This window comes from Lissotriton vulgaris, unplaced genomic scaffold (genome assembly GCF_964263255.1).
Source record: "Lissotriton vulgaris unplaced genomic scaffold, aLisVul1.2 SCAFFOLD_327, whole genome shotgun sequence".
Classification (NCBI taxonomy): domain Eukaryota; kingdom Metazoa; phylum Chordata; class Amphibia; order Caudata; family Salamandridae; genus Lissotriton; species Lissotriton vulgaris.
In genome coordinates this window covers 1485900-1557988 of record NW_028254275.1, presented here as the reverse complement: position 1 = coordinate 1557988, position 72089 = coordinate 1485900, and positions in this window count along the sequence as shown.

The following is a 72089-nucleotide window of genomic DNA, read 5'->3' as shown; positions in this document are numbered from 1 at the left end:
CTGTAGTTGCACAGTCTACATGCACCCTCCTCACTTGTCGGAGCCTATCGTTTGAAGGCAGTGGAGCGCAAACCTAAGAGACGCATGAACAATATATTCCTCCGGGCCACTGCGTTCAGACTTTCCAGGAGGTAAGATTGAGGTACCCCAGGGAGGTATGAGTTATTCAAGGGAAGCAGGATAGATGTTGTTTTTAGGACCTGGATGTCCATCTGGTAGGAAAGTTGTCTAACCTGCTTGTTGATAGCCCTTTTCCATACTGTGTGTGGAATAGTGTCTGTGGTTAGTAATAATTCATCGATGTGTAGCGTTCTTTTGGCCTTTACAATTTGACGGTTCCACTGATTCCCAGAGCTGGCAAGAATTTCTTTTAACCAGGCTTTAAGGATGTTGTCTGTGGATTTTAATGTCCTTATAAAATATTTCAAGGTATCAGCCTTACAGAAAATAGATTGTCTTTGATGGCCCAGCCCCAGTCGTAGTCTTGCCCTGTAGATGTAATTCGGTAGATGGAAGAGTGTCTGGAGTCATTGTTTCTCCTGGCAAATGTGGCTGAACCCAATTGTGTCGTAATTGGCTCGTTCGGATTAGCGATTAGCTGAACCTACACGTTGTCCTCCTTAACTTGGCTATGTACGATAAACGCCATTTTGAATGTTGCAGCGGCCATCTTAGACCATGAGCGGCCTCGTGGCCGACGTGCCCTTTAGTCCTTTGTCCGTTCCACTGACCACTCTTGTCTGCCCAGCAACAGGCTATTTTTAGCACTGGTCAAGCCACACATGCGCAGTTCCCACTGACCCGTAAACCTTCAGGAATGTGCTGAAAACTGACCAGTGGGTTTGAAACCCTCCAATGAGCTGGCAGTATTCCAAAACATGACCATATATGTCCCTAAAAATGTGTTCTAACTTGTGCCGCCTATCTTTTATTGCCCCAAACTGTATATAAACGGGGTCACACCGATGTTCGGTGTGATACCTCTTGCATTACCGAAGGGTGCTGTTTGAGTGTACCACCACCCCATGGGGTCTTAATAAACTTGTTCTTTGCCTTTTACAGCTTCCGTGCCAACAGTTCTTGTGTGTAAGTGGGTAATCTCTGGAGCGTGTAGGCCTTGGGAACCCCGAAATACTTCAATTGGCGACTCTGGTGGGACTCATCGGCGACTCGGATGCCCGAAGGAGAGGTCGTGACGAAGGCTTGGAAATCCGCCATGGGCGCGCGCTGCCACGAGTGACCCGAGTCTTGGCTGCCACGGTGTTTTTTCCTTTCCTTCCGATCTGACCTTCCAGGTGGCGCCGGTCTCCGACTGAGTCTTCGAAGTGTCTGCATCGTTGAGAAAGTGCCGTTTGGCTGATTTGGCTTACAAGACCTTGGCAGTTGGAATCTGGACAGTTGGGAATTTGGTAAGATTTGTGTTCGGTAAGGTAGTCTTCGGACGCTTACTGAAGTTCTGCGATTTGTGTTCGGTAAGGTAGTCTTCGGACGCTTACTGAAATTTTGTGATTTGTGATCGGTGAGGTAGTCTTCGGACGCTTGCCGAGTTCTAGGAACTATGATTTGAGTTAGCTAACATTGTGAATTTGTGATCTTTGAACTTATATGTGTAGTGCACTTCACATAGGCAGGCATGTAGAGATGTTTCTCTAACTTTGTTTTTTTCCTTCGAGCGGCACAATCGTGTGGAGAACTGTAAGTGCCATTTTGTCCGGTGTCACGCTTTCGTGATACTTTTTGAACATGCCTGTTTTCAGCACACTCCGAGGAATGTGTTGTTTTGGAGAAGGTACCTCAATTAGGTTAGCGGAATCACAGCCGGCTCCCCCAGAGGGAACACCAAATAGGGACATGTATATAAAATCCGGCCTTCCACCTATTATGTATAGTAAATTATGGCATAAGTACACCAAGGCCGATCCTGAATTACAATGGCCCCTACACGGGTCGTACGATTTGAGTAAAATCCAATTTGTAGAGCAATGTATGTTTCAACGCAGGTCTAGACAAAACATGTTTGATTGCGTGCGAATGTGGGAGAAAGCGGCGCGTGAGCGAATGAAGCGTGAGGTTGCCTTGGCGGACAAAGAGCAGCGCAAGGCTGCTCGGGATAAGGCTTTACAGCTTGAGGAAAAGGAGGCTCAGGAGAAGAAAGAAAGGGAGGAACGGGAACGTAATTTGCAAACGACTGGTCAATTTCCTATTCGCCGACCACTTTATCCTGTCCTTAATAATGAAATTGATGATTTTTCTTTGTTAGATCGGTCACCGCCTCCGTACGTTTCACCGACGGCTCCGGCTGCGGATTCCGGGGATGATGGACAGGATCGGTCGAGCCAGAAAGGGGTATCGGCTCTCAGGTTTACTGCGGAGAGGTCCGCTCATTTACGCAGTTGGGCTCGTAAAGTGAATAAGCATTGTGTTACTCAGGAGCAGTTGTTAACAGAGAAGAAAGGGTGGTCGGATCTTGAATTAATGTATTTTCTGTCCAGCCTGGCGGATGAAGTTGTAACCGCATATCGTGAACTTTCTGATACGTTAGAGCCTAAAGTTTTGTCGGTGTATCGTGAGAATTTAGCTAAAGGTGATTTTGATCTTACAGATGTTGACGACCTGTTCAAGCAATTGATCAAGCTGCGGGATGAGACAACCCAATTGCGACAGGAACGAAAACGGAGGCAAAAGGAGTCCGAGCCGGGAAATAACGGGGAGGCTAAGGAGTGTTCTCTTCGTGGTTCAGATAAGAGTTCTGCGTTGCATGTTATGCCTATGCGTGAAGCTGCGCCTTTGTATGTTCCACCAAAGGGGGAAGGTACGGATGATGATAAGTTGTCGAAGGATGCGAAAGGGTATTTTGTGTATAATTGGGTATATACGCCATGGAATAGAGCAGATGTCATGGCGTTGAAAAATTCTTTACCTGATCTTCGGAAGAATCCGGCGGCATTTTATGAAGGGGTGGAGGGGGCTATATCGTCTTGTGTGATGACTCTTGTAGATATAGATTTGTTTTTTGGGCTAATTTTACCACCCGATATGTGGAGGCAAATTCGTAAAACTAATGATGAAACGATTTTGGGGGGGACATGGAAAGAAATAAATGCTGCAGATTTAGATAGGGAACCAGCATGTAAGCCTTGTCAGCTAATCCTAGATCTCCCGGCAGCTATCTTGCATAAATTAAAAACGCTTGTTCCCTCCAAAAAGATTGATTGGACCATGTTAACGTCGTGCAAACAGAAACCCGATGAAACGGTTTCAGATTTCTTTACGCGCTTCGAGAAGGCTTTTCATGATTACAGTGGTCAATCTTTAACAGACGATACGGGTCGGCATTTGTTTGTAGATAAGTATGTGGCTAATCTCCTACCAGAGATTGCAAAGCGATTGAAGTCGAGTGAAAGTTCCTGGGCCACGGCGACCCCTGCGTCCTTGTTAACTATGGCTCAGTATTATGAGCGGCAGGAAGTGGAGGCTAAAGAAAGTGTAGAGAGAAAGACGAAGGAATTGAAAACGAAGGTGATGTTGGCACAGGTTCGGGGAACACAGGGTAGAGGGAATGATAGAGGTAGACGAGGTGGAGGAAACGCATCGTATGGTCGTACGGACATTGCGGAGGATCAGTGTGCTTATTGTAAGGAGTTTGGGCATTGGGCCGAAGATTGTCCGGTACTTCGTGACCAGCGTAGTCAGCGTGGTCGAGGCAGTGGAAGGTCAAGAGGAGGTTATACTGGAATGAGAGGTGGCGGAAGTGATCGTAGACAGGTTGAGGAGAGGGGCCGTGGCCAGGACGAACGGAATACGTTTGATAGACGGAATCAATATCAGATTTTGGAAGGAGAGAATGTGGAACATCAGGATTATGTGCATGCATAGGATTGCGTAGGATGGGGTAAGGAATCAGTTGAAGTGCCAGTAGATCAGCAAGGTCCATATGTAACAGCGGGTATTTTGGGTTCTACTGATCAATTTCTAGTCGACACAGGAGCTACTCGTAGCGCTCTGTCGAAAAACTTGGTTCCGAGGGCTCCCCTGTCTGGCGAAATGATTACGTGTGTAGGGTTTGATGGCACACCCTCCCCCAGCCCACTGTCCAAGCCCCTTGCACTATGCATTGACAAATACTTTAGTTTTGGGCAATTTTTGTTATCACCCCATACCCCAGACAATATCCTGGGCATTGATTTGCTTAAATATTTCCGAGCGACAATACGCTGCGCTCCAGAGGGAGTACGGGTTATCCTGAACGACAACTACCCTGACCCTGATGATTGCCCTGACCCTGACAGATTTTATGCCATTTTAGACATCCCTGCTTTGGCCTCTCTGCCGCACACGTTGTGGGCGACATCAGATACGGATGTGGGAGAGATGCGCATTCCACCAATACACATTACTGTTAAGGAGGGGGCCCATCTACCACGAGTGCTACAGTATAAGATCTCGAAGGAAGGTGAAATTGCACTGACACATATTGTTCAGGATTTGATTTCTGCAGGGGTAGTGGAGGAGGTCCCTTATAATGTTTGTAACAGCCCTATTCTACCGATTCTTAAGAGAGATTCAGATGGCAAAATCTACCGATTTATTATTGATTTGCGTGAGATAAATAAAATTGTCATTCCCCAATACCCGGTGGTGTCTGATATCACGACTTTGCTCACTTTGGTTCCACCGACGGCCACCACCTTTAGCGTTATTGACTTAAAGAATGCGTTCTTTTCCATCCCTGTGCACCCAGATAGCAGATATCTGTTTGGTTTTACGCTCAATAATAAATCGTATAGATTTTGTCGTGTTCCCCAAGGATATACTGAAAGTCCTAGTATCTACAGCCAGGCTTTGAAACGACAACTAGATTCCTTTAAATTGCAGTCTGGCGTTGCGCTCATCCAGTACGTGGATGACCTTTTGCTTGCCGCCGACTCCTATGCACAATGTGAACAAAGTACACTTGCATTACTTTCCTTTTTGGCACAACACAATCACAAGGTTTCCAAGAAAAAGCTTCAATACTGTAGACCCCAGGTGACCTACCTCGGTCATCTGTTGTCTAAGGAGGGGCGGGCATTAACATCTGATCGAATTCAAGCAATTTTAGATACACCAGTCCCCCGCACGCAGAGAGATGTGCGTGCCTTTATAGGGTTGACATCCTTTTGTAGACAATGGATCATGGGTTTTTCACATATCATAAAACCTTTGCTAGCATTATTGTCCAAAACTACACCGATGCCTCTTGAGTGGACAGACGAATGTCAGAAAGCTTTTGAACAGTTGAGACAGGCCCTTTGTTCCGCACCCGTGTTAGGAACACCAGACTACACGAAACTTTTCACATTATACGTGCACGAGAATGATGGGTGTGCGTTGTCAGTGTTAGTGCAGTTACACGGGGATAAGCAGAGACCATGTGCATACTTCTCTGCCATTTTGGACCCTGTAGCACGAGGGCTGCCTGGGTGTTTTCGAGCAGTAGCGGCAACAGCAGTAGCCATACGACAGAGTGAGGGCATAGTGTTATCACACAAATTGTTGGTGTTAGTTCCTCATGCAGTAGATGCCCTGTTAAACCAAACAAAGACCCAATACCTCACGAGTGCACGACTTACAGGATACGAGCTGACACTCTTAGCGCCACACATAACATTGAAAAGATGCGCTACTTTGAACCCCGCGACTTTATTGCCCTATCCGGCCGAGGAGGGTCAGGAAGAAAAACATCACGACTGTGTTTTCCTGACTGAGGAACAGACAAAGGGTCGTGTTGACTTACAGGATGTGCCACTTCCTGATGTGGATGGGGAACTGTGGGTTGATGGATCGTGTTTAAGGCTGCCAGATGGTACGACTTCCGCAGCATATGCGATCACGACTCTTAAGACGGTGGTCGAAACAGCTAGAATACCACAAAAATCGGCTCAGGCAGCAGAGCTGATAGCTTTAACAAGAGCCTGCGAATTGAGTGCCGGCCTATGTGTGAACATATACACGGACAGCCGGTATGCCTTTGGAGTGGCCCATGACTTCGGGCTTCTCTGGAGAGAACGCGGGTTCCTGACGTCACACGGGGAGCACATTATGCACGGAGAGCTAGTGCGTGATCTCCTGAATGCGTTGCTCAGTCCTAAAAAAGTAGCAATAGTGAAGTGCAGTGCCCATAAGAAGATTACGGATAAAGTGGGTCAAGGAAATGCCTTTGCAGACAGCATAGCAAGGCAGACGGCTATGTCCCGAACTAGCTCCCCTATGTACGTGGTACAATCACAGGCTGAGAGATGGAGTGACGTTAGAGCAGAGATACGGGACATTCAAAAATCAGCTACAGAATCTGAACTTGCGGCTTGGGCAGCAGATGGGGTACTAGATGACGAAGGTTGTTGGAGAAGCAAAGACATGGAGAAGTGGAAATTGCCTGCGGCTTACTTACAGGCGATGGTCCAGATGACTCATGGACTGGCCCATGTCGGAGCTCTTGCAATCACTCGTCTTTTGACACGAGTTTGGGAACATCCCGAGATTGCGAATACTGCAAAGAGAGTAGTGCAGACCTGCCTGGTGTGTTTACAACACAATCCTGGGAAGGGGACCCATACTCCGAAAGGAGGGTTCGTTCCACCTTCTGCACCGTTTGAAGTGCTTCAAATGGATTACATCCAACTCGAGCGCTGCAATAACCTGAAGTACGTCCTAGTGGTGGTGTGTGCTTTTAGCAAATGGGTTGAGGCCTACCCCACGAAAGACAATACGGCTTTGACAACAGCTAAGGTGTTGCTTAAGGAATTCTTTCCTCGCTTTGGAGTTTGCAAGTTTTTGTGGAGCGATAATGGGCCCCATTTTGTTGGAAAGATTGTGGAATATGTACTGAAGGGGTTAGGGATTCAGCAAAAGTTCCACGCTGTATTCCACCCTCAGTCAGCAGGTTTGGTTGAGCGGTACAATGCCACGTTGAAACTTAAGCTGGCCAAAATTGTGGCGTCTACATCGTTGAAGTGGCCAGATGCGTTGCCGCTAGCACTACTATCTCTCAGATCAGTACCCCACTCACGAACCGGCCTTACGCCCTATGAGGTGGTGTTTGGCCGCCCTATGAATATCTGGGGGGTGCCCAAGCCGCGATTAATACATGATGTGCCTTGTGTTATCATGAATGATTATTTGGCGCGATTAACAAATGATTTGCTCTCTATTCATCAACAGGTTCGAGAAGCGCTCCCTGATAACTCCACCGGAGAGGGCCACGATCTTCGCCCTGGGGACCATGTAATGGTCCGTTCGTTTGAAAGAGCAAGCAGTTTGGAGCCCAGGTGGAAGGGCCCCGAGCAGGTCCTCCTGGCGACCCGCACCGCAGTACGAGTGACGAACAGGAAGCGGTGGGTGCATTCGACACATTGTCGCCGTGTCTCTCCGGATCTGGTGACTCCTGCTGTGTTGACTGATTATAAGGAGATCTTGGAGAAAGAAAAGAGCCCAGCTGTGACGTCGGCCGAAGTGGAGGGAGCCTTCCCGGACCAATCTGCTACCGGAAGAGAGCGCTACGATCTGCGTCCACGATAAGAAGATTTTTGTTCCTTTTTATGACTGGTTGGTTACCGCTCCAGGTTTGTGAAACGGAAACCGGGAATTCCAAGGGGGGGGGATCAGTTCTGCCAGAGTAGCGACACCCGTCTTGGCCTGGAGAAGAAAACAACGGCTACCTCGGAGTTCAGCACCGCATTTTTCTTTTTTAGGTATACACGCATGTGTATCTGAGACAATCTGTGAACAATTTGTGCCACTTGAGACTTTGCACAAACTTTCTTGGACTATGGCATCAACGGCATCTCGTGATAAGAAAATATTGGGTGCCTTTTTCTTTGTTCTAACTATTGTGGTGATAGCTGTTATGGCCTAGGTAGTCGAACTTGTGGTGCCTGTACGTGAACATTTGCTGCCGACTACCCCGGCACCGTCTGAACACTTTCATTTTACATTGCCTTTCCATGAAGAGCGCCATCGCCAAACATACTTAAATAACAGCTTCATTCAGATTCTTCACCACACGCATAATATGACCAATACCTCTAACTGCTGGGTGTGTGGAATGTTGCCTGGGCACCAGAAGAGAGGGGGCACCCCACTTATTCCACTCCCGTTTTCGCACAATGGGTCATGCAATGCCTGGTACACCCTCCTCTTTACTCTGAGATGGCCAACAAAAGGGGGGGTGCTTTTCCGTTTGAATAAAGTATGTTACCATGACAAGGATGGGTTTCCCCGGGCTGAGGGCACACGTTTCGAATGGGAAGAATACAGGCCTGATAATGTATCTGCTCCACGTGTATATAGCAATCAGCGAAATGTGAATGTATCTAGTGCTCATGTCATAAATGTCATTGCTACAAAAGCCGATTTATGCATTAGAAACAAGGGCACGATTGCCGTGGGGAAAAGCGAATGTAACATTACTCTCACGTTTGATAGCCCGAATGGCATTTCATTTGTTGCATCTCGAAATACATATTTTATCTGTGGAACGAAGGGGTACCATCAGCTTCCAGTGGGGTGGTTGGGCACGTGCTACGTATCGTTTGTGTTACCCCCTGTATTCATTGCCCCTCCAATGTACCACAATGATTACACCTTGTACCACGATTTCGTTTTGAACAGGGTTAAACGAACTGTTGCCCTAGAGGACATTGATCAAACGGACACTGCATTACAACAGTATGTGGATTTTAATCTGGGACTATTCTCCTTTGTGGGGGCTGCATTGAACAGTCGGAAAATAAGACGGCTGACACGCGTTGTTGAGGCTGTTGCGAATGACACTGCCGTTGCCCTGGGGAATATTACCGAGGAACTACAGATCTCTAGAATTGTTACCCTCCAAAATCGGATGGTTTTGGACGTCGTCTTGGCTGATCGTGGGGGAGCATGTAGAATTATCGGAAGCAGCTGCTGTGTTTATGTCCCGGACAATTCTCCATCTGTGTATGATGCTATTTCCAAGCTGCATAAAATAGCTGCCGAAATACACCCGGACAATGGAACTTGGACACTTTCTGGATGGTTCTGGTCTATGATTGCAACTTGGGGCTGGAAACTGTTGACAATTCTCTGTATACTTGTGGGAGCGATGTTCTTTATATGCCTGTGTATTCAATGTGGCCCTGCTTTATGTTCAATGTGTCTATCAGCTTGCTTACCATCAAGACAAGCTCTTGCCCATGACAAAATAATGCTACACAAAGAGGTGACAGAAATTATGTTAATAGACATCGAGGACGAACATCCAGACTATGTTCATTATGAGGTAGATTCAGCTAAACGCTAAAAGGGTCGTCTGTCGTAATTGGCTCGTTCGGATTAGCGATTAGCTGAACCTACACGTTGTCCTCCTTAACTTGGCTATATACGATAAACGCCATTTTGAATGTTGCAGCGGCCATCTTAGACCATGAGCGGCCTCGTGGCCGACGTGCCCTTTAGTCCTTTGTCCGTTCCACTGACCACTCTTGTCTGCCCAGCAACAGGCTATTTTTAGCACTGGTCAAGCCACACATGCGCAGTTCCCACTGACCCGTAAACCTTCAGGAATGTGCTGAAAACTGACCAGTGGGTTTGAAACCCTCCAATGAGCTGGCAGTATTCCAAAACATGACCATATATGTCCCTAAAAATGTGTTCTAACTTGTGCCGCCTATCTTTTATTGCCCCAAACTGTATATAAACGGGGTCACACCGATGTTCGGTGTGATACCTCTTGCATTACCGAAGGGTGCTGTTTGAGTGTACCACCACCCCATGGGGTCTTAATAAACTTGTTCTTTGCCTTTTACAGCTTCCGTGCCAACAGTTCTTGTGTGTAAGTGGGTAATCTCTGGAGCGTGTAGGCCTTGGGAACCCCGAAATACTTCAATTGCACCTCAAATAGTTGAGTTCCTGAATGACAGTTGGAGTTGGATCCAATCATGGCGTAAATTACTCTGCAACTGTCATGCTCAGACATGGCAGGAAATAGCACCAGAGACAAGGGGGAAATGCTCAAGGGCTACAAGAGTGCCTGGGGTCTTTTTTTTAAAACTTTATTAAGTTAGCACAGTTAGTTAAAACCATTGCAATAAAATGTCATCATAGGGCTGTTACCACGATAAAAGCAAAAACAAAGAAAACCATCAAATTTAAGTTCATCACATGTTACTGACAAGGAAGTCTTGTAGTTACTGTTATAATCACGTGACAGGTTTCCAAAGCCAAGGATAAAATAACTTGGTACAGGGATACTAGGGCAGGAGGCGAAAAAGTCTGTGATAAGTTTTTGGGGGGGAGGAACTGGAAGGGTGGGGGCAGGAGGGGGTAAAAGCAGATTGTCCAAGAGTCTCACATATTTTCCAGACCTTACAAGCACTTGAATCTGTAGGGAAGTAAAGCAGAGGGCTGATGCCTCCCAACATGTACTGATGCCCCATTTTAAATATAAAGGTTTTAAAAGAAGTATTCTGGGAGTGTCAAGGGCAGGACAACAGCACAGAAGATGCAACCATGATTCAGACCTGTAGTTGCACAGTCTACATGCACCCTCCTCACTTGTCGGAGCCTATCATTTGAAGGCAGTGGAGCGCAAACCTAAGAGACGCATGAACAATATATTCCTCCGGGCCACTGCGTTCAGACTTTCCAGGAGGTAAGATTGAGGTACCCCAGGGAGGTATGAGTTATTCAAGGGAAGCATGATAGATGTTGTTTTTAGGACCTGGATGTCCATCTGGTAGGAAAGTTGTCTAACCTGCTTGTTGATAGCCCTTTTCCATACTGTGTATGGAATAGTGTCTGTGGTTAGTAATGATTCATCGATGTGTAGCGTTCTTTTGGCCTTTACAATTTGAAAGTTCCACTGATTCCCAGAGCTGGCAACAGTTTCTTTTAACAGGCTTTAAGGATGTTGTCTGCGGATTTTAATGTCCTTATAAAATATTTTAAGGTATCAGCCTCACAGAAAATAGATTGTCTTTGAAGGCCCAGCTCCAGTCGTAGTCTTGCCCTGTGGATGTAATTCGGTAGATGGAAGAGTGTCTGGAGTCATTGTTTCTCCTGGCAAATGTGGCTGAACCCAATTGCACCTCAAATAGTTGAGTTCCTGAATGACAGTTGGAGTTGGATCCAATCATGGTATAAATTACTCTGCAACTGTCATGCTCAGACAGGAGGCACTGAGGGAAGGTCAAGAGACATGCCATTTACAATGGTAATACTTTATACTGAGAGCATGGAGGCTCTCAGTAAAGGGAAAACTTAACTTTATCCCGCAGCTTCAGCTGTTACAGAGTGACAACATGGGAAGGATTCATGCGTTGAGCATGTAGCTCCTGCTTAAGCTGTCATTCATTATCCGTTGGTGCTGCTGGAGAAAGTAAGAAGCTGCAACATACTCATGTGTTCTTTACATCCAGTAAGGCCCTTACAAGCAGGTTCTAATACCATTAGCTGAGGTAACGTAGCCATTGACTTTTCAATAATTGCCATTCATCCCATTAGGTGCCCTCATCTTTTGCTCAGTTATCCTAACTTGGGCATGCGTAATTATCCCACAACGATGCCACCATTACTAGCCACTAATACTGTAATGAGTGAACAACTGCTTAATAAAAAAATAATTATTTGAGTACACCTGAAATGTGCTTGATACAATGAATGCTGAGCATGTTGAGATTACGGATACAAATTTCTTCTGATCGCTAGAAATAAAATACCACAACTAGCTAACGCTATTAATTTCAATGCAATCCACTCTTGATCTAAAGCTTATTTCCAGGACACTTTTGTTATTTTAAATTTGAAATGTTTATCCAGGAATGCAGTCGGTTTGAGTACAAATTAGATTACAGTGATCATGAATCCTGTAGTCAAAGAGTAAAAAAACATAGTCAAAAGCTCTGATGGTTGGAGTGTCTCACCATATGCTGATGTGTGTGAGTGTATCTCAGCAACTCGATTCAAATTGAAACTGCCCATTACACAGAAGCGGGTATGGTTCCGGGAACAGACGTTAGCCATAGGGGAACTGAGTGCACAACTAGAAATGCTGCATAATTAGTGTTTCTTCACAATTATTTCCTCTCTGCATCTGTTAAAGCAGTTTGCTAGCATGATGTCATGTCACGTGAAAACTGCATAAAAACGAATTGTGGAAAGAGAGTGGATACATTTTAGCTGGAATGTAAGCACCAATCAGAGAGGAAGTCAAGTGCACTACTGTACACTGCCACCTCTGTTACAACAGAACACTACCACCTCAGTTGCAACACCACATTGTCATCACCACTGAAATGAACTCAAAATGACCAGCAAAAATCACCTAGGAGTTTTATTTTGGATTCCCTGACCACCGCTACCTGGTAGTTGAGAAGGGTTGAGCATCTTCTGACCTTTGCATTACCTCCTGTCCCTCCCTCGCCTTCCTTCAGTACAATTCAGGCCCGCCTCCCTCCCGGGCCCACCCCCAGCATAGAAATTCTGCCCGCCCCCACCTCCACCTGTTTTTTTCTGTCTCCCTAGGGAGACTTACCCTTTCAGTTCCTCCCTGTGGCGGTGCCGGGGAGTCTTCGGTGTGGTTCTCTGCTACGGCGGTGCCCTCTGCAGAGTTCTCCTGGCGGTGCCTCCTCTCCTCATCTTCCTCGTGGTATGGGGCGGAGCAGTGGCTCAGGAGTTGGCTGCGGTGTCAGGCGGTTCTCCTGTGGCTGGGGCTGTGTTTCCGGGTCGGGCTGCGAGGCTGCCTCCTCCCGGTGTGCTGTCTTCCTGGAGGCCAGGTAGGACGGGTTTGTGCCCATTTTTTGGTTTGTTTTCCCCTACCTGCTTGGGCAGTTCTCTTGCCCTGTGGTACCGGCCTTGGCGCTTTGCCTCGGCGGATCTTCTGGTGCCTTTGGTGGCACTGTGTTGGCTGGATGGGGTTAGTTTCCGGCCTATCCTCCGTGATTCCTTTGGTGATGGCCTTGGCGCTTGTCTGCCACTGGGTCGCGTGGGGTTGTTGGGGGGCGTGCTGATGTTCTCTTCCTCTGCTGCTGGGTCTCCGGTCCCCCTGGGGCACCCTGGTTCCTGGGCTCCATGGGGTGGGGGTGTTCTGCCTCTCATGTCTGTGGTTGGTGCTAGACTTGGTTGAGCTGCTCTGTCCTGTGCTGGGGTTCTGTTGGTGCCTTTTGCGTCCCCTCCACGTCCGGCAGTTCCTGTGGACGACTGGTTCCCGTCTGGGTCCTTGGATGTCGTGGGTCCTTCTCTGCCTCTGGCGCTGCCTGTGGCTCCAGGGTGGTGGGCGTTCGGGACATGGATCGCTGGACTCCTGTGCTGGTTGGCAGGGTTTTCCTCTTTCCTGCTGGGCAGGGATTGTGGGTTTCTTTCCTTGGTGTTCCCGGCTCTCGCGGTTGGGCTTGGCCTTTGTTCACGGGGTGGAGGTTGGTGCTGTAGGAGTGACGTATGTTGCTCATACTTGTTGTATGTGCATTATGTTTGTGGCTTTGTCCGCTGTGGTACTGCCCGGATGACTGTTGCTTGTCTGTTGCCTATAAGGCCTGCCGTGGCATTCTCTCCTCAGCCCTCCATATTCCTTCTGCGGTGTGTTGGTCCTGGAGGGTTTTCAAGTTTCTCTACACGCTCAGTTTGTGTCTGGGGTTTTCACTTCTGTGCTGCACGTCCCTCTCTACCTCCAGTGGCTTTGCTTCTTGGTTGGGGTCGCCCCTTTCCTCCCGTTGTGATATCGGACTCTGTCCTGGCCACACTGCTTGGTGGGTCTGTTGTTCTGCTTGGCTGCTGCCGTTGCGCTGGCTGGCCTGTTCTCTGCTTCTTCTGTGCCCTCCTTGGTGTGGGGTTTCCTGGAGTTGGCGGCGGCAGTTCGTGGTGGCTGGGTTTTGCCTCCTTGGGCCCTCTGCATGCCTTGCCTTGAGTGGGGTCGTCCTGCCTAGTTTATTAGCAAATATCTTATAGGGTGTATATTTCGTTTGTCAGATGCTCCCCGACGAAGGACAACCGTCCGAAATGCATTAGAGCAATAATGCAAATAAGCAGAGATCACTTTTGTAATGAATATGTGAATTAACATATACCGATTTGAACACCATGGAATAACAAAAACAACTCTTTTCAAGAAGATTTGAATGCCCATGTTTCTTTAAACTTTGAAGGCAAGAAACGCCAGACAGTGTGCCCTAAGGGATGCTATCAGTTTGTTGACGGCACTTCTTAACTTTAATTCTACTCGTCCAAAGGGCAGAGGACGACACCTGGGAGCACCTACCTCAAATACATGAACTTTTGTTTAAAAAAGAATACAACTAGAGCTGTGCACTTGTCTATTAACTCTACAAACTTGTCATCCTGCCTTACTCACGTGCCTTGCACTGGGGCCTCTCCGTCGTCCCCGCTGTGGGTGCCTCCTCCGTCTTTCGGGTGGGCACGGTTTTCACCCTTTTTTCGCCCTGGCGTGCTGCCTCCTTGTCTGAGTGCCTTGCCCTGTTGGGTTCCTGTCTCTGCTGTCTGGTCGGTTCCCTGACTGTGGGTGGTCGTCTTTGGTGTTTCCTCCTCGTTGGCAGTGGAGCATGTCTGTTGGCAGGGTCCTGTGTACGGTGGTTCATGGGTGCTGGGTCGGCTTGGTGTGGATTCCACCGGTTTGGTAGGGGCTTGGCTGCCTCTGGTGCCTGTCTCCGGTTCCTGCTGGGTGGCTCTGCTGGACTGGGAGTCCTGTTTGCTTGCCATGTGTTCCATCTGTTGTGTTCCTGTCGGTGGGGCTCGGGTCTGGGGCCCGCTCCGTTCTGTTGCTGGGGCTGGGGTGTCTGGCGGCTTTGTGCCCATCCTGGTTCTCCTGGGGGTCTACTCCTGGTTTTGACCCATCGCCTTCCATGTGCTGGCCCTTTCGGGCCGCCTTTCCGTGGGCTCTGCCTGGAGGTTTTTGGCGTGCCCTGAGTTTTGGGGTCACTTCTCTCCGCTTCCCAGTCGCTGCTTCTTTTCTGTGTTCCTGCGGTTCTCTGTGGGGTACGCCCGTTTTCTGTGTTGCGTCCTTCCCCTTCAGCCTCGGGCCTTCGCCCTGGGTCTTCCCACATGTCCGGACGCTCTTGTGGCTCTCCTTCGTACGGCGGTTGTTTTCCTTCTTCCTTCTCTGGTCAGCCTCTTGCGGCATGTGGCTGAAGTGTCTTTTTGCTCAATCTGTTCTGGAGGTCCTTGGTGGTTCTTCTGGGGATCGGGCTTTTGGTGACCTGGGGAGTTTCTTCTCTGGTCCCCTCTCGGGGCAAGGTGTTTGTCGGGGCTCGTCTTCGGACTGTGCTCTGCCCCGTTCCCTTGTCCCGCGGGTGCCTGGTCTCTCTTCCTTCGTGGGTTCGGGCCTTGTGGTCCCACTGGGCTCGTTTTCTTTTTCTCTGCCTCTCCATCTGGCTCCTGTTGGGTTGGTCTCCGGAGCCTGTTGTCCCTGCTGCCTTTGTCGGTCCGTCCCCGGGGGGGGGGGCTCTCCTGGTGGCTTGACCGCTGTAGCCTTATGGCTTGGTGTTCGCTGACTCCTCCGGCTCCGCTTGTGGTGGCTTCGGTCTCTGGCCTACTCTGGGCTTGGCTAGGTTCAGTTCGGGTTCCAGTTCTGGTTCCTGCTGCTCTCCCAGGGGTCTTCTTGCTGGCGGCTGTTGTGGCATTTGGGCTTGCCCTGGTGCCCTTTCAGGGCTCTCTGTGGGTCTGGGGGTGTTAGCTTTATCTGTCGTTCCGGTGGAGTGGTCCTCTGCCATGATCTGGGTGGGTCCAGGTTCTGGTCCTTGTTCCTTGGTTGCCTGTGTTCTGTGTCTGTGGACTCTGGTATGGGTGCTCGGGCTGTCGGCTGTCGGCGCTCTGCCTCGGTGGGTGACCTGTGTGCTGGGTATTATGTTATGCTGGGTCCTTCCTTCATCCTGGGTTTTCTCTCTCCTTCCCTATGTCTGGTCTGTTGGTGGGTTGTTGGGGCCTCCCTGTGGTGGCCCTGTTTGCAGCACCAGGATCGGCTAGGGTGGCCTGTTTCTGTTCTCTGGACCAGGGTCCCGGGACTTTCGGGGAGGGTCTGCGACTGGCCCTATCCTAGGCCTCTGGGTCTTCTGTGTGCCTCCCCCTTCCCCTGCCCTGCTTTCCACTGCCGGGCCTTTCTGGTGCGGGCTCTGTGGGTCTGTGCTCGGGGATTGTTGGTTGCTCCCCATTGGCCTTGGGCTCCTTGTTTTCCTCTCCTGTTCGGGCGGTGTTGCGCTCGGTAGAGGTTGCTTATGGTGGCTCCATGCCCTTTGGAGTTTCGTGCTCTTCCCCTGGGTTCTGTGTGGGTTTTTTGCCTGCTGCCTGGTGGTTGTGCGGCTGGACTTGGCTGTGTTTGGGTGTTCCTGACCGGTCGGTGGTGGCTTGCGGGCTTCCCGTCGGTCCTCCTCTTGGCTGTCCTGTGCTTGGTGTTTGCAGGCCTTTTAGGCCTGGTGTTCTGCTCTGGGTGTTGGTCCCTTGGTGCTGGCCTCCTTTTTTGTGTGATGGTTCCCTCCAGCTGGGGCTCTTCTGGGGTTGTCGGTGGCCCCTCTGCGAGTGCTGTGTGTGGCTTTCTGGCTTCTTGGTGCTCCTGGCTTCCTTGCGTGTTGCCTGGGATTTGTTGCCTGGGGTCTTTGCTGCTGGTGTTGGTTGTCCTATCCGGTCCTCCCTTTGGGCCCCTTGGCGGTCTTGGGTTGCAACTCTTGCTTTTTGGGCCTTGTTTTTTAGTTGCCGTTGCCCTGCGGGTCGCTTGGGGCCCTGTCTTGGATGCTTCCCTTCTGACTGGGCTGTTCGCATCTATTGGTTTGGGTCCGGTTCCGTCCTTTGTCCCTCCGGTGGCTCAGCGTTTTGGCTCTGTCAAGGGTTGTTCTGCTTGTATTCTGTCCTGTTCCTTCCTTGGCTGAGGGGTCTCGTTCTGCTTGTGTTCTGTCCTGCTCCTTCCTTGGCTGAGGGGTCTCATTTGGCTGTCCGATGTCTTTTGCTGTGGCGCCTGCTGGTTGTGGAGTCCTTCCCGGTGGTGGTCTCTTTGTTTGTTCGCTTTGGTGCGACTCAGGTATTGTTTGCCTTCCTGGTTGTTGGTTTCGGTCCGCAGTCCTGGTGGCTTTTCCTCTTGTGGGGGGGGTTCCTCCTGTGGGGGTTCGGGCCACGGTGTCATGTCCTCTTTGCGAGGCCTGGGATGTTGATCTGCTGTGTTTGGGGCACTGTTTTGTGTTCTTTGTCACTCAGTTGTCCGTCTCTGTTTTCTTCCTCTTGCTATGTCCTCAATTGTACTGAAGGAAGGAGAGGGAGGGACAGGAGGTGATGCATCCATTTCTAACGATAATGGCATTACTCCTAGTCCTACTCACTCGCCTTCCTTCGAGGACCCTCCCCCCTCCCGGTGCTGTTCAACTGAGTGCTAGCTCTGCTTGTTTATGTACAGGTGGAGGTGGGGGCAGGCAGAGTTTTTATGCTGGGGCTGAGTCTGGGTGGGAGGCGGGCCTCAATTGTACTGAAAGAAGGCAAGGGAATAGGACTAGGAGTAATGCCATTATCGTTAGAAATGGATGCATTTTAACCCCTCTTCCAAACTGCCTTCGCTTTGCTTATGAGCTGAGGGTAGAAACGGAGTTGAGGTAGATTACATTGCGTTTGGTCTCTGCTGGAAACTTTAGTTAATACCCATTCTTGCTTCCCCATTTATAATTTCCTTATTTTCGAGTCACATTGTTTTGATGAATGTACAGGACCGTGAGTTTGAGACACTGGTGCTCAAACAGTAAATGATCCCAGTAAGTGCTCAGCTCCTCCTTGGATTAAATGTTTGTGATGTAAGAAACTGAGGGGGACCCTCTAGGAGTAACCTCTTCTACAGGCCCCACTGGTGGCTAAATATTCTTAGAGAATGTATCTGTGACATTTCCATATATATAATAATAGGAATTCAGCCTTAAGTAATGAGACTCAGGCGACGCAGCTCTTAGGGAATGAGACACGTGTTGGCAGACTCTGTATAACATTATATGACACAAACACAAGATGATCAATCTGTTTGAATGAAAAATATCTAATAAAAACAAGGGGGCTTATTTACAAGCCCCTTGTGCCTCAGGGATGCCACTTGCCCCCATATTAAAAAGTATGCACCTGCGGTCCAAGGGGCTTGTAAATAAGCCCCAAAATTTCAACCCATCAAGAATGGCGCCATTTAGTCATACTAACTATGCATATCTGGCTACCTCAGAGTTCTACAATATTACTACCATTTCTGTTGCCATGTTAGCTACCGCACATCCATACCGCAGCCACTAGACGGGACACCGAGACTGATCCGCGGTAGATCGTTTGATTTCACAGCTCGACTAACCAGCCGGCAGCTGTTTGACACGAGGCAGCCCCACTGCACGGGAAACTACAATTAATAATGATCCAGGATAACTAACGCCTCCCGCCCATTAATCACCAGCCTGTGGGATACACGCCTAGTTTATTTGTACGAAAACGTTTAACGATACACGGTCGCCAGGGCCCGGCGCTCGATGATATCGCTGCCAGCCCTTGATGGTAACTTGGCTTGAGACCCTGAACTCGGGAACCTAATAACAATACCTTGACACCTTGATCTGTTTCGTTGTGAGGAAACCAGCCCAACCTTCCCTTCCTGTCCTGAAGAAGACCCGTATTGTATGGGAAAATACCCTATGTCTATTAGGGTCGAAACGTAGACCACTTACCCCACGCGGAACCATCTTCTACCCCTAGCAAGATTAATATAGCTTTTGGAAGCTTGGTTATATGAATTATTTGACCAATTGTGACATGTTTGTTTGGCTCCTCTGAGAAAGCCATTAGAGTTATGTATTTATGAATAATGCATTTTTTGACTTGCACTAAAGTGAAGAATCTTCTTTTTCATCCTACACAAATCCCCTCACCGCACACCTTCCCCTCCCTTTTTTCCCTTGGGCACAAGTTTAACTGAATATTGATGAAATTTTGTATGCAATTGTAAAACTAATAATAAGGCTGAGTACTTTGTGAATAAATAACACTGTACTCTGGAAATCGTTTCTTGATTTTTCTTACACATTTTTCATTTTGATTTTTCTATCTCTCCCAGTCTGGGACCCCCTTTTTCTACGTAGCACATCCATTCACAGCACTAAAAATCTGCCTCTCACAATTTTATTAAACTCCTTGCGACAAAACCTGCAAAAGACATCCCAAATCATAAGTGTAAGTCTGCGTTGGTACTTTTCAAGTGCACCTCTCCAATGTACAAATACATGAATGTATCTTTTTGTGCTGAAAGTAATTTCCGTGAAAGGTAACTTTTGAAGGACATCGTCTTCCCACATCTTGCTCTGCGCTCGGATGCGATGAGAGATTTCTTTTACACTTTGCCTCCGTCTAATAATAGAAAACAGCCCTAAAAATAACTCGCATGAAAGGCGTTTTTTTCAATCGGGCTGATGGAGGTGAATTGCTTGTATGGTCTGAAGGCAATTGGAAAGACATATGTCTCCTCATGCTCTGCTTAACAAAACCAAAAACACTTCTGCAAGCCATCAACCATTTCCTAATGGGCGCCTTATTTTTCCTATTTCTTCTTCCTTCCCAGAGAGGGTAGCACCCGCTTTCGCCTCGCAGGACGCATCTATCTCTACCAATGCGCTCTGCTAGGAGAGTGCTTCTGTCAGAAACACACTGCTTCTGAAGCGATGGCGGCAAACAGTACAGCAACAAGCATTCACAGGATAGGCATACTGATGAGAACACAGTTACTGCTGAGAAATACATAACCATTTCTGGCACAAGTGTAAACCGATGTGAGTTTTCATCTTTTAGAAGTTTAAAAATGCTGGCCCTCAAACTCCTGCATCAATCAAAAACTAGTCTGCTGCATAATGTTGCTCTGAGGTCTCCTCCCGTTCCATCAAAACTGCATCACACTGGAATGACCGTGGCAGTGGTGTTGTCGGGACTTGGGGGCATATTACCAACAACTAGCGATAATTATCGCTATGTTGGTTTAGCGGCGATATTTTTATCGCCGAGCTGCGGCGATTTTTATCGCTTAGGAACTTTGCTATTATCAAGGTTTATTTCCGAAGCGATAAAAATCGGCCGCAATGCATGAATATCGCTGAAAAGTCAGCGATATTCATGCATTACCGAGCTGATGCTCTTAGCCATGTTATCCACCTACCATTGGATAACATGGCTAAGAACTGCTCAGGGGCAGGTGTAAGCTTTTGGAGATATTCGCGCTTAGCGTGAATATCTGCAAAAGTTTGTAATAGGATATAGCGATGTTAGCGACTGTTTCCAGTCGCTAACATCTTGGCACGCCCACTTTGCATGTCATTAATGATAAATATCACTGACATGCAAAGCGGGGCCCAAGATGGTCGCTATCTCCTACTAGCTGTCGTTAACTGGTGTTAGCGACAGCTAGGTAATAGGGAGATAATTTTATCTCAGCTTTCTTGGCTTTTAAAGCCAAAAAAGCGGAGATAAACCCCCTTGATAATATGCCCCTCGATTACTGTAAGACTGTGTATGCTGAAGCCCCAAAGAAAGAAATTAGTACGCTACAGAGTCTATAAAACCAGGCTGTCGGGCTCTGCCTCAACCAAAACAAGCACAGGCAGTGCCAGTCAGTTTCACTTATGTGTAACAGTAAGGAGTGGTTTGGTAATACAGTTGGGACAGCCAACCTGAAAAGATATAGGTGCCCGAGAGTCCTAAATGAGACAAAACTATTGCTTGGCCACTGGCTTTTAGCACCACTACATTACGGGTTATAATTTGCTAGAAAATAATGATTACTTTAGTCATGCGTCAGTATACAAAGTCCGCACCAGGCTGCATTGACAGTCCTTCATAAAATGCCTGTGCATTTTTTTTTTATGTGTACAATCTTTCCACTTGTATCTGTCTTTCCCTCTTTCAGAAATTCAACAAAAATACAGCATCACTCACGGTCTCTGTATAAAATGTGCCATCTGCTCTGCTGTCCTGTAGGAAGGGGTAAAGATGTCTTACTGTAGCAATGTCAAGGCCCATTAGCCAAGCTCTGCTGATAGTTCAATAAACCATTGTATTGCTGTCTTTCAAAACACATTATTTTATTTCCTTAATGAGTTATTTATAGCTTTAAACAATAAGATGCTTTAGGAAGTAGGTGTTTCTAGGAGTCTTATATCAACGAATACATTTGATTGTCATGAAAAAAAAATCGAATCCAGCTCTCTTACCTAATGTCATGCCATTAAATCTGTGTGCCTTCTCTTCTTGAAACATTATAAAAGACATACTTTTGGGGAACAGCCAACCTTTTGTATATTACGCTTTTAGTTCATTTCGTTTTTAGCTAAAGGAGATCGAGCTATGATTTTTTTGGCTTTTATCTGGAGATAGACCTTATGCCTGGCTGCTTGCAAATTCAATTGATTTTTGACTGACTACTTTTCTTTCTGTGATGATTCATTTTCAACCATAGCAATGCAGTAGTGATTATTAGTTGTTTTTATGTAGCGCCTTCGCTGATTCAATCTGCTATAAACAAGTAGAGCTACAATTACCAAGTTTAGTGATAGTCAGTCTAGTGACCTCAGAATGAGGAGTCAGTCTTTGAGGGATACAAACTCTGTGTAGGGTGCTATTTCAGTAGTGCTAGAAATGACGTATTTTTCTCACATCCCAAGCACGGAAAAACTACTGGGTGTGGCAACATGCACTACCAGCCTGAGAGAGGAAGGGGTGAGAAGCAGGTGCAAGGAGAATAATTTACTATCACCAGGAGGACAGTGAGAGGAGTAGGAAGGACAGACCTGGGAGAAAAAAGAAACACATGCCCCCTAGTGGAGGGCCCAATGATAGAGAAGAACGTTGTTTCTGAGAGCAAGCATTGTAAGGCTACATCAAGCCCATCAAAGGCAAGGGTGAAAGAGCTATGCTGCAGGCTAGGACAAATACAGAATAGAGAGGAAAGCCACAATAAAAATAGAAGGAGATCAAGATTGACAATAAGGACATCAAATTATGACAAAGGGCTCACTCAGTGTAGGGGTTCACTAAGTGGAGTATATCCGTGACAGAGAGCTGGAGCTGTCTAGAGCAAGACCGCAAACATGGACTCACGTCACAGTCGCCCTAAAATACCTCCACTGTCCTGCAATGACTGACAGAAATAAATCAAACGTCTCTAAACTGTCTTCAAAAATTGGGAGGGTTGGAGTCCAAGATATGCAAAGCATTTTGGGTCTGATGTAAGAAGTCCAGGTGGTGTATTTTAAACACTGTTTTGTGCTGCAAGCGCATTATTTTACAATTCAATGGATGTGCTAGATCTGTTAGAGCATTGTTGTTGTCCACTTATTCCCAATTTGTTGTGAAGACACTTTTTCAGTTCAACAGTTCTTTGTTGATAGCGACAACCCCGGGCTTGCAGAATGACTGTCTTATTCAAACCATTCCCTACAACTACCTTAACTACCCTCCATACAACTTTGAACTCACATCATGTTATCATTAACAGGAACACTATCATAGCCACAGTGATAATATTAAAGTGGAACATACTTTAACTTGTCTTCAGCAATTACCTTATAAGAGTTTATAAGATCTCATTCTTTTCAATTGCTACGGGAATTTAGTAAGCAATTAGCACTATTAAAACACTAGACATTAAATAATTGTATAGTTCAAATCGGATGAATAAATGTGAAATACTATTCTGAAAATGCCAGTACCACATCAAAGTTTGCCTGAGGTTGGTACTTTCAAAACTAGTAAAGGATGAGATACCATCCTAAATTTGAAGATGAAGCAAAAGCAAGATTAAGTGTTCTCAAAGAGTTTCAAGAGTGAAAGAAGAAACCAAAATGCCGCCTACCGTAGACCATAAAGCACGGTTCCATCAGGATGCAAGCGAATCATTCTATTTTTCACAGTAACGCCATGAACAAACGACTTTTTGTCATTGAGGAAGTATGTGTCTGGTACCCATAGCTGATCAGCAACCCTGTTGTCCAGCGTGAGGTTCAGCGGAATTCCAGAATAAGAAAGCCTTTTATCCCTCCATGACTGCTGGAAGTACATTGTAAGTGTATAATCCTGAAAGGAAACAGAGACAGATGCACAATATATGATGGGTTAAAACCTGCATGACAGTCACAAATTCACAATTTGTTTTATCTTTTTGAAAGTCAGTTTCAATTTCATGCCCATGGAATATAGCCCTATTTCACCCATTCAATGAAAGGGAGCTGTCTTGTATACCTTGTTCAATTTATCAAGATTAAATGTGGGGATTTGATGAATGAAAACATTGCAGGCGCCAAGTAGGGGGTCATTTTCAGTTGACATAAAAAGAGAACAACGGTTTGGATGAGCTTGGAAATCCATCTTTTAAATCATGTCCTAAGGTCAATATTGTATGGCTTGATGCTCATTCAGCCTTAGTGTTACCTATAAGTAAATTCGCATAGCAGTGCATCTGTAATGTCAACAGGCACGTCTTTGCAGTGCACTGGATGCATCCAGGACAGGGCAAAGAGGCCATTCTCAAGCACTGACAAAATACTGCCTAATTAATATTCATGAGGCGTGAGTCCAGACTGGCCAGGCATTTCCCCAGTGGGCTGTAGCAACTGGAGGCTGGTTTGAAGAGCCCAGGGTCGCGACTGGTACCTGTCACTCTCCCCAAATCGCCCAGATTAATTGCAGCAGGTACAGGAGACTTCAAGCAAGAGGGGAAGAGTGGGAGAGGCGTGGAGAGAGAGCCAGAGAACAGAGAGGAAGAAGAGAGAGCGAAGGGGAGAGAGAACGGATGGATGAAAAGAGTGACAGGGCTGGTGTGAGCATTTAGCAGGGCTGCTTTTGGTCCCCAGTCCAGCCGAGAACCGTTTTGTGAACTGCTTGTTAATGCTGAGGTGGTGGCCTGCAAAAAAGTGCAAACCTCAGTGCTTGCTCTTGCTGTCACAAAGTGCTGGTATTTCTACCGCACTGCCAAAACGTGCCACAGCATGAAGTGCACCTTTGAAAGAGCGTGCAGTGGTCCGTGTGGCTGCTGCGGGCTCCTGCCCACAGCACTGCCCACCGCTGTCACCCGCACAGCGCATGATTGCCTTCTCCGAAAGTTTTCACTTTGCAAACACTAATCAACTGACAAGGGTAGCCCCAACATTTTCAAGGACTATTGATACATTGCCTTTCATATTTAAAAGAAGGGGGAGCGCACATTTACAGCCCCCCTTCTAATTGCTTTTTGCACGGACTCGCCATGTGTGCATGAGGTGTGGTAACAACTCTTGTAAATAGCAATGTAAATAATTTAGTCTGTATTATTTTGATAAGCTCCCGATGCTATATCATCTTTAACAATCCGCGTTCTGTCTCCCGCTCGAACGTGCACATAGACACATACACCAGGACCACCAATATCCTATTTAGGTGATTTTGTTTTTCAAACTGCAAAGCAAATGATAAAAAAAAACTCAAGAGCCGGTGGAACAGCATGGTAACATAATTACAATCAACTCTACTTCATAATTTATGCTCAAATATTCAAAAACCCAATTTTTCTATTCCGCTCAATCATTTCCACGCCATCTGTATGCATAAATTGTGCAGTTTGTCGAGACTATCTGTGACCCATTAACCTTCTTAACAGTGAATAAATAGGATAATGTAATTGCCTGCGATGCTTCAAACATGTTATCATTTTAAAGACTGGCAGCAGTAACACTCTGCACAGGCATGCAGTCGATAACGAATTCTAAATCCTCAGGTAATCTAAAGCCACATTATAAAAGTCTAACTTCTGCTAATAAAGATGCACTAAACAATGTTTCATGAGTGAGCTCAGGGACAAACTTCACAATGTTGAATGATATTCTAAATAGTATCTGTGTTTTGGTAGAGGCCCACATGGAGACACCCCTCCATTTACCAGGTACACTTCCTTCTTGTTATTTTTTAGGATTTTGTAAAAAAAACTACATACAGACGATAACTAAGATTACAATCATTCAGTATTTATAAAAAAGGTAAATATTCTTTATGTGGGAAGGCATCAGTTGTAGGGGAGGACCAAGTGGTAGGAAAGACCGAGTGGGATGAAAAGCAAACAAGATGGTAAAGCATTGAAGGAAAACACAATGTGATTTTAATAGGAAGGCCAACAAGTTGAAAGAATAACATAAAACCCATCTGCAGCAATCTTCAGAGCGCTGGCAGGAAATGAAATTCGACGTCTTTTTCAAAGCAGGAAATGAGTGTTCAATCACTTGGGGTAAAAGTAACCTTGTTGAATATTTTCCAACACCAGCCTTTCCATGTTGATCTTAATTAAAGGCTAGTCAGAAGACTCCCATTTTCATGAGCCTCCTGAACTTTATGTCATTAAGGGGCATATTACCAAGGGCCTTTTTGCCGCTTTAGCGGGACTTTTTCCCGCAAAAGCGTCGAACATTTTATCGCCCAATTACCAAGCTGTCGCTAACACCAGTTAGTGACAGCTTGTAGGCGATAGCGAGCATTTTGGGGCCCGCTTTGCATGCCAGCATTAATTATCGCTAATGACATGCAAAGTGGGCGTGCCAAAATGTTAGCGACTGAAAACAGTTGCTAACATCGCTATCGCCTATTACCTACAAAGGCTAAGCGATGGAAATATTTGCGCTAAGCGCGAATATCTCCAAAAGCTAATTCCTACTAATACCAGTTCTTAGCCATGTTATCCAATGGCAGATGGATAACATGGCTAAGAGCTGTTTCACGCTAATGCGTGAATATCGCTGTATTGTCAGCGATATTCACGCATTTCGCCAGATTTTTATCGCTTTTGAGATAAACTTTGCTAATAGAAAGTTATCTCAGCGATAAAAATTGGTGAAGCGCTGCGATAATAATTTTGCCGCCAACCCTACTTAGCGATAAATATCGCTGTTTGTAGGTAATATGCCCCTGAGTTCGGCTCTTGGTGTTCAAATGTGTATAGTTAGTTATTCCGAGGATTTGCTAAGTATCTTCGGAGGCCAGCAGGTTCTTCTCATAAGTTTAAATCGTGTTAGATGAATTGTTGTAACTGTTAGTTTTGAGTTTCTTGGGTGTGTTTCAATAAATGGCAGCTCCAAGACTATTGTTTCTTGAATTTCTGAAAGCTTAGTTTAGATGAACTTGAATTAGAAGATGACATCCCAAGAATATGACTTGGGTGCAAAGAAGAAGCTGGTGACCATGGTGGCTTTGGCCTTTAGTCAAGTCAAGTCCACAATTTATTGTATGATTAAATAAAATCTTTACACATTTTCCCAAAAATAAAAGTAACTCTTTACAATCACAAATTAAAACCAGACAACATTGATAGGATCCCCTTGGTTGTTTAGCTAAAGTGCAGGCGCTTGACCATCTGAATGCATCGTTTTCATTGCTAGAACCATGATAGTGCTTTAGACCTTACTGTTATGTAGTCACTCACACTCAAGTGAATGGTAATATGAAAAGACATAATTTGGCCTTTAGGTTTATAGCGATGTCAGCTATGAACACATCTCTCTTACATCGCATAATTCTGTTTTCAATCTTTTTCTTGCATCTTTCAAGTTTGATGATAATGGGATAAGGATCAGGTAGTATCTGGGATCTCTTCACTGTATTTAGGGGCCTGTGGTCACTCATTTTTTAATAATCCCTGGTGAGGACATGGTCCAATGTCTTCCTGATTTAGAGTTTGGGCGAGTGCATTGGTGCAAGAATGACTGGTGATTGTTATGAGCTTGTGCCTTCAGTCACAGTAGGAGGGGAATGATAGGAAGAGAGTCTAGTGAGGGGATCATAACTGATTATCTAAAATAAAAGGTGAGCAGTGACCGGTTGTAAGGTTACATTGCTCCCTGCAGGGATTAAAAAGGATACGGCTCCTGTGTGTGGAAGGGTGGGAGAAAATCAGAGTTTTAATGGACAAAGATATATGGTGCAGAGAGGTTAACGGCTAGCGATGTGAGAAGCCCATGCCGGTGAATGTGACTGCCATAATGATGTTCACTGAGACTGACGGCCCAGAGACCAATTTTGTGACAAGATTGCTAGAAGCATGGGGAAAGATCCAATTGAGTATTTGGACACCCTGAAAGAGGAGCTGCTTGTGAGGTGATCCTGATTATATCAGATATAATAGAGTCAGCATGGTCAAATTATTTCTGGGCTGCAAGCCTGTAGATAAGGAAACATCCTCACCTAAGATGGCCACCCTTGCTTTGGTGACATTTGAGGGCAGAGCTCCATGGGTGAGTTTCCTTCCTCCGAAAATGTTGGTTTTTGGGCAAATTTGACAATGGATTTCACCTTGAGAAGTATGGAAAAGATTTAAGGACACTGTGATTGCTGGTGAATCAACTTAGTGCGGATATTTTGGCCCATTTAACTCAACCCTCCATGGCAGAGGTCACCTAACACTGCTGCTTATGTATTGTGCAGCAGAAGGAGAACTTCTCCACCAAATCTTGGGTTGTCTAGTGGGCTTTACAACATGGAGCAGCAGCACCGTAGATGAGAGTGACAGTGGTGAGCCCAAAGCATGCCAACTCAAGCACCAAGCTCGGAATGCCAGCAAGATCTTCAGGGTGTCAGCAAAGCAGTGGAGTTGGGGACACACAGGGAACCTGAAATGTCCCCCAACACACCCAGACAGTTGTATTGTATTCCAGTGATCCAGCACACGCTGAGTAAATACTATGGGAGAGGTAAAATGAATCATGGAATCTGGAAGAAAGTTGGCTAAGCTGTAGTGATGCTATCTAATCTTAGGAAAATCTGAAGAGCTAGGATTCTTGGCAGAACATGAAGTTAGCTTCTTTTATGTGGAAAGGTTGTTCTAGAGGGTCACGTTTTTAGGGATCACCCACTAAATATGTTAGATTTAGCTAGTAGGAGGAACGTTTGTTTAGGGAAGCTGTTTCAAGTTTCCAGTAAATTGCATATTTATTTATGTACGGGGAAGGATATCACGTGAACTTGTAAGAGATGTTCATATGAGAGCCCACGGGAGCCGCCACCAGCATCGCTAGCACAGCATTCTACTATCTTCAGACAATCATCTTTGTCTTCTAGAAGTATTGCTGCGCCGTTTGAACATCTCTTACAAGTTCACGTGACATCCTTTACCACTGGCAGCTCTACAAATATTACATTGAAGATCATCATCTTCTATATCCTGGCTATTCATTTACCTATATAAATCCATCAAGTGCTGCTCCCAAATTGAAGCCCTTTCATCCACACTGGCCTAGCAGCACATTAACCCATTCAGACTTTGACTACTATGATCGAACTCTTCAGCATTTCATGCCTTGCTGATTAAGCACATAGATCCTTGCAGACCCAGGAATATTGTGGCATACATAAAAACCTCCTGACAAAGGCGTCCTCATACGCCGAAACGCACGTCGATGAATGAGACACTAGCTCAGCCACAACTTTTTTATTGAATTGATTGTATCTACATGTTTTTTAACTTCGAATTATTTTTATTGTATGATTTGCACAATACTGTGATCAATAATCTGTTTTTATATGTACTTTTTTATAAAGTATCTACCTTAATAACTATAATAAAAATATTTTTTATACATGTTTTTGTTAACTTTACATGTTTTATTGTCCACGCATTCTTTTATTGTTTATCGCATTTCAAACTGTCTAGAAAGATACCCACATATTGTATTTCCTTGTCCTAGAAGATTCCTATTGTCAGGGCGTCCTTGTTTTCACATAGACATGTCCAACAGTATACATAAGACTCAGTGATTGTATGAGTGACTGTATGAATAACTTTATACTTGTAATAGTGTTTCTATAACACACTAAGTATGAGTTACTATCTATATGAATAGATAAAGTGGTGTTTATATAAGTGTGTAGCTAAGTAAATGTAAGTTTGATCCATTGTTTGCATAAGTGAATAGGATGACTTCATAAGAGAATAGGATGTGTGCTGGTGTGTAATGTCGATATAGGTGTATAAGTATATTTGATACTGTTCTATTGATCATTGACTGCATGTATGAGTAAATCTAAAGGTAAGTGATTAGATGTGTATATAGATCTAGGAATCACTGAGTGAGTTTTTAGAAACTTGTATTGGTGTGTCAATGGATTCAAATATGGTACTCTGTATTTTACAGTGAGTGATGAAAGGTTATACTAGTGTATGATGAGGTGTATTTGATTGCCATGTGGATGATGTCATCAGTGATGTCATTTGAGATGTCATCAGTGATGTCACTGACAATGTCATGAATGGATTCCTATTAAAGGAAATACACGTTACTAGTAAGTATGGTTAGGATTACTTTTCAGGGTCAGTGCTGGGGTAAAATATGAAGCACTGGGTTCTCTCCTGATAACAGGTGAGTTAATCGGAATTCTTTGTTCAGATGATTTTAGGTGAATATTTTAAAGTTCCAAAACTCCACACTTAGAAGAATTTCCAAGTGAAACCAGTCAATGTTAGCCTATGGAAGGAAATTCAAGTTACTGGTAAGTATGGTTAGAATTACTTTTCATGATTAGTACTGGGCTCAAAGATGCATCACTGAGGTCTCTCCTGATAACATGTGAGTAAATCGGAATTCGTAGTTTGGCTGATTTTAGGTGAATATTTTGAAGTTCCAAAACTCCACACTTAGAATAATTTCCAAGTGAAACCACTCAATGTTACCCTATGGAAGGAAATTCACTTAGCCGGTAAGTAGTGTTATCGTTACTTTTTCTTACTCAGTGGTGTATCCTGGATCCAGCACTGGTGCATCTCCTGTAAACAGTTGAAAGAATGTGCTTAAGTCATACAGGCAATTTTTTAGGAATATTTGTAGTTAGTGAAAATAGACAAACTTTTCTGGTGAAAACCAGACAATGGATTCCTATGGAAGGAAATACAAGTTACTGGTAAGTATGGTTAGAATTACTTTACAGGGTTAGTGCTGGGCTAAAAGAAGCAGCACTGAGGTCACTTTGAAAACAGGTGAGTAAATCGGAATTCGTAGTTTGGCTGATTTTAGAGGAATATTTGTACGTTTCAAAAATCAACACTTAGAAACTTTTCTGCTGAAAACCACACAATCGATTCCTATGGAAGGAAATACAAGTTACTGTAAGTACGCTTAGAATTACTTTTCAGGATCAGTGCTGAATAAAAGATGCCGCACTGCGTTCTCTCCTGAACAGGTAAGTAAATCAGAATTCGTAGTTCAGCTGATTTTAGAGGAATATTTTTACAATGGTGAAGGAAGGGGGCGGGGCCTGAGGTCACATGTGTTCAAACACGCCCTGTGGCGCGTTTTAAGTTGCATGATCAAGTGCCCTTGAATCCTGAGGTCCCATGGGGGCCAACTAGCCCACTATGTACCTCCAGTATGCGATAGGAGGCTGCGTTGCAGAGAGGTGTTTAGAGGCCACGTCCCTTTTGACAACACTCTGCAACGCAGTTCCGTGGCGCTTACTGGAGGTTGCTGGTGGGCTAGTTGGCCCCCAGGGACCCTCAGTATTGACAAGGAATGAACTCCCCAACTTAAACCACGCCACAGGGCGTGCTGCACACATGTGAACTCAGGCCCTGCCCCCTCCCTTCATTACTGTGTAAACGCGCCCCGTGGTGCGTTTTAAGTTGGAGGATTAACTCCCCTTGAATACTGAGGGTCCCTGGGGTGCAACTAGCCCACCAGCTACCTGAACGAAGCGCCACAGAGCTGCGTTGCATATAGGTGTAAAAAGGGGCATGGCCTCAGAACACCTCTCTGCAGCGCAGCTCCCTGGCGCATACTGGAGGTACCTGGTGGGCTAGTTGGCCCCTAGGGCCCCCCAGTATTCAAGGGGAATTTGTTCCCCCTCTGCAAACACGCGAGGGGGCGCGTTTGCAGAGTGGTGCAATAAGGGAGCGTGGCCTCCAGCCTAATCATGTTTAAAAAAAATATATATATTTTTTGAAGGGGGGCAGTTCCCAGGGCCTGTACAAGGCTCCAGGAGGCGGCCGCGTGCCCCCCCCCACATTTTTTTTAAGCCCCGGGGGTGGTGGTTACCGGGGCTGGGGGGGGCCTCAGAGTCCCCCAAACCAAATTTTTTGTAGCCCTAGGGGATGGCGGTCCCCTGAGCTGGGGGGACCTGAGAGCCCCCCACCCAAATTGAATAAGCCTCAGGGGTGGCGGTCCCCGGGGCTGGGGGGGCCTGAGAGCCCACCCATCCACATTGAATAAGCCCCAGGTGGTGGCGGTCCCTGGGGGAGCCTGAGAGCCCCCCCACCCAAATTGAATATGCCTCGGGGGTGGCGGTCCCCGGGGCTGGGGGGCCTGAGAGCCCCCACACCCACATTGAATAAGCCCCAGGTCGTGACCGTCCCCGGGTGGGGGGGCCTGAAACCCCCCACCCAAATTCAATAAGCCCCAGGACGGTACTCATACATAAAAGTATTATTCCCAGTATCCCTCTTGTAGCACTTCTGGACCTGTGAAGAATCAGAAGAAGGATGGTACTGCTGTCTGGAGATCCTGTAAGAAGACTGGAACTGCTTTTACGAATCCAGGACTCCAGCAGTGACTCCAAGGGGCAGTTGGCAGACCTCCTGTTGAGGTAAAGGGACACAGCAAACTTCCAGAGGCATTTTCCTGTAACTGACCAGATGACTGGTTCCAACATGACCTGCACTGGACCCTGCTTTTGACCTCTGCTGGGATAGGTATTGACCCTAAAGTGCTGTCCCTAAGGGACTGGACTTGTGGATGGTGTCAAAGTATCCTTCTAAGGTTTCATAAAACCTTGAGCTTAGAAACCTTTTGCTCTGAGAACCGATGGGGGACCGGGACAGACCTGTCAAGCCTATCCAATGAAGATGCATCACTACTGGATCACAGATTCAGGTTGCTCTTGCTTCGTTCTTCACATCAGCAAATCCAGGAATTTGCAGAGAAGCTGCCCAGCCTTGAGGAACCATCTTGGGCTAGAGCCCGCAACCTTGTTCCGCTGAAATAATCTGAGCACCATTAAAGTGACTAAATCCAAAGATAAAAATCTTCACTGGGTGAAGGGACCAATGAGGGACCTTCTCTGGGCACAAATTTCAAATTTCTCCCACTCTGAACTTTCTAGCCAAAGGTCAATGGCTTCACCTAGACGTTGGCCAGTGACTATCCAATGACGTGGAACCCTCTTCAGCACAACCTGCTACCTTGCCCGGCTGAGGATTTTTGACTTCCATTCCAGAGACTGGTCCGTGTATGTGAACCATGCTCCACTGTGGTCATCCTTATCCTTTGACTTTGTCCCAAAAGTTGGTCCTCAACACTTTTGGCACCATTTTGAACCATAACGTTTTTTAAATTAGCAACTGGATGTTTGCCATTTTGGTGTAGTTTTATTTATTTAAATGCATTCAGTGTTTCTAAATGTGTTTGGGATTTTGCTTGTGTTGTGATTTTACTTTATTGCTGTTTGAGTACTGCATAAATCTACTACTTTACACACTGCCTCCAAGTTAAGCCTAACTGGCTTTGTGCAAAGCTAACGGAAGGTTGAGCACAGGTTTATTTAGTGAATTTTATTAATTCATCCTGATGAGGATTGTGATTATTATTTCAGGTGAGTTCTTTTCCCCTTAACAGACACTCCCAATTTCTTACAATTCTACTGTGTTAATAGACAGCCTTTTCATAGTGTCCTTTTTGTGCTGTAAAAAACATGACATTTGCTTGGTTGTACACAAGTATCTGAGGTGGTCTCCAAAGTTCACCACACTATTTTATTTGTGAATCTAACTTTCAACAATTTGCTCTAACTTGAGAATTGGATACCATTTTGAGCACTTTACAATTTGGTTGTATTTTTCATCTTTCATTTCATCTAATCTAAGTAGGCAGAATGGCATTTATGTATTATATTTGAAAAAATCAGGTTGCAAAGTTAGATTGTTGTTACAATTGTTTTATTTTAAATAAATAAAGAATTACAAGAGTATTTTTGCATTTCCTGGAATTGCTTTTACAACATTTTTCGGGCTGGGGTGATTTAGTGATGATAATTTGTACCCATGTTGTTGGAAAATGGCCCTCTGATGGGTCATCTCAAACTTTATCGTTCCTCCTCCTATTTTTCTGACCTTGTTTTTGTTGGCCTTAGGGATCTGGGTCCTTTACCACGGCTTACCACTGTTGACCAGTCATAAAGTGCAAGTCTCTCTCCTTTCAACATTATGACATTGGTGAATACCTGATTGGCATATTTGCTATATTGGTAATCCGTTGTAAAGTGGTATAGCATATACACAGGACCTGTACTTTAAATGCTACTAGTGGGCTGCAACAGTGATTGTGCCTTCCACAGAGGTAGCCTTTCAAACCTGTCACAGGCCTCCCACTGTAGTGCCTGTGTGTACAGTTTACTGCCACTTTTACTTGGCATTTAAAACTACTTGCCAATATTTAAACTCCCCTTTTATTACATAAAACTCACCTCTAAGATAGGCCCTAAGTAATCCGAAGGGCAGGGTGCCATGTAAGTAAAAGACAGGACATGTACCTGTATGTTTTGCATGTCCTAGTAGTGACAGCCTATTTTGTTTTTCAGTACTGTTAGGCCTACCCTTCTGATAGGCCAGCATTTGGGAATTCCTTAATACACCTTTAAGCTGTAATTCCTGATCAGAGACAAGTAGCTTTTTCATGTTTGATATGTTTGGAATGGTAATGATAAATCTTCCTTACTGGTGAAGATGGATTTAACATTACTGCTTTAGAAATGGCACTTTTTGAAAGTGGACATTTCTCTGTACTTACTGCTCTTTGTGCCTGAAAACCTGTCTCCAATACACATCTGCATTGGGGGGCAGTTACACTTTGTGCATTCCCTCTAAACAGCCACAAACACAGAAAAATTAGGCTCATCTGTATCCTAAGCACCTATCTGCACCCTGATGGGTATTCCTGGGCATGGAAGGAATGAGAGGGGCTGATACTTACACACAAAGCACTGATATACCTCCTCAGAGCTAGCCTGGCAGACAGAACCGAGATGTAAGCGATCCTTGTGCACTTCAGAGAGTTCTTTTGAAGGTACTCCCTACATCTAAGGCACTTTTCATTATAAGTACTGGGACACTGATCCCCTAAAATCAGACATTTATGTATCTTAAACTGAACCTCTATAAGAACAACTGCTGTGCTGCTTAAAGGACTCAGCTGGACTGCCTTTCTGGAAGGACTGCTTTTCTGCTCGTTGCCTTGCTGCCTGCTACTCTCTGACTCTGCTGGAAGGAGAGAAGTGCCTTGCCTTCCCTCCATGTGATCTCCTAGAGCTTGATGGCTTGCCTCCTGCTCTTCTGACATCTCTGGGACACAAAAGACTTCCAACTCATCATCTACAGCTCCTGAGCTAGTCTTCACCTCGCTTCTCACCCCTAAGAGATGCCTATGTAGTTGTGGATACTTGGAAGTGGGGTTTGGGCCCCTGAAATCAAGCATTTGTGCTCTTCATGACCGTGAATGGGGCGTTCACTCTGGGACTTCACCACTTGCTCGAAGGAGCCGCACGTGCAGCCACAGCATCGTCCCCTTACACAGCAAGCATTGCAGATCAGAACCGTGAAGCCCCGTCTGCCACCCATGATGGTCGGGTGACTCCTCGCGAACAGAGGATCATTGCTAGAGAGGCTCTACTTGCTCCCAGTGACCGTCTCTCCCTTGTACAGAAGAAGATAAAACTTCAGCAAGACCTGTTTGGCACTGTATCTGACCCGCATGCCATTGCAGTCAACGTGAACTTTGGATTTTCCCTGGTATACAGTGACCTAGTGAACTTTTAGCACTATTGACTTCTAAGCACTGTTTTTAGTTTAGTCTTTAAAAACTCTGATCTACATATTGGATTTTGATGTTGTGGCCTTGTTTTTCTCATAAAAATATTATCCCAATCAATCAATTAGGGATTTTTAAAGCACACTACTCACCTGCGAGGGTCTTAAGGCACTGGAGGGAGCTAGGTGCAGTCCGGGGTTACCCAAAAAGCCGGGTCTTTAGGCCCTTACTGAAGGTGTGCAGGGTGGGTGAGAGTCTACTGTTGACCGGGATTTCATTCCAGACCTCGGCAGTGAAGGAAGAGAAGGGTCTTCCACCTGCTCTGGCTCTGCGGATGCACAGGGTTTCTGCCAGGGCGAGGTTAGCTGAGCTGAGGCTTCTTTTGGGAATGTGGAAAATGGACTCTGTCATTGAGGTATTTGGGTCCGATGTGGTGGAGTGATTTGTAGGCATGGGTGAGTAGCTTGAAGGTTACTTCCCGACGGAGAGGCAGTGGAGGTCTTCCGGGTGTTGGGTCATGTGCTGCTGTTGGGGGGTCCAGAGGATGAGTCTGGCCGCGCTGTTCTGAATGGCCTGGAGTCTGTGTAGCAGGGATTTGTTGATTTCAGCATAGATTGCATTCCCATTGTTTCTGGCTTCGGGGGGATCAATCAATCATAGCATTTGTAAAGCGCACTACTCACCCGTGAGGGTCTCAAGGCGCTGGGGTGGCAAATGCTGCTACTGCTCGAAAAGCCAGTTCTTGAGGAGTTTTTTGAAGGTCAGCAGGTCTTGGGTCTGCCGTAGGTGGATAGGGAGGGTATTACAGGTCTTTGTGGCGAGGTGGGAGAACGATCTGCCGCCTGAGGTCGCTCTTCGGAAGCGGGGGACTGCAGCGAGGGCGAGGTCGGCGGAGCGGAGCTGGCAGGTGGGGGTGTAGAAGCTGAGTCGTCTGTTGAGGTACGTTGGTACGGTGTTGTGGAGTGCCTTGTGTGCGTGGGTGAGGAGCTTGAAGGTTATCCTTTTGTTGACCAGGAGCCAGTGCAGGTCTCTCAGGTGGGGTGTGATGTGGCTGCGGCAAGGGATGTCGAGGATCAGGCATGCAGAGGCGTTCTGGATGCGTTGGAGCCGTCTCATGAGTTTGGCCGAGGCTCCTGCGTAGAGGGTGTTTCCATAGTCCAACCTACTGCTGACAAGGGCCTAAGGGACTGTTCTTCTCATTTCAGTGGGAATCCACTTGTAGATCCTACGGAGCATGCAGAGGGTGTTGAAGCAGGAAGAGGAGACGGCGTTGACCTGTTTAGTCATGGAGAGGGTGGAGTCGAGGATGACCCCTAGGTTGCGTGCGTGGTCGGTGGGTGTTGGAGCTGTTCCCAATGCGGTCGGCCACCAGGAGTCATTCCAGGCTGAAGGGTTGGATCCAAGGATGAGGACTTCCGTCTTGTCCGAGTTCAGCTTCAGTCGGCTGTTCCTCATCCATTCAGCAATGGCCTTCAATCCTTCGTGAAGGTTGGTTTTGGCGGTGTGGGGGTCCTTGGTGAGGGAGAGTATCAGCTGGGTGTCATCGGCGTATGAGAGGATGTTGAGGTCATGCCGATGGGCGACGTGGGCAAGCGGTGCCATGTAGATGTTAAACAGAGTTGGGCTGAGGGATGAGCCCTGGGGTATGCCGCAGATGATCTCGGTGGCTTTGGAGTGAAAGGGGGAAAGGCGGACGCTCTGTGTTCTGCCGGAGAGGAAGGAGGTGGTCCAGTCCAGGGCCTTCTCTTGGATCCCAGCGTTGTGGAGGCGTGTTCGTAGTGTGTGGTGACAGACCGTGTCGAAGGCGGCTGACAGGTCCAGGAGGATGAGGGCCGCCGTTTCTCCGTTGTCCAGCAGGGACTTGATGTCATCGGTGGCGGCGATGTGGGCAGTCTCGGTGCTGTGATTGCTGCGGAACCCAGACTGGGAAGGGTCCAGGATGTTGTTTTCCTCGAGGTAGCGGGTCAGTTGTTCGTTTACGGTCTCCTCGATGACCTTTGCCGGGAAGGGGAGCAGGGAGATGGGCCGGAAGTTCTTGAGGTCCTTGGGGTCCGCCTTGGGTTTCTTGAGTAAGCCGTTGATCTCGGCGTGCTTCCAGCTCTCCGGGAAGGTTGCTGTCTCGAAGGAGGTGTTGATGACTTTACGGGGTGCGATGGATGTGCTGGCTTTGTTGAAGATGTGGTGTGGGCATGGATCTGACAGAGATCCGGAGTGGATGGTGTTCATGATTTTGATGGTGTCATCGTCGTTGATGTTGGTCCAGCAGAGCAGGCGGTTGGTGCAGAGGGTGGTCTTGTGGGCGGAGGACTCAGTGGTTGTCGGGGCGGTTGTGGCGTTGAAACTGTCGTGGATGTCTGTGATCTTGAGGTGGAAGAAGGTGGCCAGAGAGTCGCACAGGTCTTGTGAGGGTGGGACGTCGTTGGTGTTGGAGCTGGGGTTGGAGAGTTCCTTCACGATGTTGAAGAGCTCTTTGCTGTTGTGCGCATTGTTGTCTAGGCGGTCTTTGAAGGAGGCCCTTTTGGCAGATCTGATGAGGTGATGGTATCTGCGGGTTGCATTCTTGTGGGCGGCGTGGCTGTCCGGTGTTTGTTCACGGAGCCAGATCTTCTCCAGCTTTCGGCAGGTTTGCTGGAGGCCCGGAGGTCTTCAATGAACCAGCTGGCTTTCTTGTTGGTATGATTGTTGGAGGGTTTCTTGATCGGGGCGAGGGTGTTGGCGCAGTCGTTGATCCACTGTTTGAGGTTGCGGGCGATATGGTCGGCAGGTGGGCTCTGGGAAAAGCTGGTGGTTAGCTGGTCTTCGGTGACTTTGCTCCAGCAGCGGTGAGGCATCTGTTGGGTGCGGTGGTGCGTGGTGGGTTTCTTGAAGGTGAAGTGGATGCAGCGGTGGTCGGTTCAGTGGAGTTCGGTGGTATGGTTGAAGGAGACGTGGGGGTTTGCGGAGAAGATGGGGTCAAGCGTGTGACCGGCGGAGTGGGTGAGTGTTTTGACGAGTTGACTGAGTCCGAGGTTGGCTAGGTTGTGGATCAGGGTGGTGGAGTTGGTGTCGTCATTGTTCTCGAGGTGGAAGTTCAGGTCCCCGAGGAGGATGTAGTCCATGGAGGCGAGGGCGTATGTGCTGACGAAGCCGGCGATGGAGTCGCTGAACTGTGGTCGGGGTCCGGGCGGTCTGTAGATGAGGGTTACTCTGAGGGTGGTGTTGGGATCGGTGTGGATCTAGAAGTGCAGGTGTTCGGCGGTGCTGAGGGTGTCGTCGGTGTTGGTCGAGACTCTGAGAATGTTCCTGTGGACAATGGCAATTCCTCCTCCCGCTCTGTTGGTGCGGTCCTTGCGGGTGATCTTGCACCCTTCTGGGATGGCTATGGCTATGTCGGGTGCCGAGGCGGGGTTCAGCCAGGTCTCCATCAGGAAGGCGACATCTGGGGAGCTTGAGTCGAGTAGGTCCCAGAGTTCAATTGCATGTTTTCGGGCGGAGCGGGTGTTAAGAAGGATGCATCCGAGGTGGTTGGGTTCTTTCCTGGTCGGCAGCGTGGTGGGGCGGATGCTTGTGAAGCTGCAGTTCCGGCAGGTGAAATCTCCGAGGGTGCGCTTCGGGGTGGGCAGGAAGCAGGTGTGTGATCGTCCGGTGTTGAGTGCTTAGAGGGTTCTGGCATTGTAGCGATGTCGGGCATCGTGGCGTTCGTGGTGTCCATGGGTCCTGGCGCTGGGCGCGTTCCAGGCACGGACGGGCAGAGACATGCTTGCCTTACGCACTGGATGTAACTTAGGTGCGCTAGCGGCAGGAAAAATGGGCGGGGGCCGCAGGAGAACTGGGCACAGGAAGGAAAAACAAGTTTAGGCAAGAAAACAAGTACAGACACAGAGGAATAAAAACAAGTCTGGGCAAGAAAGCAAGTTAGGCACAGGGGAATAAAAACAAGTCTGGGCAAGAAAGCAAGTACAGGCACAGGGGAATAAAAATAAGTCTGGGCAAGAAAGCAAGTTCAGGCACAGGAGAATAAAAACAAGTCTGGGCAAGAAAGAAAGTTAGGCACAGGGGAAAAATACAAGATTAGGCAAAAACAATACAGGCAGAGCCATGCAGCAGCGTGGGGAGCGACCTGCCTGCGAGCAGGGTCATGGGTCGCTCCTTTCACCGCTGTGCGGCTTCCATATGAGGGGATGTGGGAGGAGGAGGAGCAGCTAGGAGGTGGGAGCAGGGCAGCGAATGGGATTGCAGGTGGGCGGGCCACAGAGACGCAGCTGCGGGAAAAATTGGCGGGGGCCGCGGGAGAACTGGACACAGGAAGGAAAAACAAGTTTAGGCAAGAAAGCAAGTACATAAAAACAAGTGTGGGCAAGAAAGCAAGTACAGGCACAGGGGAATAAAAACAAGTCTGGGCAAGAAAGAAAGTTAGGCACAGGGGAAAAATACAAGATTAGGCAAAAACAATGCAGGCAGAGCCGTGCAGCAGCGTGGGGAGCGACCTGCCTGCGAGCAGGGTCATAGGTCTCTCCACTGAAATGTCTTGTGGAGGGAGTTGAAACAGGTGGAGGCGACGGCGTTGATCTTCTGTGATTATGGGCGTGGTCCGTAGGTGTGGGTGGATTTCCGAGGGCAGATGGCCACAAGGAGTTGTTCCAAGCAGTGGGGGATGGTCCTCTGTCTTCTCCGAGTTGAGCTTTAGGCAGCTGTTGCTCATCCAGGCAGCAATGTCTTTCATTCCTTCCAGGAACTGGAGTCTCCAGTCTTTGCGGTTCTTCATGAGGGAAAGAATGAGCTGCGTGTCGTCTGCGTAGGAGACTATGCTGAGTCTGTGCTGTCTGATGATGGCAGTGAGGGGGGCCATATAGATATTGAAGAGCATGGGGCTGAGCGATGACCCCTGGGGTACTCCGCAGTTGATCTCTGTGGGCTCAAAGATCAAGGAAGGGAGTCTGATCCTTTGGGTTCTACCAGCGCGAAAGAAGCAGATCCAGTCGAGGGTGGTTCCTCTAACGCCGGTGTCGTGGAGTCTGGCTGCGAGGGTGCGGTGGGAGACAGTGTTGAACACTGCGGAGAGGTCAAACAGGATGAGTGCTGCGGTGGGCCCTGGTCGAGGAGCGCATGGATGTTGTCTGTGGCGGTCTCAGTGCTGTGGTTTCTTCAGAATCCCCACTGGGAGGAGTCCAGGATGTTGTTCTCTTCGATGAAGGTGGTAAGCTGGGTGTTGACGATTTTCTCAGTGACCCTGGCTGTGAAGGGGAGGAGTGAGAGGGGGCCGTAGATCTCATCTAGTTGGCAGAGGGTTTATTGAGGAGGGGTTTGACCTCGGCCTGCTTCCAGTCATCTGGAAAGATGCTGGATTCGAGGGAGTCGTTGATGGTGTGGCGTAGACGGGTGCAGCTCTGTGGAATATGAGTGGTGGGCAGGGCTCTGCATTGGCCCCCAAGTGGGTGCTCCTGATGGTCGTGGTGGTCTCTTCGGTGGTGGCTGGGGTCCAGGTGGTGATGGTGGGCTGGCCGTCCTTGCTGGAGGGGAGGGAGCTTTCTGAAGTTTGCTCGCCGAAGTTATCATAGAGGGTCTTGATCTTTGTGTGGAAGTTGGTGCTGAGCTTGTCGCAGAGGTCTTGGGAGGGTCTGACGTCCATGGCTTTGCTGGGTGGTTTGGTGAATTGCTGGATGATATTAAAGAGTTCCTTCGGGTTGCTGGAGTTAGTGAGGATTTTGTCCCCGATGAAGGTCCACTTAGTGGCTCTTATGCATTGGTGGTATTCTGTCATGGCATTCTTGTAGGTGGTCTGGTCTTCTGTTGCTTTGCTGTTTATTGTTTTTTGAGGCTTCTTGGAGGTCTGTGGTATACTAGGGGGACTTCATGGGGCGCTGTCTGTCGGGTTTTCAGAAGGGTGCAAGCTTGTCTGCGCAGCTAAAGATCCAGCAGTGAAACTCCTTGGCAGCGGAGTTGGTGTTGGTCATGGCGGAGCGGGGGATGTGAGTGAGGGTGGCATGGAGGTGTTCTTCTGTGACTTTGCTCCAGTTCCGTCATGGTGGGCACTGCGTGGGCAGGTGCGCCATGGTGATAATGAAGGTGAAGTGTACACACTGGTGGTCTGTCCAGAGGGCGTGCGAGGTGTGGCTGAAGCGGACTTTGTTCCCTCCTGAGAAAATGGGTCGAGGGTGTGTCCTGCCTTGTGGGTAGGGGTGGTGACAAGCTAGTTTAGTCTGGCTAAGTTGTCTAGGAGGGCGGTGGAGTCGGGGTAACAGTGGCTATCGAGGTGGACGTTCAGGTCTCCGAGGAGAGTGTACTCCATGGAGGCAATGGCATCGGGTGTGATGAGGTTGACAATGGAGATGGTGGAAGAGGCATGAGGCCCGGGGGTCGGTAGGTGAGTGTGCCTCAGAGCGTGGTTCTGGGGCTGGCCTGAATCTGGAAATGAAAGCGTTCGGTGTTGGAGAGGGAGTTGCGCTTGTTGGAGTTGGAGTGTGAGAGGGAGCTCTTGTGTGCGAGTCCTCCACCTGGTCGGTGTGGACGATCTTTCATCTGCATTTTGAATCCTTTGGGGATGACGGTGGCGATGTCCGGTGCAGAGGCATTGGTCCAGGTTTCTGTGAAGAAGGTGACATCTGGTGAGAGGGTGTTGAGGAGGTCCCAGATCTCTATGGCATATCTGTGCAGGGAGAGCACATTGAGGAGGATGCTGTTTAGGGCTCTGAAGGTGTTGGCATTTGTCTTGGAGGTGGCGTCCGTGGGGGTAAGGTCGCAGGCGAAGGTCTGGTGGCATTGGCGGCAGGAGAACTGGCTGTGGGTGGTGTTCGGAGTGGTCAGCTGGCAGTTCTTGTCCCTTCCTGGGTTGAGTGCATGGAGGGCCGCAGAGTCATGCAGGTGTGTGGTCGGAGATGCAGGGGTTCTGGTGCTAGTCATGGTCGGGACGCGGACGGGTGCAGATGGGCTTGCCTATGGCATGCTTGCAGCTCGGCTGCTGCGCGCGGCCGCTGCGCGACCGTGCAGCAGCTGCCATTAAATAAAGAAGGGGGAGGGACATGCAGCTGGGAGGTGGGAGCGTGAACTGGCAGAGGAGAGGGGCCGCAGGGGCAGCAGCAGCAGGAAGCAGACAGGCATGGGAGAGAAACTAGCTAAGAGGACTGAACAGGGCACAATAGAAGCTGGAAGTACTTTTGTAGTGTATTCATTATCTTACTGTGTGTGTTGCACAAATACTTTACACATTGCATCTTTACATAGGCCTGACTGCTCTGTGCCAAGCTACCAGAGGGTGAGCACAGGTTATCTTTTAGTGTGTACTCAGTTTACCCTGAGTAGAGTTGTGGTGCGTACCTCAGTCAACCAGGAATCCCATTTCTTACACATGGTTTCTCTTTAAATTGCGGCATTGTATACTCCATTAAATTTACATTTAGGAACCTGTCTTCAGCAGCCTCAGTTGCACATCTGTCTTCGAAAGACTCAAAAAAGTTGTCCAACATGCCTCAATAATTCACTATATAAGGATTTACCTTATTTAGGCTAAGGTTTAGCATTCACTTGGGTTTTGAAGCAAATGGGAGTTGTGAAGGGAAATATTGAACAGTAAATCGATGATACAGTGCAATAATTTCAAACATTTCATGGAAGGAGCCATCTGAGATTTTCTTAGCGCCTTTCCACTCTCACTGCGTCTCATAGGATTATTTTCTTCCTTCGAGAATTAGGAACTTGCTTGCCCAGAACTAGGGCAGCCTAGTTTGAAGGCAAAATGTTTCTTTCATATGAAAGTTCGCTGTCAGTCCACTAAATTACTTTTTATCAAAATGTCTGTATTAAATAATGTTGGCTCCAATTACAGGTGCTATCATTTTTAGAAAGCACTTAGAGAATTGAAAAACAGATCTAAGGAGTTAAGAGAGGAGGCTGTTCAACTATAAAGTGAAAGCCTCTGTAGAGTTTCCAGTAATGCATTTAATGTAGTAGTCATTTAATAGATGGCAGAGGGACATTAATCTTGGTTGATTACACATAGTTTCATTTTTAACTAGGCTAGTATGTCTGGGTCTGCAATTAGGATGTATTTGAGTAGCAATGTGCATGAAACAAAATCAACAACATGATGGCAAACTTAGTAGATTTGCTGTGATGCATTTCCCTGAGATAGAGAGAATTTTTGGGTTGTTTGGCATATCATTACATATGGAAGCTTGTTCTGATTTGGATCATTTAATCTATTGGTGTTATGAATCTTACAAACCTTTCAGAGAACTATGTCATTGAAGTTATGAAATGTAGTTGCCAGACAACTCCTTGTTTCAATCAAAAAAGTTTATCTGATCAGATCACCTTCAAGAAGTGGTTCTCTGCTCTCAATGCAGTAGTCAACACTCAATTAATCAAACAAAGACATGGAATGGTTGCCTCTTTTCTTAAACCTGTAGACAAACCAGATGGAATTTCAAAGAACTGTTGAGTTACCACATCTTACAACATGTCATTCCTGTGTGAAGCTGTCTTCACTTTATTCAATCTCCGTTCAGTTCAGGGGTGTAAAGCAGCATTATATTTAAGAAGAGGTTTACAATATCCCTAATAACATTATGCAGTAAAGCACTACTCAAAACAACCATATGGAACTCTATAATGCAGAAACCTATTTAATAAATTAATCAAACCCTCTTCCAGTGTTCTGGAGCCCCATAAATCTTCCTCTATTGATTATTGAGATATATAATTTGTTCTTCTTGATCCACTTTAATTTAGCTTAACATGAATCTAATCACCTCACCAATGTTATTTATTTTGAGTTTCATTAGCCAATTGAATTAAAGGAACCTATTAAAACAGCTAAACTGTAAGCATTTGTCCACACCAAAGTGGAATGTTATGTTATGTTATGTTATGTTATGTTATGTTATGTTATAATGGCTTTTGTAGAGCGCACGGCTACTCAAAAAGAGTGTCCCGGCGCTTTTTAAAAAGGAGGGCTGCGGTCTACTAACATAACATATTAAAAGAAAAAATATCACTGAAAGAAAAAGAACAGAGCAAGCAAAAAGGCCTACTGGGTGAACAGCCAGGTTTTGAGGCCTTTTCTAAAAGCTAGTAAGCTGGTAGCTCCCCGAAGTATAAGAGGCAGAGAATTCCAAAGCTGTGGCGCCAGTAATCCAAAGGAGCGACCTCCCCGGCGCGCTTTCTTCACTCGTGGGACAGTCGCTAAAAACAGGGATTCTGACCTCAGAGAACGAGCCGGCCGGTAGAAGGCAAGTCTCTTTTGGAGGTACTTAGCTCCCGTCGCATGAAGGGCCTTATATGTCAAGGTCAAAGCCTTAAAGGCAATCCGCTTGCGGATTGGGAGCCAATGCAGGGTCTGCAGTAAGCCCGCTGCACTAGCACGTCTATTCAGGCCAAAAATCGCTCTCGCCGCCGCATTCTGCACAACTTGGAGCCGCTGTAGCAGGTACTCTGGCAGACCCAGGTACAGAACGTTTGAATAATCTAACCTAGAGCCTATCAGGGCCTGCACAGTCAGCTTCCTGTGCTCCTCCGACAAGAGGGGAAGAAACCTCCGCAGCATCCTCAGGAGGCCGAAGCAGATGCCCGACAACCCCAGGATCTGGGACTTCATAGTCAACCCCTTGTCCATCTTGACCCCCAAGTTCTTAGCCACTTGAGATGAACAAGTGGGGGGGAACATACCAGTAGGCCACCATGCCTGCCAGTCTGGCTCCGTGTCACACCCAAAGAAGAGTACCTCGGACTTATCGGAATTGCACTTGAGGCTGTTCAGTTGGAACCATTGGAACACAGCCCCAAGGCAATCCCGGATACTCTCCCCAACAAAGTCTCCTCCTCTCTTGCACGAGAAGAGGAGCTGGGTGTCGTCTGCATAGGATACGATCCGGGCCCCAAACGACTCCGCCAACGCCGCCAAAGGGGTCATGAAGATATTAAAGAGGGTCGGGCTCAAAATAGAGCCCTGAGGGACCCCCACTCCCAGAGGCGGCATCACGGCGGAATCTGGCGAGGCCCAGACCGTTTGCCGGCGGCCGGCTAGAAAGGACGAAAACCAGCTGAGCACCGTCCCCCGTAGTCCAATCTCACTGAGTCTTGTGAGCAGGCCATCATGGGGGACGGTGTCGAAGGCCGCCGACAAATCCAGCATCACCAGCATGGCTTTACCCCCAGTGCCCAGAACCCCTTTGATGGTTTCTGAGACCTCGAGGAGCGCAGTCTCCGTGCTGAGATTTGGGCGAAAGCCTGACTGGGTGGCATGCAGAATCTCATTCGTCTCTAGAAAATTGGACAGCACCGTCACAGAATGTAGGTGAGCAACAAAGAAATCTGCAAATGTAAATGCCAAGATCCTGAGTCACAGGATCAGGATTAGCTGAGATTTACACACAAAAATGAACTTACTATTACAAACAATTCACTGCTATAGTAGACTGGCCAGGCTAAGGGGAACATATTTTTACAGATCTACCAAATTCCTGGCAAAAAACCCTACTCTGCTCAATGACCTGTTCTGCTCCCCTGCCTGCCGTGCTGTACTCCCGGTCTCCTGCAACTGTGAGATGCTGAGACAGCACATGCCAATTGCACCCATGACAGTAATATTTATATCATAGTTTTATATAATCTAACTCTGAATAGTTGAATTATCTTCTGCATTTTTTTTTTAACTATAGGGACTCTACTCTTGTCTGTGTCATTTGATATGTCTGACAGACACTGATGTCTATTACCACACATGCAACAGGTTGAGGTTCTTAGGCAAGATCCTTTAGGATTCAAGACCTCAGGGAATGCCCGTAGCCTATGTACTAGAGGACATACCTGGGTAGGAGGACTGCATACTGCAATTACAAACTTTGAACCTCAGACTTTTGGAAATGCCCATAGAGGTACAGAATTTAGGGTCAGAGCTTGCAGGTCTGGCCTATGGATGTAAAACCTTTGTTACAGGCCTTTGAGAACTAACTTTAAAGACCTAATGATATTGGGCATTGGTGCTCTGCCTTGGAGGACATTCAAAGCCTTGATGTAGTGTGTATAAGTAAATATCTTGGAGACTGGCTCAGGGAGAACTGGATTATGATCACCAGACCAGGAAGATAATCTATCTTGGAATAAACTGCAGGACTGTTAACATAGGTCCAATCTTCCAGTCCTTTGAGATGTTCCTTAAGGGACTCTTTACTGGCAACTGGGCCAAAAGGGCCTGCATTGGGTAAACCGAATTGGAAAAATACTTTGGGAATTGTCTTGTCTGATTACATTTTGAGGTAAGATGTCTTACAAGACCTTAGGTCACCAGCCCTTAGCATTGCTCAAAAGAAAGAGGTCATAAGATAGAGGGTTTCTAATAGTCTTTGGGTACAGCTCTTAGAGGCCACGCCTTTAGGCATTGCCTTGTAAACCTGCCTCATATCTACTGCCTTGAAGAACAGGCTATTCAGTAAGAGAATTTTGGGGAAAAACATTAAATCATTGCACTGGAGGGGATGCCTGCACTCCCCAAATAAATGGCTAAAAAAGCAAGAGAATCACACACTTTCCATGTTATACTACTATTTATTGCAAAATAATATTGTGCGAAGTTCCTAATTGACCCCTTTTGGCTGAACCCTAAGAGGGGGATTTACTACATTGAACACCCTACCCATTAGGCCCAGGGGAGTAGTTGCTTTTGACCCTCTATTATTAGATCCAGTAGACACTGATTAGCATTGGATATTGTCCGAAATTGGGTTATTAGTTGAGAGCTTGGAAGCTCCACTCAAATAACAAACACAGTTCTTGTCAGGGTAAACCACAAAAGTCCCTAAATTAACCTATGCTTAACAGTCTGGTAGCTTGGCACAAAGCAGTCAGACTTAACTTGGAAACAATATTTAAAGTGTGAATGCAGCACACAAACAGTAACAAGGTGAAAACATCACACATAAAAAATACCAAATCAATTTGGAAACATACAGTGGAATCTAATAACTATAATGACACCAAAATTAAAGAATTCCACTCAGTCGAACTGGAGATATACATTTTTTACTTTATAGGTGAAAATAGCGTCAAGAATCACTAAACGCCGCTCATGGATATCTGGTTGCCCTAGAGCAGAAAAAATGTCCAATGTTAAGGCTGACCGTGATGGAATGCGAGTCGAGAAGAGGGACCAGGTTAGCCTCACTGAGGAGTTACATTCTCAAGGTCTGTGTGAAAGGTGCCATTCGCTGTACCGTAGGCCGCAAGGAAGAGGCAGCTGGAGGGAAGAGGAGATCCAGTCTAATTGATGGGTGAAGTGCTTGGCAATAGTTTCTCATTGCAGACCTTAAGCATGATGTGCAAGTCTTGCATTGCCTGTCATTGCGGACGACATTGTCTGCGCGAAGAGCAGGCCCCACTGGAACTTCGTGTTGGTGGTTGGTTCATGGCACAAAGAAGTCACTTCACGGTCTCAAGGACCCCAAAACTTCTGTAACTTTACCTTTATTTCAGAAGTAGTTCTCAATTATGGCAGTCTATGGTCTAGGACCTGGGAGGTACCTCTTTGGGATCAGGACCCCTGCAGAGGCCAGCAGCAGGGTTCCAGCATGTCCAGGCAGGCCCAATTGGTGCCATTCAGCTGGGCAGTTTTAGGAGGCCTTTAGAAGCTTGTTGTGTCCCTGAAACTCAAACAGAAGGACAGTCAACTAACCCTTGTAGTCACTCTTGGCAGCCTACATTCAAGTCAAGCAGGCCCAGACCTTTGTCAGTCAGCAGGACAGCCCCCGCTTCATCAGAATGTAGTGCAGTCCCTTTCCTAATCTTCCACAGGTCCAGTGTTCTGATGAGATAATCTGGTGGTCCCATTTTCGTACCTGATGTCAACCTTTGCCCGTGGGAATTCCCTGACCAACCCCCAAAACCTGTTCTGGGTCTGTTCTACCCCTTCCCCTGGTCCGGGCTCAAAGTTTCTAGGGAGACAAAGGCGAGAGCAGGACTGGTGTCAGGTACCTCTGTGTGTACTGCTAGCAGGCCCCTTAATAATTAGGGCAGGGGATTGATCCTCCCCAGCCATCCTATCAGGAAGACCCTCTGGCCTAAGCTTCCTTTGTCTCACTGTCAGGATGTAATACACAAAACATCACAGGAGAGCTAATAACAGTCATGCGACTCTGCACAAGGGCAGAAAGGCACAGTTGGACTGGTCAAAAAAGGTCCAACTTTCTAAAAGTGCCAATTTTAAATAGCAAATTCTGACTTTACCATTAAAAAGGATTATAAATTACAACTCATTTGAGTGTAAACATAATTTCTCTAGCTGTTCCCAATCTGAAGTCATTACTTATTAAATGTAATAAGGCAACCCAGTGTATATTGAAGCGGCAGCCTTACAACAATGAAAAACAACTTCAGGAGTTTCCCACTGCTAGGATGTGTAAAACATAACTACACATGTCCTAACTTGAAACACCATGCATCCTGCCCTATAAGACTCTAGAGCATAACTCAGTGGTGAGTTATACGTATTCAAATAGAAGACTTAGGCCTGTCAGAAGGTTTCTTTTAACAGGTCGAAATGGCAGTTTAAAACTGCACTGCAGACTGAGACGACAGGCCTGAGACATGTTTTAAAAGACTACTTTAGTGGGTGGCACAATGATTGCTGCAACACACTATTCACATTTAATTTACATGTAGAACCATATACTAGGGACTTAAAGTAAATTAAATGTACCAATCAGGTGTAGGCCAACAATTAGGCATGACTTTGCAGAAAGGGTCAGGTCGAACAGATATCATCACAACTGTCTTGCTTTCCTGAAATAATCTAGAGCTGCCATGTAGCCCAGTGAGCATCTTTTTAGACTTGGAGCTGTGTGCACCCTGTTGCAGTGTTGTATATCCAGTGTAAAGCTGGCATCTCACCCACTTTCTTATTGCTTGGGTAAGCCAGAAGATTCTGTTCACGTGTTCTGTTGCTGCTGTTAACCTTGACTGTGTGGACACCACAACAATTCCAAATAAACTTGACATGTTAAAGAGGGGCTATAGCTAACTCTACCCCTTAACCAGACACTACAGACAGATTGCTAAAGAAATCACTGCACTGACAACTAATGTTTGCAAATATTCACAAGCTCCTCTACACCCTCAACAGAGACAGAGGTGGGCTGCTGTCAAGACTAACTACAGGTGAGAGAATAGTGACACTGCCCGGTGAGCATACCCCTCAGTGAACTTACTTTTAATAATTTAACCTAGTTGACTAGTAAGCTAGCTGGATCCAAATGCCATCATGGTCTATTGCTAATCCCCTTTGTGGTTGTGGGCTTACACTGTTCATTGTGGGGTATGTTGGGCCTTTTATTTTGTTCAGAAATGTACAAATGCGACCACACTGTCCCATTCATTTTTAGGGAAATAAAAGTGGCACACCGCAAACCTGGGTGGATTGGGGACGGTGTTAATCTCAAAGTCTATGAGGTAGTGAATCCCTGTAGGCAAGAATGAAAACAGCATTTCAAAATACAACTAATAAGAAATAATTTACTAAAAAGAGATTTCAAGATTAGAAATTAGAAAAACATGAACGTTGATTTCAGAATTTAAAAGTACAATACAAAAATATTAAAATGTAGATGCAGCAGTAAACTCACTGAATCAAAACCTCAGTAACCATGAAAGCTATCAAATACAGACTCATAATAATGGTCAAAAATCTGAGAAGTTTCAAGTGTGCAGTGAAATAAGTAAGAACGCATTGAACATTTTAACACATCAAAATGATTTTGTTTCAATTGCAATAGCTCCATGTCAGCGTATATGCATGAATTAAGGTGCAGATATTAAACCAGTTGTTAGTTGTAGAATTGCATGATCTCTTCCTTTCTCAAATTTAAATTAGGTTGGTGGGCAGATCCAAAGAGGCCTAAGCTACAGATCATGTAGTCGAGAATTGATGCTTTCAGGCCGCCTTTTCTTGTATAGGAAGCCGGGATATCTCCTTCAACATTACCATTTAATATGACTCCGTTCAAGTTTGCAAGTATTGATAGAATGATTTTCCCTCTCTTATTTGATTTACTTCCTGAGGGAAATTGTAGAATAGGTATTGACAATGCTTGTTCCTTTTCTCCCGATTCCCGTTTTTCTAAAAGATCGTTAGAGATTTGCCCATTTAAATCACCTGTTAGGAATATTAGCGGGTAATCATGTTCTTCGACCACCTTTTCTATGGCCTCTAGAATATTTAACCCTAGTGCGTCCATTTTTGCTCCCGGGGGTATATAGACATTAAAAATGAGCATTTTGTCTGTGCTTTTGGTCTTTTCTGCCCCAATTCTGATTTTTAAACATTGGAAGTTCTTAGAATATGTGGGTATGATTTCCTGGGCCCAATAGTATTCTTCGGATAGAAGAATTGCTATTCCTCCTTTTGCATGCCCATGGGTAACTGGCTCAGCTGGAATATCATAAACAAAGTAATCAGGATGATCGAAATTTATAGTAGCCCATATTTCTTGTAGTGCCACTATCCCTGGACGTTCTTGCATGATTGTTGCTAATTTCTCATGGGTTTTCCCTGCGATATTCCAGGAGTAGATGGATAGGCCTTTGTTAAAAGGGGCGCTTAAATACATGACCTTGGGGCATATTACCAACAACTAGCGATAATTATCCCTATGTCGGCTTAGCGGCAATATTTTTACCGCTGAGCTGCGGCTATTTTTATCGCAGATAAACCTTGGTATTACCAAGGTTTATCGCAAATGCGATAAAAATCGGCCGCAATGCATGAATATCGCTGAAAAGTCAGCGATATTCATGCATTACCGAGCTAATGCTCTTAGCCATGTTATCCACCTCCCATTGGATAACATGGCTAAGAACTGCTTAGGGCAGGTGCTAGCTTTTGGAGATATTCGCGCTTAGCGCGAATATCTCCAAAAGTTGGTAATAGGAGATAGCGATGTTAGCGGCTGTTTGCAGTCGCTAACATCTTGGCATGCCCACTTTGCATGTCATTAGTGATAAATATCACTGACATGCAAAGCGGGGCCCAAGAGGGTCGCTATCTCCTACTAGCTGTCGCTAACTGGTGTTAGCGACAGCTAGGTAATAGGGAGATCATTTTATCTCCGCTTTCTTGGCTTTTAAAGCCAAAAAAGCGGAGATAAACCCCCTTGATAATATGCCCCCCTGTTTTTTGCAGTTGGGATTCTCTGCAATCCATGCCCATGTGTTATGGTTAGGTAGTTTATCCTGTTTGTGATCTCCATGTGAAGCAATATGTTCGGTTTTAAATAATTTTCAAACTATGTGTAACCAAAATACCAGCTCAATTCTGAATTTGGTTGGTTTTGTGTTTCTCCTGTATATGTTTTTTCTGAGCCTACTGAGTATTAGATCATTGAAATGATTAGATCTTCATAATCAATATATAAGGTGTTTAGCAAGCAGGCCTGGATTATTTACTGTACAGAATTACAACCATCTGCTTCACTCAATTTCTTCATGAGGTTACTGTTCTCATTGAGAACTACTGGTTCCATTCTCTAATGAACATGTTACGTCTGTTTGTTATGTTTTATGTATGATATATTTTTAGGTTACTATGTATACTCTCGCTATATTTAATATATGCGGTATCATTAAAATGTTATAACTATGTTGTACTGTACACAGTTTCGAAAAACACACTTCCACAATTGAGGTAGACCTTGACTGCTTGTCCATATCTAATCAGGGGGTTAAAAAGGATTGCTTACATCTACCTTTCTCTGTGTTTGGAGCTCTGCTTGCTTGAGACCCATTATTAGCTTACTTTTTAGAGTGATTAATGGCAACTGAATCCAAAAAGCTCTACAAAATTTAAAAAAACGGAGTCCTGATAAATGCTTCTGTACACTCTGGCACTCTACACTAGCAAGACAAATGACTTGGACCTTTCACCTCTGTCCCAGAGCGTGAAAAAGGAGTTGAACACCAAACATTGGGAAGCTTCTTTTGAGTGTATCATGTCCAGTGACCATTTTCTCTTCTTTTCTTCATGACTTTCAATCAACTACTACCTACTCTCCCCAAATCTACATGCAAGAATTGAGAACCATTTTTTATGATTTGGTCGGCCTGCACCAACCATATAACTGCAGTGCTGAGCTGTTGACATCACTGCTAGACTGGGTAAGGTCTTGCATGTTATGTGTAAATATGCAATTTGAAGAAGGGGGTCTTAAATCTTCCATAACGAAAAGCTGTTCAAACAATAACACATGCTAAATCAATAACACCTGCTAACATGTAAATGACTTTCTTAACTTTTCTGCCTCCCAAAAAATGTGTCTGGGTAAAATCCATCTGCATAATCTCTTGTTAAAAATTAACAGATGGACTTCACCCTCTTTAGAATCAAATAGTCAATGTTAGTCCGTTGCCCGTAATTGTTGACTTTTGATTTCAGCAATCATTAAGTTACTGTGACTTGTTATTTTTAATAAGTCAAGATGATGGTTCTTAGCAGTAATCTCCATGGTATGTTCAGAAGGTGAGCTCGTTTTTGAAGAAGTGAATTTTATTTTAAGTTTGTAAAACAATTATGATTAATAGAGGGTTCAAAAAAGAAATGGAAGCCACTAGTCTAATGTAAATTTACCTAAGAATCTTAAAATTCTGCTAAGTTAAAGGCATCTAGGGGCAGATGTATCAACGGGATTTTTATTCGCCAATGTTGCGATTTGCAAAAAAGCAGCGTTTGCGACTAAAAATCAGGAAAACGGGATGTATGAAGGAAATGGCAACGTAAAATTAAGGAATTGCAAAATTTGTGATTCCTCAACTTTGATCAAGAATTTAAGGAATCGCTAAAAGTGATTTCTTAAATGCTATGTAAGAAACACTTACGGTTAGCGAATTCACCTTAAGAAATCGCAAATTACCACCAACTTCGAGTTGGTGTTAATTTGCGATTTCTGTCACAAATGCACTTTTTGGCATTTGTGAAGGGGCCATGTGGTGCCGTGCGCCATATGCGCACACATGTAAAACTCAGGGGTCCAGCAGGGTGTCCTCAAGACACCCTTGAAATTATTCTCAATTTGCGATTCTCAAATTACGAATCGCAAATTGAGAATAACTTCCCAATCATTCCTATGGGCCTCCCAGCCCATAGAAATGAATGGGAAATTATTCCTTAATTGCGATTTCGCAATTTGCGAATCGCATTTTAGGAATATTAAGAAATCGCTAAAAAAATTTGATTTTCTACATACATCCCAAATTGCAATTCTTAAATAACGATTTCTAAAAAATCGCTATTTGAGAATCGCAAATGATGGTGAGGATACATCTGCCCCCTAGTCAGGTAGTTTATAAGGTTTGCCGACAACTTTGAAAGTGCACAGAATAAGGATGTGAAGTTGCTGTCCAGAGAAGAAGAGACCAGTTGCTTGCTCAAAAGTGTGATAATCTGGCAGTTCATTTGATGTCAACATGCCTGACAGGATGGCACACTTTATAATAAACTTTAGAAATCTGGGGACATATGTACAAATATCTGATTGCAAAATAATGGTCGCAAACTGCAGCCAATATTTTTTGCTAACAATAAATATTTTTAAGAACCAATTTATATACTTCTAGGTCCGGTCTTAAAAATATGAATCGTGGTGAGTCGGAATCCGACTTGCCTCATGAGTATTCATGAAGTAAATCGCAAATTTCGACTCGCTATGGCTGGATGCCATCACAGGGATAGTGGTCTGCTGAACATATCTGTGACTGAATTTCATTATAGTAAACTATTTTTTTTATTCCAGTCCATATTTTCTAAAGGACACCGGGCTGCATTTCAAAACAAAAAAAATACTTTCTTTTGTTTGATTAAGAGTTAGCAGTGGTTCCGTGGACAACTGCCAATCCCAAACTTTTTTAACATTCACACGGGGGAGGGGTCAGCAAGGGGCCCCTTCCCATTTGCAAATGGGTAACCCTCGCAAATTAGCGGCCGGTAACTTGTGAATGATTTAGATTACATTTTATTGGCCAAAAACCATTGATACGTACGGATAGGAAGCGCTATTAGCAAGGGTCAATCCAAACACACCCTTTCCAAATAATTATTTCTTATCAATTTCTAATTCTATTTTTTAGAGTTGGTAAAAAGTTACTATCTTCTAAAAAGGGTTTAGTACATTGCTTAAAGCCATTTTTCGGTGGTAAACTATGAAACAGAGCAATTGAGATTGAGAAACTGCTTTGTGTACATCTGGCTCGTGGTCAATCTTTTTTTTGTGAGGCCTAAAATATTGTGTATCATGCAACTTGAGAGAAAGGTAACAGCTTTGACAGAGGTCAGCATGAAAGCTAGTTTTATAGCTTCAACACATTTTCCGTCAAACTGTTAGAGTTTGAGGGGTAATAACACACCAGATGAAAAAGGCTGAAAGCACAAATGGTCCCAATGTCATTCAATGCTCCAAAACATGTTGTGACACATTTACAGAAGACGATTCTTCTGACTAAAATGGAAGTTTCAGAGAAGGAAACAGCTTTAGTTTTTAAGGGTGCCAGTAAACGTTTGTTAATTATACAACGGCAATAGGTGAGACTACCAATTTTCTAATTTAAACGTTATTGTGCGTTTCGTTCCTTTGTTCTATGTATCTCAATTGGAAGTGTAGTAGCATTCATGATTCATATAATTCCCATTTCAGAAGTATAGAGACAAAATAAAACAAAACAAATACACAATATTTACTGAGGATTACAACCAGTAGGACTTCAATATAAGTATTGCAAATATGGTGCAATCAGACATCAATTGATTAAACAATGTGTACTACTACTGAATATGATATTTAGATGGGTATCATGTGTCTTAGCGTTAAGAGTCTTCGTTATTTGAGAGCATATCATTATCAACATTTATGTAAATACAGGGGCATATTTACAAGCAAGTGGCTTATATATATAAACGCAGGGTTGCGCCGAATTTACAATAATAAGGTTCACCCCTGCTTTTCTCCCTTGCACTGGTGCTAAAATAAGCTGCCTAGCGCCAGGCACCCTTGCAGCACAGTGCAAGGGTGCCTGTGTTGAGGGAATGAGTGTTTCTGCGCAGGAAGGTGTCCATTGAGGCACATAAACAATCCAGAATGGCGATTTACAACTCCTATGTGTGCTGCATTTTTCAGCACACATAGAAGTTGCATTTCTCCTTGTTTTGTCATGTTACGACCAGGGTTTCCCTGGTCTAAATTTTGACGCTGCTTCCTATATACACCACCCTTGTAAATAGGGGCAGTGTCAGAATCAATGGGTGTTGCAGCGGAATGCCCACACAACACCCATTGCCCGCCCTTTTCACGCTGCAGAGTGAAAGGGGCCTTATTTACGAGATGGCGTTAAGCCACGTTAATTGGCCTAACACCACCTTGTAAACAAGGCGAAGCCCCTATCGCCACAGGAACATTGTTAAAAGTGATGTTCCTGTGGTGATAGGGGATTGTAAATATGCCCTGTAGTGTCTCAGGTTTGGGTGTGCCTAAACTCTCCTTACAGTCAAAAAGCTGGAGGGGTTTGGCAAACAAAATCAGCAATGCACAACCATGAAGCTCAGTTTGTGTCAAAAATGGCTTTCACATTTTAATGCATCATAACATTCTCACACTTGTTTTTGACGGGTCTCCAATGGGCGCACCTCCCGTCATCTCTCACCACCAGTATCTGGCAGGTTACATAGTGTACCTCGCTACAGGCCTCATTACACAGTAAAAAGCAGGGAATACAAATGGAAGTGTGAAAGGACCGTCCCAGAGAATAAATCAAGTCACCAATCTGCCCCTCGCCCCCTGCGTCTAGGATTGAGCTCATCAGGCTAGCTATTTATCCAACAGGGACCAGGCCTGTTCTGCATCCCAAAATATATATTTCTTATGTACAATGATCATTTTTAGTTTTGTGGAAAACATAAGCAATGCTTTGGCTCCAAAATGTAAGAACGTCTTACTCACAAGCTTAGTTCTATTCATCTTTCATTTCAACCCTGCTCATGATTTGGCCTCCAAGCACTTCATCCATAGGGTCAATGATACTCGTGGGTCCTACAAATTCTCCCTGAGGCCTCACATCCTAAAATCCAATGTGGTGGCCTCTGAGCATTCCCAACTGGAAACCCTTCTTCATCATGGCATATTGTGGCTCCCATCAGCTCTGCAGAAAATATTAGACTTGTGGCCCTTCTCCTCTAGCAAACCTGATGATCTGAAGGTAGAGTGCTTTCATGCAGTTTTAGCCTTTCAATTATACACTTCTTGTTTAAAAGTATGACCCAATTATCTAATTTCGTGCTATCAGGAAGCACCTTACAGCTTATAAACCAGTGAGTCCAATTTCAATAGTGCTTCAGTTAAGTAGGGTAAGTGTTTTTTTTAAAGTTATGACGCTTTTTGTGGTACTTTAGTGACATTTGAAGTATTTCCTGGAAGAACCACAGTATATAGGGATGAGAAAGCATTATGTGATTAGCTAATGACTGCAATTACAAAGGTTAAAGGCAGACATGTTGTTTATAGGCACAGTTTGGCTGTGTTCTGCTTCACCCTTAGATATATGAAAGTATTAAGTTTGATATTTTTCCGCTACCTATTACCACTTTACTAAAGTGGTAATAGGTAGCGAAACATATTGGTATGTTTCTGTATATTTAAAACAAAATTACAGAGTACCACAGTACTGCCTCAGGAAATTAAAAAAAATATATAGATATTATACAATTGAAAATCCACTGCACATTTGCATTTTCAAGTTTTTAACATATTTAAATCTTCACAAAAAAAAGTCATCAGAGTGCAACACTAATACCTAACAATTACTGCTCTGCTTAAAAAAAAAATTCAAAATGCATGGTTCGCCGTAAACTGCACCCAAAATATATAGAAAACTCTAAATACATTTCTCTAAAAAGTATTGTATAAAGTGGTAATAGGTAGGCAACACCTATCAAACGTAATACGCACCTAAATAATGAGGCCTTAACACAGAGCGCAGCAAAGGTGTGCTGAAAACACATCTAGCTTTTATGTTTTGTACAGAAAGCCATTAGCCAATCAGATGCTGCCTTCTTATCGGACTGTGCAGCGGTATACCATGACATTACTGTGGTATACCATGGCCCAAATTATTACTAAGTATTTAAACACTTATAACATTAACACTACTTACACTATTTACACCTAAATCCCAAAATTAGCATTAACACCTGATTATCTATATTCCTGGAACATTACATCTACATCATGTTCACCACTTCCATGTTACATCAGTTTCAAGTACCAAACTCAACTCTATGCCACTCCATTCTAATTCACTTGACTCTACACCCCTTCATTTTATGAAATTACACTCTATGCCCCTTCACTGTACATCACTACACTATACTCCACTTCAATGTAGACTAATCCACTGTGTGCCACTCCACTCTACACCACTCCACTCTAAACCACTATACTCTATTACACTCTACACCACCCCATTCTATAACACTGCAGTGTACACCACTGCTGTGGCTATTCCACACTATGACACTCCACTCTATGCCACACCATTGTACTAACTCCAATTTACACCACTTCAGTGTTTGAACCTCCACTGTACGCTACTCCAATCTACACTATTCCACTGTATGCAACTCCAATCTACTACACTATACTCTATGCTTTTCCACTCTATGACACTCCATTCTATGACAATCTACTCTCCACTGTATTCAGTTCCACTCTACAACACTAGACTGTAGGTCACTCCACTCCACTGTATGTTATTTGATTTTAACCTACTCCACTGTATGCTATTAATCATTATGCAACTCCACCCTACATTACTTTACTCTACTCTACTATACGCTATTCCACTCTATGTCAGTACACTCTACCACACTTCACTCTACGCGATTCCACTCTACACCACTCCACTGTATGCTATTCCACTCGACACCACTCCATTATACCATACTCCAGTCTACGCCATTCCGCTACACGCCATTCGACTGTCCACTATTCCATCTTATACAACTATACTCTATGCCACTCCACTATACACCACTTCAGTCTATGCCACTCCACTGATCTCCACTCCACTTCACTCTATGCCAATCCACTATAGGCACTTTCATTGTACATAAATACAATCTATGCCAATACACTTTACAGTATTCCACTCTACCACACTCCACAGTACGTTACAGCACTGTACACCACTACACTGTATGCTATTCTAGTCTACTGCACTCTAGTCTACACAAGTCCACTCTATGCTATTCTACTCTATGCCAATCCTCTCTACACCAATACAATGTAAGCCAATCCACAGTGCACTGCAACACTCTATGCCACTCCACTCTACATCAGTCCACTCTACACTATTTTACTGTATGGTATTCCGCTGTACACTATTAAACTGTACACCACTCAAGTTTACGGCATTCCACTCCATGCTATTCCACCCTTCTACACTAAAATGTATGCCACTCCACTCTACGCTATTATACTGTATGCCACTTCACTTTATGCCACTCCACTCTACGCTATTCCAGTTTTTGCCTCTCCACTCTATGCCAGTCCACTATACACTATTTTACCATATGACACTCCACTGTACGCAACTACACTGTATGACACTTCAACTTCCAACACTTCACTTTAACTCATTCCAGTCTATGCTTTTGTATTGAATGCCACTCCACTCCATGCCACTAGTCTTTGCACCATTCTATTGCATACCACTACACTATACACTATTCCAGTGTGCCCCACTACACCCTCTGGCACTTCACTCAATGCCACTCTGCTATATGCTATTCTACTGTTTGTTACTGCACTCTACATCACTAAACTCTATGCTATTCCACTCTACAGCACTTCATTGTACACCACTCTACACTATTACATTTTACGCTATTCCACTCTACCCCTCTACAGTGTACCTCACTGCAGTTCTGTGCTATTCCAGTCTATGCTACTGAACTCTACACCACTCCTATCTACACCACTCCGGGATTTATATAAATCCTGGAGATATCCTCCAGAACTGCAGGAGTGGGATCTCATTCTCAAGCCCACGTAGCAGGGACTCAGGTCAACGCTCATGCTGAGTTAGAGATTTCCAATGGACTGCAGTCCTAATGGAAGCCAACCAACCTTTTTTGTACAGACTGTGTTTTCAGTTTACCTATCAATAGTCCTGTTAAAAAAGTTCAGAGACACAGACTATTTGTTCATTGTTCATCTTGCAGAAGACACACTCAGACATTGCATTAAGAAATCGCGGTTTGTTGTTTTAAAAGTTCATTTTAGAAATGTCTTGATCTTGTGCAAATGAAATGAGCGGTAATGACACAGAATATGAATCAGATTGCAGTTAAAATGGTTACTATTAATGAGAGCAATAGTAACATTTCAAGCTAACATCTTGCTAACATCGCTGCGCCAGCGCTTGGCAGTGAATAAGGACTGCTGCAAGCGTTTTTATTGTTCTATCACTTATTTTAAAAATTGTGTTTAAATACCTGTATTTTGCTCGCCCACTCCCCGGTCCACCGCAGCAACCAGTGCTGTTTGTTGTGGAGGGAGGTAAAGCGGTACCACTTCCTGGTTGCTCCACATTGGGCGGCCATCTTTGGAGGGTGACGCGCTAGTCTCCCTCTTCTCCCTCACTACTTAAGGGCTTGAGCCACTCGCGCTCGATAGTTGACTTGCTAACATCGCTGCGCCAGCGCTTGGCATTGAATAAGGACTGCTGCAAGCATTTTTATTGTTCTATCACTTATTTTAAAATTTTTGTTTAAATACCTGTATTTTGCTCGCCCACTCCCCGGTCCACCGCAGCAACCAGTGCTGTTTGTTGTGGAGGGAGGTAAAGCGGTACCACTTCCTGGTTGCTCCACATTGGGCGGCCATTTTTGGAGGGTGACGCGCTAGTCTCCACCTTTGCCTAATCTACATATTCCCTTATCTCCCCGCGCAGCGGTGACGCGCAGCGGTAGCGCCCTAGAAGCGCCGAAGAGGCGCCAAAGAGAAGCCAGTCTGCACCAGTTCGCGTCCAGACGCTTCCTGCCTGACTCTGGACAAGACTGTTATTATGGTAGGGGATCTATTCTCTTATGACTCCTCCACGCTTCGTGCTCTACGACCCCTTACCAACTCATCCTGTCGTCACTCGATTCTCCCTACCAACACAGAGTATCACTGTACACACTGTGACTGGAGCCCTCTTTCCTCACACAGCTGCTATTTGCCCCCTGTACAGAAATGGAGAATGTTTCTCCTTAACTGCCGGTCTTTACTGAAACATCATACAGAGCTGCACATGTTGATCGAGGAGCTCAATCCTGATGCTCTTTTTTTAACAGAAACTTGGCTCCAGATAGACAATGATACGACTATAGTGTGGGTCACCCCTCAAGGATATACTCTCAAACGACTTGATCGTCAGACCGGGAGAGGTGGCGGATTGCCCATCATACACAGAGATAGCCACAGGTGTCGTGCCACTCCAACTACCTCACCAGCCTGTGAGAGCCTTCACTTTTCGTTAGAACTTTCTCCCACGACCACCTTCTCTGGTATCCTAGCCTACCGTCCACCCGGTGCCCTTAACAACTTCATCACCAAGATAACAGACCTTGCTGCAAGTGTTGTATTGACCTCGCCTAATCTCACTTTGCTCGGGGACTTCAACCTGCATCTTGATGACCCCCATGACACGTCAGCCAATAACCTCCGCTCCAACTTGCAAGCCATCGACCTTTGCCAAAAGGGCTACCATGCAACTCATAATAGGGGACATCTTCTTGACCACATTTACAGCAATATAGATAATCTCATTGTGGAGTCGCCTATCCCACTACCCTGGACCGACCACTTTTTAATACCTTTCATCTGGCACACTAAACCCTCCTCTTCCTCTCAAAACTTTGCCAAGCACCTGGGAAGGAAATGGCGCTCACTTCCCCTCCCTGACTGGGCAATCGCTCTTGCCAGAGACCCACCTAGGAAGGCAACCAATCCCTCTACGGCCACTAATAATTTTGACAATTGGATCTCCAGTACTCTTGACCAGGTTCTTCCAAAACACTCCCGTAAATCTATAAGAAGACCTAAAGTTGCCCCTTGGTATACACCAGCCCTTGGATCTATGAAACTAGAGTGTCGTAAACTTGAGATAGCCTGGAGGCAGGACCACTCCCAGCTCAGAAAGGCTGAGTACAGGGCTGCCATAAAGCTTTATAAAATGGAGATCAAGGCGGCACAAGTTCTTTTTTATGAAGGGAAAATTAACGCAGCTGCTAATGCTCCGAAGGAAATTTTCAAAATAGCAAAGTCCCTTATCTCACCTCTTGCTGAGCGTCCCTCTGCTGAAGGCGCCCAAAACCGCTGCAATGATTTGGCCGTTTTCTTCTCCCAAAAAATTCAGATCATATACTCCTCATTCAGCAACACTAAGGATGATATGGTACCCACCTCGCCCACAACCCCTGATTCCCTGGGTCCTTGTAGGCTTGACAAAATTCCACTTCTTGACGCCCTTGGACTAGACAGGCTAATCCCTAAGATCACCTCTGGTTCTCCCAACGACCCAGCACCCCCTCAGACCCTCATCAAGGTCCTGGACGTTATTCGTCCGGTCATCTTAGACGTTCTTAATACTTCCATCACCTCTAAATCTGTCCCACCTTCATGGAAATGTGCGATGGTGAAGGCCTTGTTAAAAAAGCCCACCCTGGACCAGAGTAACTTGGCCAACTACCGTCCCATTTCTTTACTTCCGTGGCTGAGTAAACTGCTTGAGAGGCACGTTAACAACACCCCCACGGACTATTTGGAATCCAATAGTCTGCTGCGTGCCTCTCAGACAGGTTTTCGTCCCCAGCACGGAACCGAAACCGCCCTTTTGGCGGTGACGGAAGAAGCAAGAGCCGTACTGGACCGGGGAGGAAAAGTCGCCATCATCTTATTGGACCTCAGCGCCGCGTTCGACACAGTTAACCATGCCACGTTATTACAATGATTGGCGTGCATGGGCGTGTCGGGCGCGGCCCTGGAATGGCTGACATCCTTCCTAGATGAACGATTCTTTCAGGTCTTTGAGGGCGAGGTGGCCTCTCCCAAATACCCACTTAGGTGCGGGGGCCACTCATTGAATTGCTTACCGGCGCTGAACTTTGCTGACCGGCGCTGAACTTTGCTGCTGCTACTGTGGAGGATTTAGAGCTCTACAGGCTGTGCTGACGTTGGGGCTGAAGAGGGACGATAGTAGCACTGCACTCGCTTATCCAGAGTGCTACTGCCTGCTACTTTACCGCTGCGGGACTGCGAGGCTTTGAATCAGCTGCTGCCTCTTCCCGCAGCGGCCCCGCCCCCCTACTCACGGAGCAGATAACTTTTCGCGGGTGCCACTCATTGAATTGCTTACCGGCGCTGAACTTTGCTGACCGGCGCTGAACTTTGCTGCTGCTACTGTGGAGGATTTAGAGCTCTACAGGCTGTGCTGACGTTGGGGCTGAAGAGGGACGATAGTAGCACTGCACTCGCTTATCCAGAGTGCTACTGCCTGCTACTTTACCGCTGCGGGACTGCGAGGCTTTGAATCAGCTGTTGCCTCTTCCCGCAGCGGCCCCGCCCCCCTACTCACGGAGCAGATAACTTTTCGCGGCACCCGCTGCGCGGGTGCCACTCATTGAATTGCTTACCGGCGCTGAACTTTGCTGACCGGCGAGAACTTTGCTGCTGCTACTGTGGAGGATTTAGAGCTCTACAGGCTGTGCTGACGTTGGGGCTGAAGAGGGACGATAGTAGCACTGCACTCGCTTATCCAGAGTGCTACTGCCTGCTACTTTACCGCTGCGGGACTGCGAGGCTTTGAATCAGCTGTTGCCTCTTCCCGCAGCGGCCCCGCCCCCCTACTCACGGAGCAGATAACTTTTCGCCGCACCCGTGCCACTCATTGAATTGCTTACCGCCGCTGAACTTTGCTGACCGGCGCTGAACTTTGCTGCTGCTACTGTGGAGGATTTAGAGCTCTACAGGCTGTGCTGACGATGGGGCTGAAGAGGGACGATAGTAGCACTGCACTCGCTTATCCAGAGTGCTACTGCCTGCTACTTTACCGCTGCGGGACTGCGAGGCTCTGAATCAGCTGTTGCCTTTTCCCGCAGCGGCCCCGCCCCCCTACTCACGGAGCAGATAACTTTTCGCGGCACCCGCTCTGCGGGTGCCACTCATTGAATTGCTTACCGGCGCTGAACTTTGCTGACCGGCGCTGAACTTTGCTGCTGCTACTGTGGAGGATTTAGAGCTCTACAGGCTGTGCTGACGTTGGGGCTGAAGAGGGACGATAGTAGCACTGCACTCGCTTATCCAGAGTGCTACTGCCTGCTACTTTACCGCTGCGGGACTGCGAGGCTTTGAATCAGCTGTTGCCTCTTCCCGCAGCGGCCCCGCCCCCCTACTCACGGAGCAGATAACTTTTCGCGGCACCCGCTTCACGGGTGCCACTCATTGTTAGAGCTCTACAGGCTGTGCTGACGTTGGGGCTGAAGAGGGACGATAGTAGCACTGCACTCGCTTATCCAGAGTGCTACTGCCTGCTACTTTACCGCTGCGGGACTGCGAGGCATTGAATCAGCTGTTGCCTCTTCCTGCAGCGGCCCCGCCCCCCTACTCACGGAGCAGATAACTTTTTGCGGCACCCGCTTCGCGGGTGCCACTCATTGAATTGCTTACCGGCGCTGAACTTTGCTGACCGGCACTGAACTTTGCTGCTGCTACTGTGGAGGATTTAGAGCTCTACAGGCTGTGCTGACGTTGGGGCTGAAGAGGGACGATAGTAGCACTGCACTCGCTTATCCAGAGTGCTACTGCCTGCTACTTTACCGCTGGGGGACTGCGAGGCTTTAAATCAGCTGTTGCCTCTTCCCGCAGAAGCCCCGCCCTCTCAATTGTTGGAAGCCCCATAAGTAGTTAGAGCACTACGCGGAGCGTAACGCGAGCGGGACGAGACCCGGACGAAGACCAGACAAAGAGCGGGCCCTCTGTGGCCCTCAGTGGCTAAAGTAGGCTGGGCTGGGCCCTCTTATTAATTTCTGTTTACACAGAGATATTCTTCTTTTACAATCCATTGACTGTATGTAGACGTTGGTGATTGCTGCTTATTCAGTAACTTTATATATGCCTCCGATTGATTGACACTGTGATTGGAGAGTATTTGTTTTACATATCTTAACTTGTTTACTGGTATTATATATTTCTCTACTCCACATATTTTGATATTAGTTGCAATATGACTGCTAAAAAGCTAAGATCTGGAAGACTATTGGGGGGAAGATCAACAGCTAAGACCAGATCTAACCCACTCCGAAATAAGAATGCTTCAACGATTCAGTTGAAAGGCCAAAACCAGATTTTCCAGCTCTGGGAGAAAGCGGTAGATAGGGTACCCCAGGAAAATACTACTTCTAATAAGAGCGTCTCCTTGATTTCATCACCTAACCCATCGTTTAACCATCATCCGAAGGAGGTAGAACCGGGAACTCTTGGTTTAAATTCATGTACTATTGTGGGTATTCCATCTACTACTGCTTTACCTTTGGAGAATGATAAATGTTTAATTTCCAGTTCAGATAATCCCAAAAATATCAAGACTCCATTAACATCTGCAAATGTCTTGCAAAATGGGATACTTTCCCTCTCTAAGTTGAGGGAGGATATAAACGAAGACCCACAGCCTCTGGATATTGACCCAGTGTTATGCGAACGTTATTTGGGTGATGTACCTAGGGCATTACTAGAAGCTGTAAAGACCCCAATGGGTGCTACACCTTCTGGTCTTCATCTCTTTAGCAGTACCCCCTCTTTCAATTCACAAGATCTTTCCCTTCAGTCAAATATGTCTAAAACTCCAATGCTCAATATAACAGGGATTGAGCCTATTAATGATCCTAGCCTGAAACTATCTGAGAAACCCATATCTGAATTTTTACTCTCCTTGGAATATTTGCTATCTTCAATTCTGACGCTACTGAATAAATTTGTGGGTAGCTCTGATTGTGTATTGGATTCCGTTACCCAAATTTTAAAGGCATTATTATCAAAAACCTGTGAAAGGAGCTGTGGCCCGGATTCTCCTATTACTATACCTCCCAATAATCTTCTGGCTAATACACCTTGTCTGCTAACTGAGAACATACTGGTTGCACCCGTAGTGAAGGACTTGTGTCCTATTTTGAAAACATCTGCTTATAATTGTATAAGTGATTCCATTCCAGATATTGTTTCTGAGGAAAATAATATTGTACTGCCAAATGCTAATGCCGAAAAGGCATTATATCCTATTTTTGATCTAGACTTTAAGGGGCCGGAATTGGAGGAAAAAGTGGAAAAACATGGAAAGCATAAGGGGAAAAAAAAGAGGAAGTCTCTCCGTAGATTTAAAAAGAGGAGGCAGAGACACATTCTTTTTGAGAATCCCCAAGTTTCCTTTAAATCCTCCTTTGCTGAGGTTCAGAATGACAATGATAATGGTTCTCTGAGGCATGACTAAATTAGGTCATCTTCTGAATTTTTGGGGCCTCCCGTTAATTCTGATGAAATTATTATGAATTGTTCTAAATTAAATTCAATAGAACAAGGTGTAGAAAAAGAAAAATGTATGACCCACCACTTAGCGGTAGAAGAAAGAAGCTCTGTCCCCGTGGTTTCCACTTCTTTAAATCCTTCTGCCCCATTCTTTCCATACACGGGCAGAGGGGGCAGCCTTAGGTCAAAACTCTGTTTATAAATCTATGGAAACCCGTACTGACTCTCTGCTTTTGGACTTCATCCCACTATTTGATATTGATTTAAGCCTGAATAGATCTTTTTTTGCTGAAAAGCTGTAAAGACATCGAGGGATTAAAATTAATTAAATCAAGCGACATTGACCTAGTAACAATATTGGGATCAGGGTCTACGTCATTTACTAGGGTAAGGTTCTATTCAAACCTGATAGTGAATCTTATATTACATAAAGCAGAAATTTTCCAGAGTCAGGGGATTGACGTGGTGCCGTTTAACGCCACATGTGTTGATAATCATATTGTGACTGGCCATCATAGGGGATTGGGTCAGGTTGGTCTCTCTCAACCTTTTGATGATTTAAAAATTTGTGTCTCAAAAACAAAAAGGATAGTAACACATGTTATTCCTCCCCCAATAACAATAAATAGGGGTATAACTGAAAATGAACAGCAATGGAATTGGTTACCTGGTTCCCTGGCGACTAAGGTGACGGACAATCCTAGACTGTTCTCTCACCTTTAGCAGTATCTTTTCTGTTATCTCCTGGAATGCTGCTGGCATCAATAACAATCCTGAAAAATTGTCATATCTTTTTTCTTTGAATGCCGATATAATCTGCATCCAGGAAACCTGGTGTATTGACAAATTGAACATAGCGAAGGACTACTATGTATTGGAGGTGGCGGCAACCCCCTCTAGTAGAGGTCATGCAAAAGGGGGAATTGCTTGCCTATTATCCAATACAATAAAGTGGAGTTTCTCTCACCATATAGATCCCAGTAACCTTTTTCAGGCAGTGACTCTCTCCAACTTAGATAAAACTGGGGAGAGACACCCCTTGTTATAATAAATGCCTATATTCCGCCAGGTGATCCCTTTAATATTTTGATGAAGAAAATTTTTATTTTTATTAGACAAATTAAAAAAATAGCTCCTCTCTCTAATTTTGTGTTAGTTGGTGACTTAAATTGTAAAGTCTCCAATCACAGTTTGGAGCTATTCAGGAATAAAGAAAAAGAGGAGGTTTTATTGATACCCCAAGCCCTCTTTCCAGATAACATAAAAACAAACAAACGGGGTAAATGGCTGCTGGAAGAACTATATAGCACGGAGGGACTTATAGTTAATGGTAGGCTCCCATCCGATGTTCCTGCAAACTATACTCATAGCTCTTTCAATAGCAAATCAATTTTAGACTATATAATTGTTGACTACCCTATTTTCTCTCTCTTAAGGGATTTGGTTGTTATGGACACTACCCTTAGTGACCATAATGTTATTATACTAACGCTTTTTCTAGAGCCCCCCAATTCTGACACCTGGGCGTTTGATAGGGATGTGGTCACCTTCCAAAAAACAGGAAGATGTTTTTGGGATTATAAAGCTATGAAGGGTTTGGAACCTCTTCTTGAAAAAACACTATCCAATTTAAGCAATTGGCAGTGGGAGGAACAGTCCTCTTTTGATGCTTTCATAAAGGAGATCATTTCTGCCGTTAAAAAATCGAATTTAATTAGGAAAAAAACACCCTCCCTAAAGCAGTTGTTTCCCTTAATAAGGAAATAAATAAATTGGTGAGGGAACAATATATATGTGGTGCAATAGAAAGATCTCAGAAAATATCTCTTCTTAAAAGGAGGAGAAGCAGGATAAAGAAAAAAATGAAAAGAGAAAAAGAGGACCTGTTATGGATTGGATTGCGGGAAGCCGCTGTTCATGGGAACTCTAGACAATTCTGGACCCTCATTGGGCAGGGATATGGTTCTAGAGTGCGCTCACTTCCAATCCCTATCTCTGAACAAACCTGGGTCAATTACATCTTAAGTCTGTATGCTAAGAATGATCTGCATGTGAAACTTAGGGGAATTGAGGAAGATACTACTTCTATAACTGAATACCCCTCAGAACTATCTATAGAATTGGCTATAAGGGACAGGTGTCTTGAAACAAAATCCAGTATCCTGGAGTAAAATCCTATTTCCCCTTTTTAGGATTTGCTACATCAAAAAATGTATTCCAGCATCCTGGAAGGGGAGTATTTTGGTTCCTATGTTCAAAAAGGGCGATAGAAACCTACCCATTAACTATCGCCAAATAGGTCTCCTAGACGCTATTGGGAAAGTGTTTTGTAAATGTTTATTATCCCTAATTAATGATTGGGTGGCGCAAAAACAAATCTTACCCTTAGAACAAGTAGGCTTTCGTAAGGGTCACGGAACGCTGGATAACCTTTCCGCTCTTCAGACAATTATAGATAAATATATAGGGGTACGTGGCGGAAGAGTTTATGCGGCCTTTATAGACTTCTCCACAGCATTTGACAAGGTTGACCGTCCATTGCTGTGGAGAAAGCTCTCTGCTATGGGAATGCCGCCTTATCTTCTAGATATGATCCAGTTGCTACATACAGACACCTGGTGTCAGGTCCTGCAAGGAGGAGATAGGGGGCTATTCAAGATTATCCCCTCATGTAATGGCCTTAAGCAAGGCTGTCTTCTTGCCCCGTTACTTTTTTCGTTATATATTGCTGATTTACCTGCTTCTCTCTCCTCCTGCGATGGTATAGCTCCAATCTTGGGCGGAAAACACATTTCATGTATGTTATATGCGGATGACATCATAATAATGGATCTTATGCCCAAAGGTCTCGCCAAACGCCTCCTTGCTCTACATCAGTATGCTGTTGCTCATTTTTTAAAAATTAATGCATCCAAGAGCAAAATTATGTGCATCACAGGCCGGAAAAAACATAAATTCAGGAACTTTACCTGGTCTGTGGGAGATGACAAACTGGAGGTAGTAAAGAGTTATGTTTTCCTTGGAAAATTAATTTGTGATAATCTAAGCGCTAAACCCCATACCGATAACAGTGCCCGGAAGGCCTTAGCCCAAGGGAGAAGCTTAAGTGCACTGTACTCGGCATTGGGAAGAAGGCATTTTTCACACTTATTGGAGGTCTTTAGGGCAAAAGTCCCTTCCACCCTTCTATATGGTTTAGAACTAATTGATATTAACCACTGGGATTTCTTAAATAAGGTGGAGGGACAATTGCTAAGAAGCATATCCACCGTCAGTTCTGCCTGCTCCGTGGCAGCCTGCAGACTTGAGTTTGGCTTGCGCAGCAGCTGGGTGCAGGGCCTGGCAGCTGTGGTACGTTGGGTCGCAAGCATAGCCAGAGGAGAAGAGGGGACTATGAGGTTCTTCCTAAAGACTGAACTACTGGGAAGTCTAGGGGAACACTCCCTAATTGTTAACAACTTTAGAAAAGCTGTATCCCTCTTGCAGCTGGAAGAGAGTACTCTCTTTTCTCTTCCTGTATCCCAGCTAAAGTCTGTCCTGAAAGAAGCTACTTGGGATCTTAGCTATAGACTAGACTTTACTTCAATCTTTGCTAAGAAGGGTGTTAATTTTCTTACCGATTCATTCGCAAGAAAATCCGTCCAACCCTACGTTACTTGGAATTTACCTCATGGTATTCGGAGATTTTGGTTTCTATTGAGACAAGATTTGTTACCCCTAAATAATCTTTTGTTCAAATGGTATGGAGTATCTGCAATTTGCAATTTTTGTCATCAATCTATTCAAGATCGAATACATGTACTTTTTATATGCCCAGCGCTGCGTCCTTATCGCAGCAAATGGTTAAGACAAATATGTCTGCAAATGGGTATTGTAAATGCGAATTCTTTTATGAGTGCCTTATCTAGTCCCCCTAATGAGAGATTTTGCTTCTATATTTTTAATTTTTTTTAAATGTTTTCTAGAAATTTTTTGAATATTGGCATGCTTATCAATGTGTCACTTTGTGTTCTAGTAATTGTTATGATTAGTCTACCCTCACTGTGAATGGTATTTTTGTATTGTACTCTTTTCTTATGTGGACCTCTAAGGAGTTCCAAAACATAATAAAGATTGAAATTGAAATTGTGCGGGGTCCCCCAGGGCTCCTCCCTAAGCCCTACCCTTTTTAATGCCTACATGGAACCTCTAGACAGGATAGTCCATCCCTTTGGTGTGCGTATTGTCACCTACGCATACGATACCCAACTGGTGGTCTCTTTAGACCACTCTGAGGGATCGTCCAACACCTTAGGCCCCTGTCTAGAGGCTGTTGCCAGGTGGATGCAATCTTCCTGTTTGAAGCTCAACGGGGAGAAGACAGACACTATCCTATTGGGTAATCCCTCCCCCTCTGCCTTTGCATCCATCTGGCCACCATGTCTGGGCTTGCCCCCCGTTCCTAAGTCCCAGATAAAGAGCCTCGGGATCTGGCTCAACAAAGCACTCGACTTCTCGGTTCAAGCTACCAAGACTGCCGCCACTTGCTTCGGTCTAATGAGGATGCTGCGCAAGTTGCTCCCCCTGCTCCCATTCCAGGCTAGGAGGGTCATGGTCCAGGCCCTGATACTCTCCCACCTGGATTATGGGAACGCTCTTTATATGGGAGCCCCGGCCTCGGTTACACAGAAGCTCCAAGTCACACAAAATAGAGCTGCCGGCCGCCTACTTTACAACCTGCCCCGCTGGCAGTCAGCGAAGAAGGCCCTAAAGGAACTCCACTGGCTCCCAGTAGCGGCAAGAGTGCAATTCAAAGCCATGTGCATCCTGCACAAGTCCTTTCATCGATCAGGCCCCGCAATTCTACATCCCTTGGTCACGCCTTATGTCCCGTCCCGCCCCCTTCGCTCTTGTACCCTCCAGCTGGCAACTTCCATCAAAGTTAACAGAGCCCGCTGGGGTGGCCGCTCTTTCTCTCACACTGCGGCCAGACTTTGGAACTCCCTCCTTCTCCCTCTTCGAGAAAACAACAATTATATGTCCTTTAGGAAAGCTCTGAAAACGCACCTGTTTGCCAAAACCTGCTGAACTACCCTGAGCTCGCGTTAAGCATTCAGTCACAAGCGCTGCGAGGCCTCCGGGTAGTTACGCGCTATACAAGTGCAATTTTTCATTTCATTTCATTTTCAAGCATGTTTGCAAGTTAGATAGCTTTCTTTGACCCTAATGTGTTTTTAAACCCTCCACCAATTTAATAGACTAGAACATTAGATAGCATCCGTGCTTGTCAAGCTTTTGGAACGGATCGCTCTGCATACCTTTTGAAACAGCAAGTCTGGTAGGCTGTTATTAGAGTCCTGCCTTGGAAGGATAGGCTTGGGATTTAGTTCAGGACAGGAGTCCCAGCACGCCTACTCCCAGCTTTTGCAACCGGCTGCCCGATGTAGCGCTCTGATTGAGAGTGGAGTCTGGATCAGGAATAAACATATTGGCATGACCGCTGGTGATAATCTCTATAGGTAGTCCTCTCCTAATCAATTGTCGAAAACCCCAGCTTTTTGAAGGGACTGGGGGGCATATTACCAACAAGTAGCAATATTTATTGCTAAAAAGGCTTAGCGACGATTTTTTTATCGCTGCCTATCGCTGGATATGTTAGCGGAGAAAACATGCTATTAGCAACGTTTTTCTCCATTATGCTAAAATATCCAGCAATAGCAGCGAAATGTGTGAATATCGCTGAGAATACAGCAATATTCACGCATTAGCGGCGAAATGCTCTTAGCCATGTTATCCACCTCCCATTGGATAACATGGCTAAGAACTGGTCTGGGCAGGGGTTAGTATTTGGAGATATTCGCGCTTAGCACGAATATTTCCAATGCTACGCCTGCCTTGCTAATAGGCAATAGCGACGTTGGCGACTGCTTTCAGTCGCTAACTGGTTGGGTACGCCCACTTTGCATGTCATTAGCGATAAACATCGCTGAGATGCAAAGCGGGCCCCAAACCGCTCGCTATCGCCTAAAAGCTGTCGCTAACATCAGTTAGCGACAGCTTGCTAATAGGGCGATAGAGTTATCGCCGCTTAGCGGCCGAAAACGGCTGCTAAATCGCCGATAATTGCCTATCGCCCCCCTTGGTAATATGCCCCTGGGTCACTGATTCAATCGAATATTTCCAAAACAAATCAAAGTTTGAGACATTGTTATCGCCTTAGTCTAAACTATCACAGCCTAATATATATAAGCTTAACCCCACATATTTACAGGTAAGGGCAGAGCCATGTTAGCCTTGAGCACTCATAGAGATCTCCCATGATGACAGTCGAATAAACATGTACATAATCAGGTAATCATGTTAGTCCACAATGATGAGTTCCAATGTGAAGATAAAAGTAGAAACATCTCCCTGCAATGGAGGTGTGCATGTTTATCCGCAGTTTGTACGGAGAAGGATTCTCACATTTTCTAATAGAGATGCTGAAAGCATTGAAAGTAAAGAAAACTTTGAAAATAAACAATTCTAATTGTATGGAATGGAAACTAATGTAGTGTTCGCAACATTCCCGAGTTTTTGGGGTAACAGATAAGGATTAAGGCAAGTTTTACAGAATAAGCAATTAAAATGTAAGCATTCATAAAGTTATGCATATGCGTAAAACCTGGCATAGTAATAAAAGCATGTAAAATGTAAAAAAAAAACAACGTAAATAAAACATTTGCCTAGTAATACATTAATAAGC